Raw genomic sequence first — 72,089 nt, forward strand, 5'->3', positions numbered from 1 at the left:
CTGGCCCTGCATGAGTTGGGCCTCATGATTGTGGACAATGAGCCAGACCATATATCTGGACTCCTCAATGCTCCACCTTTGTGCTCGAAAGCAACTACCCTCACCTACTCCTGACATTCTGGCTGCAAGTTAGTTCTACAATCGGTTATGCTGTGTATTCCCACCTATGGGACTTATATATGACGTTTTTCCCGCACTTATCTGTGATTGGCCATGTTGGAATTGTATCAGCTTCACAAAACCTGCTTTGTCATGCTCCTCTTTCTATTCATTCCTATATATTTGCTATTACTGCATTTCTAAGTACAGCTGTTATGGCTTAGTGGTTCAGTACCTTGACTATGGTGTATGGTATCCTGCGTTCGAACCTGGCCACTGCTTTTTATATTTTATGACTGTCTAGACAGGCTAGGGGTGTGTCTGTGTAAAGGCAGTTTTGTTACAGCTTGCTCAATGTTGCCCATCGGTTAGCTTGTTGGCGCGGTGCGCAGCTCCTCGCAAACGGGGCACGCTGGTTTACGCGTCATTTGGCTGTCAGCACGCATATTATGCTCAACTCAGCCATGGGCACACAGTTTCAGCCTGTTAAACCACTGCTCACCTTCGGGCACTCATTTTACACCTGTTAAACCACTGCTCACCTACGGGCAGATGCACTCACCTTGTTAAACTGTAGCTCAGCTATTGGCACATCTGGCATTTTTTATTATTTTGTTATCTCACATCTCTTCAAAATAAATGGCCTATTTCATTACATATTATATAAAATATAATTTTATATGTGTACATATATGTCAGGGACTTGTTTTGTGCTTATTTCACTAAATATAAAAATTGATGTTGTGCGGGCTCGAACCATGACTGCCTGTTCTTTAACCGACATCTCTACCACTACGCTATTGTATTTTGGCTTATTTTGCATAGTTAGTTCTTATATGCTTTTCCACTTACTGCTAACTGTGGCTGAGCTACGGGCACGCCCGGGCAAACATCTTTACAATTTAAAAAAAATATAACATGTTCATTTATATAATTTTATGTTCATAGTCTGTGGGGGCATGTTTTGTGTTGTGTGTATTCACATTTCCATGTACTCTGTCGTGGGGGTTTACTTTAGGCACTTTTACTCTTCGGGGGTGTGTCCGCTTGCAGGGCTCGGCCTATGGACACGCCCCCTACTGTCTTCCACGGACCGTGTAAGCCTTAGGTGTGATTCAGCATGCCCTCATGCATATGCATGACATGCTGATGTCACACCGTTTAACTGCAGCCTCTGTGTAAGCCTTGTAACTCTTACATGGAGGCTTCGTGAATCCTGCCCCTAGGTTTAATTCAGAAAAGGGATGAACTGCTTATTCCAAACAGCAATGTTACCTTTAACCTGTCAAATAACTGTAATAAAACTGACTTCCACTATTTTTTCCATATGAAATGATAATCTAATGCCCAGATAAATGGCTTGATACAACACTGGCAGCAGAAAACCAGTCAGCTGAAGCAATTTGCTATGAGTAATCTGGCTGAGAGGTAGTACATGGGATTTTTCCTTTTTTGATTGTGAGCCCTGAGATTTTTGTTCAAACTAATAAAAAGCTGACTGCACTAAATATGCAGATCAGGCAGTCATCCATAAACCAACAGGAGAGGAGCTCTATTTGTCATCCAGTAGTTTTATTCTAAGCTGTAGTCATAATTTTTCTCAATGAGAAATCTGCGATAAGGGCTAGTAAGATGAATAACAATGTCAAATGCCCTTTCGTAAATCAAATTATTCAGAAGATACAGTTAAAATAAAAACTGACTGCCAGAATGGCATATAGTAAATGACACAGAGTGACAAAAGTAGGAGGGAATTACATCTTGCACATAATTTCCAACAAAAAAGACCACTGTATTGAACTGAATGTCAATCTGGAGTGCTGTCATATTGCTATTGGTTGAATCCTATCAAGTTTAAGTATTAAGCCATAACCTGAACAAATCCTGACTGTCCTCTCTTCCCTATGTAAAATCTTGATGGTTTTGTGGGTTGATCTTATAGAAAATATGATCAAGTCTAGTGGCAAGTAACTTTTCAAAAATCTTAATTTCCATCTATAAGATGGCTTCGACATCTGAGATTTCTGTGAGTTTTGCTACAATCCTGTATTATGCTTGACAAATAAATACATTTACCCACTTAAATTGCACTTTTAATGATTTCTAACTGTGCTAGTGTTATATTTTTGTATTAGTTACTGAATGCTTACAATTCAAATCAACTTAAAGTGCCTTTATTATTAACAGTATCTGCTTTTTGGTTTTTATGCTTTTTGACACTCCCTGTGCTTAGTTTTATTTGCACTTTCTTTTTCTTCAGGTGGTTTTATATTATGAAAGGTTTGGACTGTGCTCTAGTATCATCAGAAAGTAGTCTAATCTTATTCTGAGTTTAGAAATTACTCCAGAGAGCACTAAACGTAATTACCTGACTGGTCAAGGTGGAGTTATTTTATAGGTTCATAGGTTCATAGGTTGATACTAGGCTATCTGTCCTAGGGCATTTATAAACCTAGCCAGAGTGTGTTTGGCTTTCGCCACTGTTTTAGATTAGTTGACTGTGCCTCTGTATAGTAGGTCACAGAAGATAACCCTTTTGAGGTTAGTTTACTGTGCCTCTTCCTAGTAGGGACACAGAAGAGATTCCAAGGGTAAACCTATGATCTCCCTTCCACTTGTCAAGATTTCTCTTGAAGAGGGTCAGTGAGGGACTCTGCCTAACATGGATTGGGATTTTGTTCCAGAGTGAGGGGAGCCTCTGGGATATGAATCTGTCCCTCCAGCATGTCCTATTTATTTCTGTGCTGAGGTTTAAGTCCCTGGAGTGTGTAGCTCTAAGGGATTTGGATTTCCTGAGGTGGAGCATGTCCATTAATTCTGAGTTGGACATGGCTTTATACGTCAGGCACAGATGGCCTCTGAGTAGGCGGTAAGCAACTGAGTAGAGCTGGAGTTTCTTTAGCCTAACTGCCTATGGCATCTGTTTGAGTCCCTTGATCCTCTTGGTGAGGTACTTTTGGGGTCTTTCCAGTTGCTGCAGGTGTCGGGTAAGGTACATCCCAAATTGGGCATTGTATTCAATTATGAGCCTGATGAGTGATGAGTAGAGGTGCACAATGACCTCTCTTGATCTAGATGTAAACCCTTTCGTGATAAGGTGGGCTATATAGAAGGTCTTTCTAACCACTTTGGCAATGTGATTGTCAAAGGAGAGATTGCCATCTACTTGGGTCCCCAAATCCCTAATTACTTCTTCTGCACTTAATGGATTACCACCTATGTGGTGATTTGTGGGCACTTTGTTTTTCCCAAAGGGGATGACTATGCACTTTTTGGCATTTAGCTTTAGGCCATGGCTCTGGCACCAGTTATCCATCTCTGTGAGACCCTTTTGGAGGATGCTTGTGTCAGTCGGCGAGTAGATTATGGCACCCAGTTTGCAGTCATCTGCGAACTTGGTCAGCCATAGTCCTCCCATGTTAGCCTGTACCTCAGAGAAATATATACCGAACAGGAAAGGTCCCAGGACTGAGCCTTGTGGGATGCCACTTGTAACTAGTTTAGAGTCTGACATGGCACCTGCAATTCTGACCATGTGGGTTCTATCCCTGAGCCAGTTTGCAACCCATCTTGTGACATAGGGGTTGATATTTAAGCTGGTGAGCTTATTTATGATGCCTGAGTGGGGCATTGTGTCGAAGGCTTTTGCGAGGTCCAGGTAGGCTGTTGTGGACTACCTTCCCTTCATCGATGGCTTTGGTGACTGTTTCAAAGAAGTCGACCAGGTTCAAGAGGCAATATCTGCCCTTAACAAAGCTGAATTGAGTAGGATCCAGTGTTTGCAGGTTCCCAATATCTTTGTTTATGAGTTCCATGATGATACGCTCCATAGCTTTGCAGACCAGGCTAGTCAGGCTTATAGGGTGATAGTTTCCGGGGTCCGTTGTGGCACCACTTTTATGGAGTGGGACCACTGTTGCTGTACGCCATTCCTTGGGTACATATCCTGTAGTAAGGCTGAGACTGAACAGTGAAATTATGAGGATTCAGTTCTTCTTGGAGTTCATGTAAGACACAGCCCGGGACACCGTCCGGTCCCATTGATGCTGTGTTTTTTGCTTTGGAGAGGGCAACTCTCACCTATACATCTGTGATGTCAGGGAGGCTACACTCTGTTGGGATAGGCATTTGCTCTTTTGGGGGGGGGGGGTTTGCACTGAACCTGTCTGCCAGGATGTTGGCAATGTCTGTGGGTTCAGTGTATTTTTTGTCATTTTGAACTAACTCAGAGCATATCTGGGAGTTGACACCCAGGTTCCTGACATAACTAAAGAAGGCCTTGTGATTATCTTTAGCATCTTGTGCAATTTTTCTTTTGAACTGGCCTTAGATGATTTTATGAGGGATCATAGTTTCTTGCTAGTACTGATCAGAGATGCCTTCCCTTTTTGGGATTTTGCTCTATCATGTAGTATCTTCCTCCTTGTATTGTACAGCTTATTTATGGCTGGGGTCCACCAGACAGGTCTCTTGCCTTTGGAGGAATGAGTCTTGGTTTTATTTGGGAGAGCATGATCCATGCATTCCTGTAGGTGTCCATAGAAAGCGTTTGTAAAGGATTCTGCAGTTTGGGCCGTATTTTCCACTGGCCCAGGGGCTTTGAAGGATTCTACCTCAGTTTTGAGAAGTGTGAAGTTTGCTTTTGAGAAGTTCTTCACAGTGGTTTACTTGGCTGGGGGTGGGGATGGGATATGGATGTCCAGTGAGATTAATTTATGGTCAGACCTTACCAATGAGGGGTATACCTCTGGTATGGAACATAGAGTCCCCATGTTGGTGATGATCAGGTCCAATATGTTTTCCCCTCTTGTGGGAGTGGTGATCAGTTGTTACATAGCATTTGAGTTTATAAATTCTAGGAACCGTTGGGCGAGGGTGTTGGGGCTTGAGTAGTGCTCCCAGTCTATATTTGGGTAGTTGATGTCACCCAATATAATGGTGTTTGGAGAAACCTTCATATTCTCCAGTGTTCTCAGGAAAGCCGAGTGGGGTTCCTGAGTTTGGGAGGGTGGTCTGTAGCAGGCTACAAACTGAAAGGCATTTTTGCCACTGTTAGTTGCACATGGATGGTCTCCGATGCTTCATGCAGTGCCACTAACCTGGAGGTGTGGGTATCTTTGATGAATATGGATATTCCCCCTCCTTTTGTGGTTCGGTCCGAGTTTTGGGGCCGAAAAGCATGGTATGAGGTATAACCTGGTAGTGCTGGGGTGCTCTCAGGAGCCTTGAACCAGGTTTCTGTTACTGCACAGATATCAATATTCTCCATATTTAGGAGAGCCTCGAGTGTGTGCATCTTGAGGTTTAGACTTCTGGCGTTGAGCAGAATTACCCTTAGTTTCTTTTTCTTTGTGTTGTCTATGGAGGTGGGTTTGTCTTTTGAGCCTTGCCTAGAAAAGAAAAATCAGACCACCTTGTCATCTCCATTTAGTAATACAAATATTAATCATGTCTGCGAGGGTAGACTTACCCTACTTTTATCTGTAGGTATGAACATTTTGTCCCTGGAACTTCTAGGAATACCTAAGCTCTATACAAAGGATGAAAAATATTTTGGGAGTTTCTCTAGTAGCTTAGAAAAGGTAGCTTTGGGGATATGTTTCAATTTGAAAATAATTTTTGACAAAATCATAGTTTTAATTCAGAAAATGGATGAGCTTCTTATTCCAAACAGCAATGTTACCTTTAACCTGTCAAATAACTGTAATAAAACTGACTTCCACCATTTTTTCCATATGAAATGATAATCTAATGCCCAGATAAATGGCTTGATACAACACTGGCAGCAGAAAACCAGTCAGCTGAAGTAATTTGCTATGAGTAATATGACTGAGAGGTAGTACATGGGATTTCTCCTTTTTTGATTGTGAGCCCTGAGATTTTTGTTCAAACTAATAAAAAGCTGAGTGCACTAAATATGCAGATCAGACAGTCATCCATAAACCAACAGGAGAGGAGCTCTATTTGTCATCCAGAAGTTTTATTCTAAGCTGTAGTCATAATTTTTCTCAATGAGCAATCTGCGATAAGGGCTAGTAAGATGAATAACAATGTCAAATGCCCTTTTGTAAATCAAATTATTCAGAAGATACAGTTAAAATAAAAACTCACTGCCGGAATGGCATATAGTAAATGACACAGAGTGATAAAAGTAGGAGGGAATTACATCTTGCACATAATTTCCAACAAAAAAGACCACTGTATTGAACTGAATGTCAGTCTGGAGTGCTGTCATATTGTTATTGGTTGAATCCTATCAAGTTTAAGTATTAAGCCATAACCTGAACAAATCCTGACTGTCCTCTCTTCCCTATGTAAAATCTTGATGGTTTTGTGGGTTGACCTTATATAAAATATCATCAAGTCTAGTGGCAAGTAACTTTTCAAAAATCTTAATTTCCATCTATAAGATGGCTTCGACATCTGAGATTTCTGTGAGTTTTGCTACAATCCTGTGTTATGCTTGACAAATAAATACATTTACCCACTTAAATTGCACTTTTAATGATTTCTAACTGTGCTAGTGTTATATTTTTGTATTAGTTACTGAATGCTTACAATTCAAATCAACTTAAAGTGCCTTTATTATTAACAGTATCTGCTTTTTGGTTTTTATGCTTTTTGACACTCCCTGTGCTTAGTTTTATTTGCACTTTCTTTTTCTTCTGGTGGTTTTATATTATGAAAGGTTTGGACTGTGCTCTAGTGTCATCAGAAAGTAGTCTAATCTTATTCTGAGTTTAGAAATTACTCCAGAGAGCACTAAACGTAATTAACTGACTGGTCAAGGGGGAGTTATTTTATAGGTTCATAGGTTGATACTAGGTTATCGGTCCTAGGGCATTTATAAGCCTAGCCAGAGTGTTTGGCTTTCGCCACCCTTTTAGATGAGTTGACTGTGCCTCTGTATAGTAGGTCACAGAAGATTACCCTTTTGAGGTTAGTTTACTGTGCCTCTGTCTAGTAGGAACACAGAAGAGATCCCGGGGTAAACCTATGATCTCCCATCCACTCGTCAAGATTTCTCTTGAAGAGGGTCAGTGAGAGACACTGCCTAACATGGATTGGGATTTTGTTCCAGAGTGAGGGGAGCCTCTGGGATATGAATCTGTCCCTCCAGCATGTCCTATTTATTTCTGTGCTGAGGTTTAAGTCCCTGGAGCGTGTAACTCTAAGGGATTTGGATTTCCTGAGGTGGAGCATGTCCATTAATTCTGGGTTGGACATGGCTTTATACGTCAGGCACAGATCGCCTCTGAGTAGGCAGTAAGCAACTGAGTAGGGCTGGAGTTTCTTTAGCCTAACTGCGTAGGGCATCTGTTTGAGTCCCTTGATCCTCTTGGTGAGGTACTTTTGGGGTCTTTCCAGTTGCTGCAGGTGTCGGGTAAGGTACATCCCAAATGGGGCATTGTTTTCAATTATGGGCCTGATGAGTGATGAGTAGAGGGGCACAATGACCTCTCTTGATCTAGATGTGAACCCTTTCGTGATAAGGTGGGCTATATAGAAGGTCTTTCTAACCACTTTGGCAACTTGATTGTCAAAGGAGAGATTGCTATCTACTTGGGTCCCCAAATCCCTAATTACCTCTTCCGCACTTAATGGATTACCACCTATGTGGTAATTTGTGGGCACTTTGTTTTTTCCAAAGGGGATGACTATGCACTTTTTGGCATTTAGCTTTAGGCCATGGCTCTGGCACCAGTTATACTTCTCTGTGAGACCCTTTTGGAGTATGCTTGTGTCAGTCGGCAAGTTGATTATGGCACCCAGTTTGCAGTCATTTGCGAACTTGGTCAGCTATAGTCCTCCCATGTTAGCCTGTACCTCAGAGAAATATATACCGAACAAGAGAGGTCCCAGGACTGAACCTTGTGGGACGCCACTTGTAACTGGTTTAGAGTCTGACATGGCACCTGCAATTATGACCATGTGGGTTCTATCCCTGAGCCAGTTTGCAACCCATCTTGTGACATAGGGGTTGATATTTAAGCTGGTGAGCTTATTTATGATGCCCGAGTGGGATATTGTGTCGAAGGCTTTTGCGAGGTCCAGGTAGGCTGTGTGGACTACCTTCCCTTCATCTATGGCCTTGGTGACTGTTTCAAAGAAGTCAACCAGGTTCAAGAGGCAAGATCTGCCCTTAACAAAGCCGAATCGGGTAGGATCCAGTGTTTGGAGGTTCCCAATGTCTTTGTTTATGAGTTCCATGATGATACGCTCCATAGCTTTGCAGACCAGGCTAGTCAGGCTTATAGGGTGATAGTTTCCGGGGTCCGTTGGGGCACCACCTTTATGGAGTGGGACCACTGTTGCTGTACGCCATTCCTTGGGTACATATCCTGTTGTAAGGCTGAGACTGAACAGTGACTTTATGTGAGGGTTCAGTTCTTCTTGGAGTTTGTGTAAGACGCAGCCCGGGACACCGTCCGGTCCCATTGATGCTGTGTTTTTTGCTTTGGAGAGGGCAGCTCTCATCTGTGCATCTGTGATGTCAGGGAGGCTACACTCTGTTGGGATAGACATTTGTTCTTTTGGGGTGGAAGGGGGGGGGGTTTGCACTGAACCTGTCTGCCAGGATGTTGGCAATGTCTGTGGGTTCAGTGTATTTTTTGTCATTTTGAACTAACTCAGAGCATATCTGGGAATTGCCACCCAGGTTCCTGACATAACTAAAGAAGGCCTTGTGATTATCTTTAGCATCTTGTGCAATTTTTCTTTTAAAGCTGGCCTTAGATGATTTTATGAGGGATCGTAGTTTCTTGCTAGTACTGATCAGAGATGCCTTCCCTTTTTGGGATTTTGCTCTATCATGTAGTAGCTTCCTCCTTCTATTGTACAGCTTATTTATGGGGTCCACCAGACAGGTCTCCTGCCTTTGGAGGAATGAGTCTTGGTTTTATTTGGGATAGCATGATCCATGCATTCCTGTAGGTGTCCATAGAAAGCGTCTGTAAAGGATTCTGCGGTTTGGGCCGTATTTTCCACTGGCCCGGGAGCTTTGAAGGATTCCACCTCAGTTTTGAGAAGTGTGAAGTTTGCTTTTGAGAAGTTCTTCACCATGGTTTCCTTGGCTGGGGGTGGGGATGGGATATGGATGTCCAGTGAGCTTAATTTATGGTCAGATCTTACCAATGAGGGGTATACCTCTGGTATGGAACATAGACACCCCATGTTGGTGATGATCAGGTCCAATATGTTTTCCCCTCTTGTGGGAGTGGTGACCAGTTGTTCCATATCATTTGAGTTTATAAATTCTAGGAACCGTTGGGCGAGGGTGTTGGGGATTGAGTAGTGCTCCCAATCATGTTTGGGTAGTTGAAGTCACCCAATATAATGGTGTTTGGAGAGACCTTCATATTCTCCAGTGTTCTCAGGAAAGCCGAGTGGGGTTCCTGAGTTCGGGAGGGTGGTCTGTATCAGGCTACAAACTGAAAGGCAGTTTTGCCCACTGTTAGTTGCACATGGATGGTCTCCGATGCTTCATGCAGTGCCACTAAACTGGAGGTGTGGGTATCTTTGATGAATATGGATACTCCCCCTCCTTTTGTGGTTCGGACCGAGTTTTGGGGCCAAAAGGTATGGCATGAGGTATAACCTGGTAGTGCTGGGGTGCTCTCAGGGGCCTTGAACCAGGTTTCTGTTACTGCACAGATATCAATATTCTCCATATTTAGGAGAGCCTCGAGTGTGTGCATCTTGAGGTTTAGACTTCTGGCATTGAGCAGCATTACCCTTAGTTTCTTTTTCTTTGTGTTGTCTATGGAGGTGGGTTTGTCTTTTGAGCCTTGCCTAAAAAGGCACTATGGGGTGGCAAGAGCCTTAGCCAGTATTCAAAAGCCCAGGGGTGACAGGTGCAAGCCGTCCCTAGCGAAGCAACGTGGTTTGTCGAGCATGTCATCCCAGGCTGACAGACACTGGATCCCCTTTGAATGACACCAATACTTTAGCCAGTTGTTAAAATTGATCATTTTGTCTTTATACTGTGGCATCATTCTTGGTGAGGGTAAGATGCTACTCAAGGTCAGGGTCATACTGGCCTGGGCTACATGATCAGAGAGCTCTATGTCTCTTTTCATGTAGTCCAGGGAGGTACGTCTCAGGTCATTCACACCAGCATGGACAATGACGGAGTCATATTTGTACTTGCTTTGGAGTGACCTGAGTGCTTATGTTATGTTGCGGATTCTGGCACCCGACAGGGAGCTTACAGTTACCTTCTCCTTGTTCAGCCTGGTGAGTGGGACGTCAGTGTGTCTGACAATACAGTCACCTATTACAAGTGTATTAGTTGTGTTGTTTAGCCTTATGGGCTGTGACTGTGTGGCACACTGACTTTGTGAACTATGTGATACGTGGGTATTGTTGTGGGGTAGCGGTTGCTTGGATGTCTGCTTTGGAGGTCTCTGCTGCTTGGGCAGATTTTTATTTAGAGCATCCGAGTATGTTTTTGTGTGTTTATGTGTTTGGTTTTCTGTTGCGATAGGTCTGTGGGAGACTGGATTTGTGGTGTGTGTGGTTACCTTCTCCTCTTGACTGACTGCGCCAGTATTGGATTGAGAGAGCTCAGCCTCTAGTTTGGCTATATAGTTGCATCTCTCACATATATTTGAACTTGTTGGCAGAGGAGAGGGTGGTCTGTGTACATAAGGCAGTTGTAACATTGACTCAGGATTCCCAGATTCACCAGCTGGACTGGAGAGTAAACCCAAAACTGACTTTTGGACCTTCCAGAATAGTATAAGGAACTACTTTTTGACTGATCAAAAAGGACCAATAGGGAGCCAAGTACTTAAAGGGAGTATAAGAGGGTGTAGTGCTTTAGTTTATTAGTGCTTACTTATAAGATTACTTATACGAGCCACTGCAGGGCTTTAGAATGAAAATTGAGTGCTTACTTTCAGATTTAGGATAGTTCTAAGGGAAAAAGTGAAGAGCAGACTTTGTGGAGCCGGGAATAGTTTAAACCAGTTTAAGCGGCACTGCCCGATGCTGCATTATGCGCAAAATCGTGCAAAACCACACAAATGTGGGTTCTAAATCAGGGAAACTGAAAGAGATAGGAATTGACCCAGAGCGGCCAATAAGCTACTAGTTTCAGGGCTGAGACCACTCCTCCAGGGACAGATAGGCTGCTCAAAGCTCCCCACTCTCACTGGTGAACAGAGAAGCTTCCTCCTATCCAATAAGGATATGGGCAACACAGGAAACTATACCACAGTCCGGAATTCAGCAAAACCTGAAATCTGGACTAATCTAGTTCAGCAAAGGCGGGAAAAGAGAATTTTTTTTTTCAGGAAACAGCAGAAAAACACACAGAAAACACTGTAAATGCTATAAACAGGCTAGCACACTTTAGTGTGTAGCTTACAACAGTTATACAATACAAAAACGACTTAAATTGATATAAAATAAGTGCAAAAACTGTAAAAAGCAGAAGGCAAATGCAATTTAAACTTTTTAAAGCACAGATCAGTTAGAAATTCACTTTTTATTAGTCAGTTTCTCTGCATGGCGTATTTCTGAGAACTTCCAAACACTTGGAAGCTCTCAGAAAAACCTACAGACACCTGGCTTCCACACCTGAGATTTCTGACCTCCATTGGCAGATAAGTACATTTATCTGATGAAATTGCATAACTCTGCTAATGTTACATTGCTGCATTACTTATTGTGTCTTTATACTTTAAATCATTTTAGGTAGTTTAGTTAGATAATACTTTTTTTTCACTTTATGATTCTTCTGGTGGTTTTACATTAAGAAGGGCTTGGATGTGCTCTAGTGGCAGTAGAGAGTAGCCCAATACTATTCTAAGCTTAATACTCACTTCAGAGGGCCCAAAGGATAATTTCTTCATCAGTTTGGGGGTATTGTGTTTGCTTAATCATTTTCTCTGTATAACGTCTTTGCATTTGCAAAATACTGCTCATTACTCAGTGACAGTTGGCAGTACAAGCACTTAGAACTGAAATTTTCCCCATAAAGCTACTTCTCAAAATTCATTAGGTCTTAGTTTCACATACAGTAAATACTTTGCATGTTGAGGACCATCACCCCATGACTTTAATCTTAGCTAGTCTTTAGCGATGGCTAATCTCATACAGCACTCATGCTGGCCAACTGAAGACCTCTTGCGTGCCATCCCCTAGCTTTCACATAAGGATCTGGAGATGTGGATATGCACTTTCCTAATATCTCTGTAGCCAGTTTGGTAGATATGGGCATTTGTGCAATGCTTGTCATCATTCGCAGACAAATGGCATCACCATGTATAGATACAAGCAATTAGAATCAAATGTTTTCCTGTAAAACTACTTCTCAAAGTTCACTAGGTCTTAGTTTCACATACAGCAACTGCTTTGCATGCTGAGGACCACCATCCCATGAGTTTAGTCTTAGATAGTCTTAATAGAAGTCTGCTGTCATGCATGACCCCAAGCTAGACAACTGTAGACCTCTTGTGTGTCATCAGCTAGTTTTCACATAATATGGATCTGCAACAATGAAAATGCACCTTCTTACTATCTCTGCAGTCAATTTGGTGGTTATGGGCATCCTGAAGCAATTGTCTCATGTTTACTGACTATCACTTAATTCTTAAACAAACGGGTACACTACATGGGAGATGTAATTACACAATGTTACTGAAGGTAAGTCTCTTACAGGCAAGAACTTAAAATACAAAACAGGTTGCCAGAAAGACACACAGTACACCCACTATACGTACTTTATACCTGACAAATAGACTCACATATGCCAAGACTCTTAAATGTGATTTTCCTAAACTACAAAGGCCTCCTAGGCATTGCATCCACAGTAAATACCGTCAGCAATCTCAAAAGCACTCTACCAAAACAACACCCACCATGGCACATACATCCACATCTCACAGCATCTCAGCCTCTAAGTCCATAAGGCAAACAATCACACAACTCAATATTTTGTTCATAGGGATCTCCATTGTGAGACTCAGATGTCCCAATAATCTGTCTGGGTAAGGAGAGAGTAACAAACAGTCAGATGCCTTGCAGGTGGCCAGGATTTGACCTGTCGTGTATGCACTCAAGTCATTGAACCATGAGTAGCTGTATGATTCAATCATAGTCTATGTAGGTGTAAACCTGAGATGTACCGTACTCGATTATATGAAGAGAGACATGATGAAGCTCTTGGGCTATGTGCCCCAACCCAATATCAGTCTGGCATTGACCAGCATTCTCCAACTTCGGAGGATAATACCACAATATAAACAGAAGATAACTGACATTAACAGCTGGCTTAGGTTTTCATGTCATTCAAAGGGGGTACAATATTCATCAGCCAGGGAGGATATGTTAGACAGATCATGGTGCTTTGCCAGGGATGGTCTACATCTGTCCACTTTAGGCATTCATATATTGGCTAAAACATTGCCCTCCACATAGTGCCTTTTTAGAAATTGCCAGTCTGAAAAACATTCTGGTTTGAACAAGAACGTTTAAAGGTGTTACTGTTCATTGCCAGGAGTCTAAACAAGAAACTCTATCACTTGCAGGATTTCCACACCCTGGAATATACAGATGTTTGTAAAGTTACTGAGATTTGGTTTTAAACCATGGTGAGCATCCCAGCAGTGCAAGGCTGCAATGTTTTCAACACATTTAAACCACCTAATGTACAGGAAGGGATGAAAGGTATCACAATGAACATCAAAACATGTACACTTCAAGCCTGGTCATTCAATATTATGCACTTGAGCTTCTCCATGTCCAAATTTCCATAGGCAAAGTCCCTTATTACATCCTTGCAAGCTATAGGTCCTCCTCAATGACCCAGAAATCCCATAACATATACTTAAACATACTGGAAAGGCTCCCAGTTTAATGCAACACCATATTCATGGGCTAAAGGCTCCCAGTTTAATGCAACACCATATTCGTGGGCTAATTTTACTACCCCACTATAGAGTGGGAGTCATAGATGGCCCATAATATCCATTTACAGAGATTCCTGGACTTTATAAACACAAATGTCCTGGACCATCTAGTCCGTATGCCCAATAGGGGTGCAAACAGCATTGATGTGGTCATCACAAACATGGGAGAATGTTGCACCATTGATAAAACTGTCTCCTTTGATATGAAAATAAAACCCAGAACACCATCTAACCATGGAACTTGCAGGAATTATTTTAAGGCAAACGTCCTACTATTAACTGACACTACAGCAAAATTCCTAGCCATCCCAAAACTTGAGAACACGACTGCTTATGTGGAATTTTTCACAGAAACCCTATATAACCATATTAACAGCTACATAGAGATAGTTGCATCCTGACATAATAACGATGACTAACTCAAAAAAACAAGTTGCACTGGCGGAATCCAAACAAATTAGGTAGTGGAATGCCCAGCAAGGCATCAAAATAAATAAGAAACTCTAGGAGCTTATTAAGTCTATAGAGCTCACATTTTTTAACAACCTTATTAAATTATCACTTGTGACATAGCCAGATTTACATTTATATAAAAGTAATCAAACTGATGACGTAAAAATACCCTCCCACATTAAGAACAATCACAAAGCTTTCTTCAGCTATTTCCACAACCTCAAAGGCAATACATAATAATGCACTGAATTAACTGCAAATGGAGCTGACAGCACTGAGCTGGAAGATGTTGCAAATCTGGCTTATAAATGTATCTCAAATTGTACCCCATTCTTCCCTCAGACATCCCTCATGAGATGTCCCTATAACTCCCCCAACTATCACTAGGGAACAGGTCCTCAAGGCAGTCTCCAAAGCCAAGATCACTGCATCAAGAAGCCCCAGTAATATTCCAGGATGCCTTCTTAATAGCATGAAACATAAATCAGGCCCACATCCTCTAAACACGTTTCATGCCAAATAAACAGAGGACTGCAAAAGTTGTCTGGAGGACACAAGGAATTGTTACCTTATAAGCCTGAGTAGTCTAATGTGTAAAGCCATGGAAAGAATAATCTTGGATATATTTTAACATTTTAAATTACAGCACAGAAAACATACAGACACTAGGTTTATCTCAGTAAAACATTTCACGGGCAGGTCATATCTGCTCAACCAGGTGGTGGTCTTTGAGAAGGTCACCAAAGCAATGGCTGAGGCAAGATGGTGCTGACTGCCTACCTTGACCTGACTAAAGCATTGGACACAATTCCCCACTTGATCATTATAAACAGGATGAATGAACTGGATATTAACCCTTATATCGCAACATTGAATAGCTCACTGACTCACAGAAAGGACCCAAAAATTTAGGATAGGAAGTCTTCTATCACAAAAGTTGACTCACTAGCACAGTGCTTCAAGGCTCACTGCTGGGGTTGCTCCTGTTTGGCATGTAATTCTCTGAAGTTAGGGTTAATGTCAAGGCTAACCATGTTCACTGGTTATGGCAAGTTATGTGCAGTCACTTTATTCCACTAAGACAAAAACAGCGTCTAAGAAGGCCTGACACAGACTAATAACTGGTGCTGGATTCATGATCTTACACTCAATGACAAGAAGTTGCATAAAGTTCTCTTTTGTTAAGCATCCACCCCCACAAATTACTACATTAATAATACACCCCTAAGAGTAGGTCCACTAGTCATGGATTTGGGATCTATGTAGAAAGTGACTTGACCTTTACCCATCATCTGTCTATAGTAATAAGGAAAATGTTCTGTGTTGCACAACTTATAGGCAAGGGTTTGGCATTGCATTCAAGTCCAAAGATATCATTGTTCCATTGTACTTTTCCTCTTATAAGACTAATCATTGGTACAATGCCCCCTTCAGCATGGATCTGAACATAATACTTATTCAAACAAAGCTTATATCAGTGGGTGGAGAATCATACATTTACATGGGGTCTAGAAACTATCCTCTGGATTCTGCAAGCCTTGCACGGTGTGAAGAATCAGTGCAGGAGCTCCAGCAGGCAATATTTGTGCCATGCGATCCAGGAATAGACTGTAGGGGTGTGCACGAGCACTCCTGCACTACTCCTGCACAGACTCAGCCCCTGTATGCAAATTACCCCATTCGCAGGAGAAATCTAGGCAAATGAGGTCAATTTGCGATCCAGGAGGCTGGAAACTGGCCGTGCAGGACTAGTGTAATCTGCAGAAATGCACTCCGCTAGTAACGGAGTACATTTCTACAAATTCCAAAATGGAGCCATGACAGCTCCAAATAAAGGGTGGATATCATTTAGAAAGCATGCCAATGGCCAAGTATAAGGCCACTGGCATGGAAAACATTAGAAAAAAAATCAACTTTTATTTTTTTAGCCATTCTTGGCTGTTTAAGCGTAGGGCAGCAGAGCGCAAACGGGATCGGGGGAAAATAAGAAAATAAACCTAAAATAAGCATTCTAACTAAATTCACTATTCTGCCATTATAGTCAATGGCAGGCAGAAGACAACATGGCCAGTAAGTAGTGGTTGCTAATGGGTAGGCTCAGTGTAAGGCCCTGTGGCTCGGGTTTGCCCTTAGCTCTGCAGAGCTAAGCAAGGGGGTGTGTCTGAGGCTGCCTAGCACTCTTTACGTTGCCTAAGCAGGTGTGCATACAGTGCACCAGGTTTTACAGGAAAAAAAAAAGTAAACCAGGAAATAGCAGCTCTGTGCACATTTGAGCACTGCGTTTGTGCGGCGCACCCCCGGGCTTAAACAGGAAGGCAATGGGAAGGGAAAACAGAAACAGGAAGGTAATCTAGGAGAACTAGCATAGCTGGCAAGTTTAATGTATCAGAATCAGCCAATTGCACAGGCAGCAGACCAGCCCAGCCCAGAAAACTACTATAAACTATGCAAACACCTTCCCCTCTGTTTTTTTCCATACTCTACACCACCGGTGTATACAAGCGGGGAACTTCTATCAAACAAAACTACAAAATGATAGGGGCTGCAGCAGGCATCATACAACAACATGTGCAAGAGGCTGAGGGTGGTCAGGATGTGAATGCTGTTGACCAACCCACAGTGAGGAGACGGAAAAGGGTGTACAGACCTAGGGTAACCTACCAGGGGCTACATGAGCTGGAGATAGTGGAGCACTATAGGGTGGACAGGGACCTTCTACAGCAAATTGTTGAGCTGTGCCGGCCATGCTTGACACACCGAGCTGACAGAGGGGAACCCACCCCAGTGGATACCAAGGTATGTGTAGCCCTAGGAATACTAGCCATGGGTACCTCCCAAGGCTCAACTGGAGATATCATGGGGATCTCACAGGCATCAGCATCCAGAGTGTTCCATCAGTTCTTGGATGACATGTCAGCACATGCCAGTGAGCACACAGATTTCCTCAACACCCGTGAAGTGTTGACCAGCAATATGCGTCTCTTCCATCAAATAGCATAATACCCTGAGGTAGTGGGTGCTATAGACTGCACGCACATATTGCATCAAAGCACCACCTGGTGAGCAGGGTAGGGTCTACATCAAACTGCAAGGGCTCCCCCTCCATCAACTGCCAGGTCATGTGCGATGCCCAGGTCATTATAATGAATGTGTGTGCTGGCTGCCCTGGAAGCTATCATGATTCCCACATCTGGCATCTGATGCAGCTGTACCAGAGATTTGCCAATGGAGACATCCCTTATGGTGACCTAGTGGGGGATGCTGGTTACGCACTATAGCCATGGCTGATGACACCCATCATAAATGCACACACAGCCAAACAAGAATGCCATAATGAGGCACACGCACAAACCAGATGTATAATACAGCGTGTGTTTGGGATGCTTGGTATGTGCCATGCTACACAATATGATCCTGTGTAAACAGCTGCAGCAGGAACAGCATGGGGTAAGGCCACACAGCCCTCCACCAATGCCAAGGCATGTACAGGCACAGAGTGACTCAGAGGAGGAACGAGCCTGAGCCTGCCCAAGTAGGCAGATGGAGGTGTGCCCATTATGCTCTGGCCTTGGCAAAGAGGCATTCCATAGCACATATACTGACACAGTAGCGATCCAGGGAATGACAGCTCTCTCTGACTCGCATATACAGTAAAAGGGATGCCAAACATGACACTACCTGTGCTCATCCATGTATAGGGAGTGTACTATGTGCATCCAACATAGGCAGCCCTCCAGCACCATCCTCAATACTGGCACACCCACAAGTTAAGTCAATCAACCTACCAATTGCCGAATGGAGTAAAATGCGTCATTACCTGCATCTATGGTATGGATGTGAGCATGCAAGGTAACTGGGTGGCTGAATGGTATGCTAGCAGATAGTAGACACCCATAGTGGCACCATGACATCCATAACAAATACTGGAGTCACCATAGTAGCCAGTACTACACAGGGTGAAAAAACCCAAAGCAGGAAATGTGCTGGCCGGCATGTGTGTCCATATGACTCACACATACCAGTCAGGGAGGTTCACATATCCAACAACAGTCTCAGCCAGCAGGATAGGTGTAGACAAACACAAACAGAGGCTGTGCTATGGCTTATGAATGATGCCTATGGGTAACCTCCCCCCAGGCCTTCACAGACAAACTACAGCAGGTCATGCAGTGGGATGTTAGTTCTGAAGGGTAGAAAGTCAGACACTAATACATAGGTCAACCAAAGCTAAGACCTGTAGTACATTGATATGCCTCTAGTCAGCATGATAGGTTAGAATACAGAATAAAATGGAGTACCTGGCATACCAGTACAGTCATAGCAAATGTGTACAAGTGCCAGAATTGTCCCCCCCCAGCCTATATAGACATGTAGAAACAGGCAGGTGTGTCCCCCCAATCCTGTGTAGAAATATAACAACAGTCAGGTGTCCCCCCCACAATCCTGGGTAGAAACGTAGTAACAGTCAGGTGTGCCCCCCAATCCTTTGTAGAAATATAGAAACAGTCATGTGTGTCCCCCCACAATCCTATGTAGAAATGTAGTAACAGTCAGGTGTGCCCCTCCCCCTAATCCAACATAGAAATGTAGTAACAGTCAGGTGTGCCCCCCAGTCCTGTGTAGAAATGTAGTAACATGTATGAGTAGGTATAATACTAGTGGAGCACAGATGCCCAGAGGTGGCCAAGGTAGCAGGATAGGTTGTAGCAGCTGCACAATATGCAGGTCTGTGTGTGTTAGGTTGTTGTGTGTTTCATATTGTGGGAGTGCAGTCAGTATGTATGCATGTTCAGGTAAGACCTGGTGGCCATTGCTCACTAATGCTGATGACAGGGACAAGCCCTCACAACTGCAGTGCCAAAGACAATTCCTACCAGTATAACATATGCTAGCAGTAAGCCATTGCAAATGTATAGTGGTAATATGTGTCACTATCAGAAAGACTGACATGGCATGGCTGTAGGGCTAGATATACAAACAGTACACAGGGGAAAGTGCCCCAGACAATCGGTATATATTTTGTCACTGTGAAATGGAGACACCCTTGGAATTGTACATACAGGTATGCATCAGATTAACTGGTCCTGTAGTAGAGGATACCGGTGATGTCTGCCCGAACACTTGCAGATCACAAAGGAGGTAGGACTGATGTATTAAGAAACAGCTGATGCACCTGCACATGCCAGCATAACTGGAATGCCCTATGCATATCTGTGTGTCAGATGCAAGTAGTGTCCATAGTACACATGCATGCAGCTCATGCAAACACCAGCCACGGTACCTTTCTGGTCATATCCCTGATGTGAGGAATGGGTACAATATGATCCCACCTGTATATGGCAATAGCAGAAGAATGCAGCATGCAGTGCAGATGTCCCATGCAGGTGTGTCCCTAGCTGTAGGTAGCACCCTGCCAGCATCCACACCACCTGATCAAGACTGATAGAAGGTATTGGCATGAACACCTATCACACCTACCCTGTCACCCCAGGTGAATATACTCTATGGTGGTCTGAGACTGTAGGACTGACAGAATGCAACAGCTTGCCACATCTGGCTCGCAGCAACACCTAATGGCCCACGGGCCATTGCCAAAGGCCTGTGTCTCACATGTACTGCCAGTGCATGTTATGTCATGGACACCCAAATAACAACATAACACACTCCACATAAGCCATATGCAAGGCCATATGGACAAACCACAGTAACATGTCCACCATGTCCCACTGTATGAACTGTGGACCAACACTAACACACACCTGTGATGGGGTGATATCCTTAGGGAAAGTATCAGATAATGTATGCATAATGTATGGAAAAGGTTAGAATAACAGAGGGGGGTGGGAGCATGGGCAGCATGGAATGTACAGAGTCCAACACCAAGCTGTGTGCACACACTGTCCTTGGCTGCAAACACATAAATGGGTGGCTACACACCTGTCTGTATACCACAATAGGGGTAATGTCCTGACCCATGGCTCCTGCCTCTGGGTAACCTGTGTGAATCAGTACAGCTGTGAGGCATTGCGACAGCAAGATAAGGCCATACTGTCATGTCGATGGGTGCACAAGTATGGGATCCTCAGCCAGCACTATACCAAGGTGCTGAACCAGATACATAGACCCAGCAGCACGTGTTTGCAGCTCCCCCTCCAGAATGGCATAACTTACCGTGAATACATAGGTGTCTGCCCACAATACTTGACACATCTGCAGTCACCCTTGTCCCCCAAGACATCACTGTGAGCAAGAATGTCCACCTGACAGAACATGAGGACAGACAACATTGCAGTGTATAACAGTACACATGTCTGAATATCTCTGCTAACAGCAGTACCATGCAGCTGAAGCAGCACAGACACAATCACCTGCAGTACACAACATCCCTGCACAGTGTGTCCCCATATGCCAAATGATTGAGGGATACCCTGCAGAAACAGTTTGCTACCTGTAGGTGTACAACACAAAGGGCTGCACTGGAGTACAAACTACCTGGAATCGATCCACACATTCAATACAGAAGGCCATACTGGGCATGCTCACACACTTAAACAAATGAAGCCCATGCCTGCAAACAACAGTGGGCCATACATATATGGCATTTGCAGATGTTACTGTATACACACCTCAGTATGCTGCAGTCATGCCTTGCACACACAGTGGATAGGAATACAGACACATATCCAAGGGCAACACACTATAATAAGCCAAAAGTAGACATACATAGATGTGTGGAAGAGAGTGACAGTGACAAGGAGCCATCCATTATATGGCCTGTCCCACCCAGCATACAGCCAAATGGCTACAACCACATGAGGTGTAAATGTCACTCACTGTAGACATTAGCCATCAGTATCCGTCAGCATTGCAGACTGTGTGGTGCAAGTGCTAGCTGTGCAACATGACTGTACAAGGAAGTAGTCATCTAGCAGCTGTATGCACATACCTGTGGAATATAACCCTGTGTGTGCCCGCATGTGGTGTGTCAACCTCTAGATGAATGGGTTATGGCCCATGCACACACACTGCCCTCCCCATAGCCCTACTATGACAAGCCTACTGAGGTCATCAACTTTGAACTACACTCTTGGCAAATGTGTATTCCAGTAATCTCTGTGGCACAACCCATAACTGCATACTGCTGTAGTGTGATAAACTAGTTAGGTAGGAGTTCCAATCCCAAACCTAGCAACTGTGTGTGTCTCTGTCTGTGTAGAGAGCAATGCTTCTTAGTCCAGCCACACTCAAAACAATTCAACTGGCCTACTTTGTCAAGGCTGCTGATGTCATTCACTGTGAAATACGCCTTTCAGAAAAATGGAGCCCAGTAATCTCCATGATGTGTCCTATACCCGAGTGCTGCTGTAGTGTGATAAATTAGTTAGGTAGGAGTTCTAATCCCAGACATGGCAACTGTGTCTATGTGTATGTGTCTGTCTGTGTAGAGAACAATGCTTTTTTCTGCTAGCCACACTCACTACAATTCAAATGCCATACTTTGGCAATACTGCTGATGTCATTCATTGTGAAATACACCTTTGGGGAAGGAATACTCCAGTAATCACCATGGTGCATCCTATAACAGCTTCATTCTGTAGTGTGATATATAACTCTGGTAGGGTTTCTATTCCCACACATGGCAGTTGTGGATGTTTTGTGTGTGTTTCTATGTCTGTGTAGAGAGCAATGCATTTTAGGCTAGCCACAATGACTATAATTAAAATGCCATACTTTGCCAATCCGGCTGATGTCATTCATTGTAAAATACACCTGTGGGGAAATATTTCTCCAGTAATCCACCTGGTGCATCCTATAGCAACTGCATGCTGTAGTGTGATATAGAACTTTGGTAGGGGTTCTATTCCCACACATGGCAGTTGTTTGTTTTGTGTGTGTTTCTATGTCTGTGTAGGGAGCAATGCATTTTAGGCTAGCCACACTCACTGCAATTAAAATGCCCGACTTTGCCAATCCTGCTGATGTCATTCATTGTGAAATACACTTTTGAGGAAGGAGTACTCCAGTAATCCCCGTGGTGCATCCTATAACAACTGCAGGCTGTAGTGTGATATAGAACTCTGGTAGGGGTTCTCTTCCCACACATGACAGTTGTGGATGTTTGTGTGTGTTTCCATGTCTGTTTAGGGAACAATGCATTTTAGGCTAGTCACACTCACTACAATTCAAATACCTTACTTTGGCAATCCTGCAGATGTCAGTCACTGCAAAATACACCTTTGTAGAAGGACTACTCTATTAGTCTCCATGGCATGTCCTATAATTGGGTAGTAATGTTATTAACTAGTTAGGTAGGAGTTCTAATCCCAGACATTACAGGGGTGTGTGTGTGTGTGTGTGTGTGTGTTTGTAATTATTATCCTGTGTGGAGGTGGGTGTGAGTGTGTAACTACTAAACTCAATGTGGAGTGGGTTTTGCAAAATTCTTATATGGTGGCCCTAGTATATATCACAATGTCCACCTTGCAGGGATAACAGATGTGAAACAGCTGAGAGGCTGGGGTGCAAATCCATACCCCTACATGTGACATCAATGGCAGGCAAACACAGTTAGCAACCCTAGTATTACCCAGAGAACACTCTCAACTCATGTCACACACACACACACACACACACACACACACACACACACACACACACACACACACACACACACACACACACACACACACACACACACACTTGCCTAGGCAACAGCAGCTATGCTGGTAGTACCCTGCATATTGCCCACTGATAGTAACCATGGTGTGATTGCAGTGGGCTACAGAGGGCATGGCATCCTTTTCATCAGTCCAATAGGTGTGTACATGATGGCAGTGCACCTTTCCCATGTTCCCCACTGGACACCTGCAACAAATGTGGTGGCATCAAATGTGACCCACAAAGGACATACCATGCCTGAACATTATGCCCTGTATGGACAAATGCCACTGACAACAGGGAATACTGTTATCATGCTATCAATGTAGGTGCAGGGTAAACCTGCTGTCCATTAACAGTTCCCACCACATGAGGCCAGGATTGGCATATCTGATGATAACAATCTGTGTACACAGCATGGGCCAGACACCCCAGGTACAGTTCCACATGTCATTGTATATGCATGTGGGAGGTGTGCACATCCCAGACACCGTCCATGTCATGGACTAAGGAACACATACATGGCAAGCAACGCACAGCATTAAACACAGGCAATAGTCACCCAGGTGACTGGATGGTGAATACAATATGCACCTGTGTGGGCAAATCCAGAAATTACACCATGAGCCACAATGCAGACCATTGTCATGTGGCCTCATGCCAAGGTGTACTCATCATCTAGCCTTGTAAAGCCATCTGGCACAGTCAACCACTACACACCAGTGAAGCAATGCACCCATGCATGTCAGTACTGGCACCTTGTGTGTGTATGTGTGTTGCATGATGCGTATGATCACATTCACACTCACTACAACCTCCAGTGGCATACTGGAACATTCTGTCTGTCAGACACTTCCACATATCCTTTGCCCATATAACCTCTGTATGACCCCTGTGGTGCATGTGATACCTGCACAGTAATGTGTTGTGGCAATCTCACTAGTGATGAGTTGTATTCCTGGCCCTGCCAAGTGTGTCAATATGTGCGCGTCCCTGTGAGAGTGTGGCTGTATTGATGCTGGCATCTGTTCATGCGGACAGGCATGTGTACTACACCTACTGTATAGCTACCATATCCCTGCTGCAGATGTCACTCACCATCATATATAAGTTTTGAGGACTGCTTAACATGTAACCTATGTGGTGCATCCAATAACTGCATAGAAATGTGATAGCACTACATAGTCATCAGGGGTTTGATACCCTGTGCTGGTAGGTGTGTGACATAAACCTGCTTAAGTTTTACTCTCCCACCCCTCCCTGAAATTTCTTTACCTCTGTCTGCCTCTCTCACTCCCTCTCTGGTGGATGTGGAGACCTACACTTACTTTGCTTAGGCAGCAGCATGTGTATTTTAAGTGATGCTCATGATCAGCTGATGGCTTCTGCATGAATTGCAGCCCTCATCTAGCTGATTGCATGTGGAACAACTGTGGTAGCATTCCCATAGTGAATTGTATGGAAACACACTCCAATATCTAGGAACATCATGTTGGTGTTGGGCCTTTTCATTCACTGTGAGCAGGAACTTGATCTGTTGTTTGGCAAACAGCATCTCAGATGGATTGGGGATTTACCTCTAACAACATACACTGTGGATACAGGGCAATACACAGGAGGGGGATGTGCCTAACCAGACTACAGACTGTAAGTGCTGCTGTACTGCATTTGGGGTAATGGTTTAACCGGGTGTGTGTTGATATGGCTGTCCTACATGTTTTAATACCTGCCATGTCAGTGCTATGTTTATGAGGAAGCCCCCATCTGTAGGGTCATCTGCAGAGTGGGCAGGTTGTGGTGGCTTTTGTTTCATGTATTACCCACAGAGCACCTATCTGTGAACTGCAGAAGGTAGTGTGAGGATTGCAGTCTGTAGATGGTAACAGCCATGAGAGTTACTGACTTCATATCCCTCATAGGACATATGTTACAACAAACCATGTTACAGCAGTAAATATATGAGGTTTTCACAGCAACATGTCAATATTGGCCCTGTGTATGTGCCTCCAGCCACAGCTCTCTCAACCTTTGTACATATGTCATGCAGTAAGAGGTGCATATGTTCTGTACACCATAATTAGTGACATCATATGTGATAACAAGCCAGTAAGATATCAGACTGCTACACATGTTATGTATAGTAGGGGTTATATTTGATGACATAACCTGGACAGTCTGTGGTTGTGTGTACAGTACTAAGGTCTGTGTACTTATGGTGAATATCAACAGTTTGTCTATTGTTAATATGTACTTTGGCCTATATACAGACTGTGGTAGATGTCATTGTTCTTGGTCCCATTTTATCTGATGTTACATGCTGCTCCACTGTATGTTACCCTATCGGCATACATGTTTGCAGGGTCATACACATACGTGTCCCATACCACAGACAGGCATCAGACCACACTGTGTAGTGGCCCAGTATACATAGGGTTAGTGTGTGAGTGAAACATATGAGGATGGTGTTGAACAGATAGTCCATATACCGTAATATTACGCTAGCTTACAATATGTGGCTGTGGCTGTGTTCACATTGGTTGTGGTTATGCACTTTCACAAAGATGTATCATACTCTGTGCTGTGACATGCCTGTAGAGCCTGATATATATGCAGTTACATGTGCATTCCTCAATAGGAAATATAGGCCAGTGTTGAGCCAATCTGCCTGTAGCCTGCACAGTGCTTTGTTACATGCCTACCACCTTAGTGTACTTACCCAGTGAGATGTCATGTACAGATACTTGCTGTATGTACTGCTGCTGGGCCTCCCTTAACAGTCATGAATGTCAGACTGAGCAGTAGGATGCTGTACAGATGTATGTCAATATCTAGTGGGTAGTATGTGGCCATGGCACCTCTGTACCAGAAGTTATTATGTGTCAGGACAGACAGGGGTGCGTGAATGCATAATCTATGTGGCAAATGTATACCAGTCATTACGTGTTATACCCATCTACATGGCTGTTAACATCCACATTGTCAGGCTTGGTCCATGTCTTGCACTAAGGAGTTCTGTGTATACTTCTGGACAGTCCACAGTGTGCTGGAATGTCCACATATATTAGCCAATATCTCTGCTGTAGTCCACAGGAGCATTACATGCTAGCAGCAGCACTGTACTATGATGTCCTTAGAATGTCTGTCAGTAGCCAATGGCACACATGCTAAAATCAGATGTGATCTCCCACACACACCATGTCTGTGAAGACAATCCCTATTACAGTAGCAATAGTCTACAAATATACCTGCTATACATAACTGACATCCCCTTGCACTATGAAGTTGGGACTATAGGGGCTGAGGAAGGGCTACACTCCATGTTCAGGACATATGGTAAAAATACATGTATATATAATTATCTATATATATATATATATATATATATATATATATATATATATATATCGGCATATATAGATGGATATGTTTATGTACATAGATGCACATATAAACACCCAGATATATACATATACAGAGCAATTTATGTCTACACATATACAGAAAGAGATACATATGCACATATACGTATGGATATCTACATATATATTGACAGTAGTAGGTATATCAGAATAGTATGTATGCACATATAGTTATAGCTATCTACATATATACCAGTATAACTAGGCATATCTGTACACATAGGATGTGCATACATATATAGCTATATACATATATCTATATAGACATATATGTATATTTATATATACATATATGTGTGTGTGTGTATATATATATATATATATATATATATATATATACATATATATATATATATATATATATATATATATATATATATATATATATATATATATATATATATATATATACATACACACACATATATATATATATATATATATATATATATATATATATATATATATATATATATATATATATATATATATATATATATATATATATATATGTACATACGAAGAGATGTACACATGGCCATATATGTGTAGCACTATACAAATGGGTATACAGACATATGTATGAATATACATGTGTATGTACATGTAGAGATATATAGACCTATTATATATATATATATATATATATATATATATATATATATATATATATATATATACAACCATATTCCTGTCGTGAGTAAGCCTCATGGTTGTGTATACCCTCCCAGATGTGCCTCACTGTATGTATCTGCTATGTGTACATTATGATAAAACAAAATATGTGATGCAACAGTCATATTAATAGCAAGGACTACACAATTTAGGAACTAAAGGCAATTGTTCAATCCTCCTACTACTCAATATGTGTATTGACAGGTATATTGGTAAAACAACAGCTGTCTTTATGGTGGTCATGGCGCAGCGGTTAAGTGCTGTGACTTTAGTGTACAGGGTCCTGGGTTCAAGGGCTATTCATTTTGTTGCTGGGCAGAACAAGGGCTGTCAGATACAGATTGGTTAAGGAAGTTTTGAGCAGCTTTAAGCACGTTTGAGTGGGTTTGTGTGACGCTAAGCGGCACTAAGCTATGGGTAAACGTACAGGCGCTTACACAGTGTAGGCATCGCTTACTAGTGAGCAAATCAGTTCATCTGTTATATTGCAGCAATGTTGATACTTGCTAAGCATAGCTTAGCCCTGGTAACCTGGTCACACCACCCAGTCTGATAACATAACAGGGTAATGACATCTGTAATAAGTGCATGTAATGTCATGTACAATACATGCATCTATGTGCTGTCTTTATAGTAGCAAGGGGGTGTGCATGTCATGTGTGGGACACAGACATATATGAGGCCTGTACAACACTGTTATCCATGTGACTGTGTTATATACAGGTTCAGTAGCCCAGGGTACGTGCTTTCACACTGGCATGTAGTGTATCATGGCAGTACTACTGTTGACAGTGCTAACCCAGGCAAGAGCAGAGTGCTACATGTAGCACTGACAACAGGCACGTCTGCGGGCATAGCTGGACACCAAAACCTCCCTGTTGTATCCCTGGTGTGTGAGCTGTGTCACAGTATATACCCCTTACTGAGTAATGATCCATCATGTGGAATGTAACTGTAGACTACCGCCTGTACAGCACATGTTAGTGAGGGCTTCCAACATGTAGTTATGGCATGCATATTGTTGTCAGACATCTGTCAATGCACTCATGCTACTGCATAGCTACTTGCCAAGCTGATGACTGTCAGCCTCTCTACAGATGTGCAGATGGCAGGTATCCAGCTGGGATATGTACAGGCAACCTAAGCTTGATTGACACTGACATGTCTGCCCAGCTGTGTAAGAACTGGCACTTATAGGAGATGTCACCCTGTATGCACTACATGCCACAAGTACCTCTACTACACTACCACAGTGAACTGAACATGCTTGGGTGCAGGTCTCCATCACAGACACTAACCATGTGTTGTAATGCATGTTGCATACATGTCAACTTGATCACCTCAGTGGGCATGTGCAGGAGGCACCTGGAGGATTGGCTGATGCATGTCATTCTCACCCTGAGGGTCACCACAGTAGTGTCTGTTAATAGAGTGCCCACTGCCGTCTGACAGATGGCAGGATACCAATGTACACACAACCCCTACACAGCCCATCTCCCCTTGGACAATAGCTAGATACACAGCTATGCTATAACCACCTACAGTGATGCACCCCTGTACTGACACATGTGTACATGTGCATGACTGAGTATCACAGTGTCTGTGTGTTAGCACACCTGTACTTGGGAATTCCATGTGGGTCTTCACAGCCAATGCAACATCCATTGCCATAGTCAGTTGTGGCTGCTGCTGTATGGGATATTACATGTACCCTGTTCAGCTCCCGCCCATACTGGCTACATGAGCCCTTCAGTACCAGCACAACAGTGTTTTACAAATGGGTTGACAGGCATGGGATACCCATTGTGTTCTGGCATATGTGCGTAGTTGTGCATGTCTGTATATCTGTAGGGTACAGCATTCTGAGGCCACACGCTCCTTTTACAATACCTATTGCCACACAGTAGTACAGATAGTGTTGTTGCTGCCCATAGGTGAGACATGACAATGCATCACCCTACTATGCATGTAGCATCTGCATTAGATGTATATACTTGTAGTACCACTGTTGGGGTATACTAGGGGTTGTATTACAGTTGTGGACAATGTGTGATGGTGGGTTTGGCAGAGTGTCATCATGGGTTTCAGGGAGTACAATATCCACTGGGGGATGTGGGTGCTGTGTACACTGTCATTACACCAAGGTACACCTGGTGTATGTCCCATGTACCATGTTATGGTTACCACTGTCACCATCAACCATACAGATAACTGATACCACAGTCCAAGCCAGTTATGCATGGGCTGTGTGCAACATACCTGTAAAACATTGGACACATGGTCAAGTTAGTTAGCAGCAATAGGCCCTGGTATCTTTATTTATTTATTTATTTTTATTTATTTTACATTTGTTGACCGGGCTAGTCTAGCTGGATATATATACATTTTTAGTAGAGGCCCGGGGAGAAAAGCTCCACACAGATATACAAAAGTATAAAAAATATTCTTACATGGTAAATAAAGGATTAGTAAACCAAATAAAACAGATAGTTATTACATTTCAGAGATCAAAAACACTTAAGAAAAGTAACAGTGAACATAATATTGCTTAAGAAAGCTAAAACAGATATAATACAGTAAGTGTTATGTACAATAGTTCACATCAGGTTGAAGGATTTAAACAATAAGTTGATTAGAGTTTAAATAGTGTCAGTCTTAATTACAAGACTAAGCAATTAAATGTTTGGAAGTTTGGTTAGAAGAGGAAGAAAGAGGGGTGAAGAGGGTTGTTAGTCAGGGTTACTACAAGGGCATAGCCAGTGCATTTGGAGGTGTTTTTTAAGTTTTTGTTTAAAGAGTGGCAAGGATGTAATTAGAGTTAGTTGATTGGGTAACAGGTTCCAGTTTTTTCCTGCTGTGTTGGTAAACAGAGAGTCACCAGCTGTATTATTAGACTTTGTTAAGCTAGCAAGGAGTTTGCTAGAAGAACATAGGGAGTTCAGATTATTATATGGGATTAGGAGTTTTGAGAGTATAGAAGTATTATTGGGTTGGTAAAATATCTTGTGGGCAAAAGTTTGGTGGTAGAGTCAGGGAAAATGACAGTACCATTATTTGAAGAGATTGAGAAGTCTAAGGGGCGGACCTAGTAGTGGGTGTAAAGAGAAGGAGATTTGTTTTTTGGCATTAAGAAGGAGGCAATGTTTGATAAACTATGTTTCTAGAGTGTTGAAAACATTTTGAGTAAGAGAATATAGTTCAGATGGAGAGGTTGCTGAGCATATTAGTGTGGAGTCGTCTGCATATTGAATACAGGTGGCTTGAGGAATTGCTACATGGAGATCATTAATAAATAATGAGAAAAGAAGTGGTCCAAGAATGGAGCCCTGAGAGACCCCGATGGCGACAGCTAAAAAGGATGAAATTTGATTTTCCCAGAGAACTGCCTGTTGCTGAGGTATGAGCTAAACCATTTAACGACCAGATAATCAAAGGAAAGAGATTCAAGAATATTGATTAGGAGGGTATGGTTAACCATGTCGAAAGCTTTAGAGAGGTCGATGAAGAGTGCAGATGAGAGGATGTTTTTGTTATGGTTTCTATTGATGGTATCTGTAAAGGATAGAAGGGCAGTAGTGGTACTATGTGATGGCCTAAAGCCATGTTGACAGTTTGCTATTAAGTTATGTAGAGAGAGATGATGTAAAAGTTGTTGGTGAATGGATTTTTCCATAATTTTTGCTAAGGGTGATAAGAGAGCAATTGGCCGATAGTTAGAGTAACCATTAGAGTTCCCACCTTTATGTAAGGGGATAATGTGGGAGATTTTCCAAATGTCTGGGATGATTCCTTCTTGGATTGTCCTATTTATAAGGATAGATATAGGGTAGGCAATTACTTTGGCTACTTTTTGGAGATATTGGGAAGGAAGTTGGTCAGCAGATGGAGTACATGGCTTAAGTTTATGAATACATTTATAGATGAGAGAAGTAGAGATGGGTTGTAGTTTGAATTTAGAGGAAGAGTGTGGTAAGTTGATGGGAAGGCTGGTGTTTTCAGAGATAAGTTGACTAGCTAGAGATTGTATAGTCTCAGTAAAGAAAGAGTTAAAGGTATTGGCAGTTTGATGGGGAGTATTTGGATCTGCATCAAGTGGGGTGGGTTTTCAGGAGTTACCTGGGGAAAGGAGCTTATTAATGCAAGACCAGAACTTTTGAGGATTATTTTGATGAGTTTGTTGAAGTTTACAGTAGTAGTTTTTTTTTGTCTGTAAGTATTACCTTTTTTGTACTATTTCTAAGCTGCCTAAAATGGAGATGATCACAGCTATTTCTATTAGATCTCCATTTGGCCCATACTTTGTTCCTAAGTAGAATTTGATTTCTAGTTTCATTCGAGAGTCATGGGGCTGGGTTGGACTTCATTCTGATGGAACATTTAGGAGCATGCTTATCCAGGATAGATAAGAAAGTAGTGTTAAAATACTTTACAGCCTCTTCAAGTGGAAGGGATTTTAAAGGGTTCCAGTTGCATGCTCTGAGCTCAGTTTGAAATAATTCTGCGTTAAAGTGTTTGGTAGAGTGTGCTGTCCTAAAGGTGGGGGGGAGTTTGGAAAGTCTTTCTTTTCTCTTGTGATGTAGGTCAAAGAATGATCACTTACATCATCTGTCAGGGTTCCTACTTTGTACGTTTGTTTCACTTTATTTATGAGTATCCAGTCTAAGGTACTCTCTTTCTTATTAGGTTTGTTAATTCTCATTGTAGAGGTTATGGTTTGGGTAAAGCCATGGAGGTTGATATGAGAGGTATGATTTTCAGCACTAACACTTTTCCAGTCAATGTTAAAGTCACCTAGTATTATTGTTTCTTGGGGGTAAGTAGAAGACACTCAGCTAAGAAAAGCCTCTATTGTAGTGATATTATTTCCGGGTGGTATGTAAATGCAGATAATGTATAAAGATTTGTTAGCGTTGATTTGGAGATTAGTAATGAGGACTTCTGCGTTGCTATCCTGGGTTGGATTAGATGGTAGGGTAGAGATGTGAAGTCCATTTTTAAATAGAATTGCTACTCCACCACTGTTATGTTTTGTTCAGTCTAGTCTCACTATGTTATAGCCTTGGGGAATAATTTCATTGTCTTTAGTTTCTGGTTTCAACCAAGTCTCAGTGAGGCAGAGGATATCAAAGGAGTGAATATCTAGGAGGGCATGAAGGTGAGGTACTTTATTATTGATGCTTTGGATATTTAGATGCCCTATTAGGAGAGAGCTATTGAGTTTAGGGTGAGTTGTTTGGATTGTAGGGTTGGTAGGGCCAGGGTTGGCGTGGATGTCGCCATCTTTTAAAGAGGGATTATTTAGTTTTGTTACTGAAGTATTTCTAAGGTAAGTTTGAATTTTCAATTTTTTTTTCTGAGGGTAGGTTATGTTTAATGTGGGAGAGTCTGTGGTATTTAGGTAGTAGGTAATTGGGAGTCGAAGTTATGTTAGAATGTCTATTGAAGGATATGTGTGTGTAAATTGTAATTTGTGGGAATGGTTAAGCTGGAAATAGTGCAGTTTTTCAAAGGAGGTAAGAAGGTAGGCTGAGAAGAGGGTAGTTAAGAGTATAATTGTGAGTGTTAGCTTGGCTAGATTAGGGAGCGGCATCTTCGAGGAAATAATAAAATAAGAACTTGAGTGTAGGGATAAATTAGGGAGCGAGATGTGGAGGAGAGGAAGATAAAAGGATACAAGAAGAGAAGAGAGGGGGCACTAAAATATACAAGTTAAGAGTAGGAGGATATGATAGAGGTACCCTAAGGAGTGGCTTATTGTGAGTGATTGTTAGAAGGTAGGGGTGTAGCTAAAGTATGTGGGATGGGGTGAAGTATGGGATTGGTTGGAAGAGAGAGAGGGTGTGGTTAGGGAAGTATAAGTGTAGGACCCCTGGGGGTGGGTGGGAATTGAGGGTAGGGTAGGGGAGCGGAGTGAGCCCATAGGGCAAACGGAGCAGGTCACAGCTGAGAGAGGCTGAGAGGCAATCAGTTATGGAGAGAGACTGAGTTCTACAGGCATAGGAAAGGTAAGAGACATATACTGTTACTAAGTAGCAGAGAAAAAAGGTGAACAAAGGTATAGCTGTGCTGGGGGGATAGTTATATAAGTTAGCACTTTCCTTTGTTGCATCACCAAACTGTGCTGATAAGACTTTTAATGCCTTAAAGCCAAATGCAAAAAAGTGTACAGTGACAGTGAAGGATAAAACATTACTAGACAGGGAGCACACCATGCATAACACAAAATTGCCCCTTCAACTTCTGACTCTCTATAAGACAGGCATTCTTTCAAGTGTTAAATCAAAATGACACAACCCACTTACAAATCGGGAAAAAAAAGTCATACCCCAACAGTAAACAAAAACGGCTTGAAAAGCTGTCTGTATGAGCAACAGAACCAACAAAGGCAGTTTCTTCTAAAGGAGGTGTCAGACTGCTCCTTTGTGGTCGGCCATCATGTGATAAGGCATTTTTGCTGCCAGTTTCCTCCAAATCAGGCTTGCATGGTTCAGGCTTCTTTGGTGCTTTTCGGAACCCACATCATTGTTCTTTACAAAAAGTAAATCTGGAATTAACTTAGCTTGGTTTTCCTGTTTTCTTTTTAGCAGCTTGCTTAGTCCAGTTTTTCTGACTCTCTTGGATCTTGGATGTGTGTCTGGCTGTTGTGTCTATTAATGTGTATATGATGGCATGTCACACAATGTATTGTCCATATACACCCATTACATCCCCCATTAGCATACTGTACACGTCTGGGGATGTTATGCATGTAACATATAACCTGGGACACCCCTCCCCCTAAACACTGTGTAGTGTGTGCAATGTAAGCCACACACTTCAGTATCACTACATAGCTAGGTAGTGGTCTAGTCTCAGTGTTGCCAACTAACAGTGTGCATGAATGTGGATGGGTCTACATCATGTTGCAGTGTATACACACCTCAGCGGGTCACCTGTGCATGTGGCACAGGCAATAACCGGTTTAGTAACTTGTGACGTGTGTTCAACTGTACCCCAGATATGTCACAGCCATGGTGTCACTACAGTGACAGACCCTGCTGTGAAATATGACTGCAGATCATCCTCGTGCTGACTCATGTACACCTACAACACAAATGGATAACATTATAGGGACTGAAATCAACCAGTGTTACTAACAGCTAAAATGCATCATTGCTGGATGGCTACACTACCAGCCATTTATGCATTACACCTTACTCCTTACATGTTACACTGCAGTACTGTGGTACACTGTAGTACCGTCACTGTGTTTTCTTCATAACCATATCAGCCTGTCCCTGCATTGATGGTATGGATGACAGGGATGTGGCACAGGTATCATCATATGCAGAGGGCATCCTTATGCTGACACATGTACACCTACAACACAAATGGATAACATTATAGGGACTGCAATCAACCAGTGTTACTAACAGCTATAATGCATCATTGCTGGATGACTATACTACCTGCCATTTATGCATTACACTTTACTCCTTACAACATGTTACACTGCAGTACAGTGGTACACTGTAGTACAGTCACCGTGTGCATCAGAAACATATCAGCCTGTCCCTGCATTGATGGTATGTATGACAGGGATGTGGCATTGGTATCATCATATGCACAGGGCATCCTTGTGCTGACACATATACACCTACAACACAAATGGATAACATTATAGAGACCACAACCAACCAGTGTTACTAACAGCTATAAGGCTTCATTGCTGGATGGTAATACTACCTGCCATATATTCATTACACTCTACTCCCTACAACAAGTTACACTGCAGTACTGTGGTACACTGTAGTACAGTAACCGTGTGCATCAGAACCATATCAGCCTGTCTCTGTAGTGATGGTATGGGTGACAGGGATGCGGCACAGGTATCATCATATGCACACAGCATCATTGTGCTGACACATGTACACCTACAACACAAATGGATAACATTATAGGGACTGTAATCAACCAGTGTTACTAACAGATATAATGCATCATTGCTGAATGGCTACACTACCTGCCATTTATGCATTACACTTTACTCCTAACAACATGTTACACTAAAGTACTCTGGTTCATAGGTTCATAGGTTCATAGGTTCATAGATTCATAGGTTGGTACTAGGCTATCAGCCCTAGGGCCTATACAAGCCTAGCCATAACAATTCCCTGGCTATTTCTTCCCACATTATTTACTTTCCTGGACCCCTGTCTAGCAAGGCGACTGACGTGATCCCTGGGGTGAATTTCCTTTCTCCCATCCAGTCGTCAAGGTTCCTCTTGAAGAGGTCCAAAGAGGCACTCTGCTTGACATGTATGGGCAATCTATTTCAGAGTCTGGGGAGTCTCTGGGTCAGGAACCTATCCCTCCAGCATGTTTTGTTTATTGTGATGACAAGGTTTAGATCCCTGGAGCGTGTAGCTCTGAGGTATTGGGATTTCTTTAAGTGTAGCATGTCCAACAGCTCTGGGTTTGACATGGCCTTGTATGTTAAGCAGAGATCGCCTCTGAGTAGACGATATGCGACAGAGTATAGCTGGAGTTTGTTAAGGCGGTCAGCAAAGGGCATCTGCTTTAGGCCTGTGATTCTTTTAGTGAGGTATTTCTGAGGCCTTTCCAGTTGTTGCAGATGTCTTGAGAGGTACATACCAAATGGGGCGTTGTATTCTATAATGGGTCTAATGAGGGATGAGTACAGTGGGATAATGACCTCCTTTTTTCTGGATGAAAAGCCCTTAGTGATGAGGTGTGCCACATAGAAGGATTTCCTGACTGTTGTGGCGATGTGGTTATCGAAGGTGAGACCACTGTCCACCTGTGTCCCTAAGTCTCTTATCACACTTTCTGTGTTTATTGTACTGCCACCTATATGGTAATTCATGGATACATGTTTTTTTCCAAAGGGGATAACAATACATTTCTTGGCATTGAGCTTGAGCCCATGGCTCTGGCACCAAGCATCTGTTTCTGTAAGGCCCTTTTGTAGAGTATCCACATCATTTGGGGATTCAATAATGGCTCCCAGTTTGCAGTCATCTGCAAACTTTGTTAGTCAGAGTCCCTTAGTGTTGACCTGTACTTCAGAGAAGTAGATGCCAAACAAGAGCGGCCCCAGGACTGAACCCTGAGGTACTCCACTTGTCACTTGTCTGGAGCTGGATTTGGAGTTGGCTACTTTTACAGTGTGGGTTCTATCAGTAAGCCATTTAGCAACCCATTGGGTGACATAGGGATTAATGCCTAACCTAGTAAGTTTATCTATGATTCCAGAGTGGGGGATGGTGTCAAAGGCCTTGGCAAGGTCTAGAGAGGCTGTGTGGACCACCTTTCCCTTGTCCATGGCTCTGGAGACTGATTCAAAGAAGTCAATCAGGTTCAGGAGACAAGATCGGCCCTTCACAAACCCAAACTGGGTGGGGTCCAGTGTTTGAAGGTTGCCAATGTCTTTGTTTATAAGTTCCATGATAATACGCTCCATGGCCTTGCAGATAAGGCTAGTCAGACTGATGGGACAGTAGTTTCTGGGATCCAAGGTGGATCCCCCCTTGTGGATTGGGATAACTGTAGCTCTGCGCCACTCAGTGGGCACGAAACCTGAGGTGAGGCTATGATTAAACATGACACTTAGGTGAGGTGCCAGTTCATATTGTAGTTCATGTAGTACACAGCCGGGGTGTCGTCTGGTCCCATGGATGCTGTATTCTTGGCTTTAGAGAGTGCGTTTTGTACCTGTGTGGCCGTTATTACTGGAATTTGGCAATCTTCCGTATTGAGATGGGCCATTTAGGGGGTGAGAGGGGGGTGAAGTTGGCACTGAATCGATCTGCCAGGATATTGGCAATATCCTTCGGATAAGTATATTTAATGCCATTCTGTTTTAGCTCAGAGCAGATCTGAGCATTGCCATTTAGATTCTTGACATAGTTATAGAATGCTTTGTGGTTGTCTTTGGAATCTTTGGCAATTTTATTTTCGTAACTAGCTTTGGAGGATTTTATGAGGCATCTCAGTTTCTTACTGAGGCTAGTAAGGGAGTTTTTTGCATCCTGGGATTTTCCTCTTTTCTGCAAAAGTTTCTTCCTTTTGTTGTAAAGTTTGTTTATTGCATGGGACCACCAGATTGGCTTCCTTTTTTTGGATGAGAGCATTTTGGTTCTATTTGGGATGGCACGATTCATGCATGAGTGGATGTGATTGTACAGCGCCTTAGTGTAGGATTCAGCAGTTGAACTTTCAGTTCCCATCTGCATGGGTGTCATGAAGTTTGTCATTTCTGACTTGAGTAGCATGAAGTTGGCTTTGGAGAAGTTTTTTATGGTGGTTTCTTTACTGGGGGTGGGGGTGGGATGTGGATGTTAAGGGTGATTAGCTTATGGTCAGACCTGACTAACGAGGGGGTGACCATAGATATGGAGCATTGATTTCCCATGCTGGTAATGACCAGGTCTAGGATATTGGAGCCCCTGGTGGGACTATGGATTAGTTGATCCAGGGCGTTGGAATTTATGAATTCCAAGAACCGTTGCGGAAAGGTGTTGGGACATGAGTAGTTTTCCCAATTAATGGCAGGATAGTTAAAATCACCCAGTATTAGGGTGTTTGGTTCTATCTTAATATTTTCCAGTATGTTTAGAAAGGTGTAGTGAGAATCTTGGGGTATGGTGGGGGATCTGTGGCAAGCTACAATTTGGATTGCAGTCTTACCTAGTGTTAGTTGCACTTGGAGAATTTCAGACACATTGTGTTGGCCAACTAGCCTGGTGGTGTGAATATCCTTGGTGAATATTGACACTCCTCCACCTTTAGTGTTTCGGTCCTAGTTTGGTGGCCGAAAAGTGTGGTAAGAGTTGTAGCCTGGTATTGCAGGGGTGCTCTCTGGAGCCTTGAACCAGGTCTCAGTTACTGCACAGATATCGATGTTCTCCATTTTTAGGAGTGCCTCGAGAGAGTGCATTTTGAGGTTTAGACTTTTAGCATTGAGTAGCATTACCTTCAGATTTTGCATGCTTGTACCTGTTACGGTGGTGGTTTTGTCCTTTGAAGTTTGCCTAAAAAAGGCACTATAGGGGTGGCAAGAGCCTTAGCCAGTAACCTGAATCCCAGGGGCGACAGGTGCAGACCATCTCTGGCAAAACATCATGGTCTGTAAATCTTGTCATCCCAGGCAGACAGATACTGGATCCCCTTTGAATGACACCATAAGTTCAACCAATTGTTGAAGTCAATCATTTTATCCTTATACACTGGTGCATATGGCACACTGTAGTACAGTCACAGTGTGCATCAGAACCATATCAGTCTGTCCCTGCATTTATGCTATGGATGACAGGGGTGTGGCATTGGTATCATCATATGCACAGGGCATCCTTGAGCTGACACATGTACACCTACAAAACAAATGGATAACATTATAGAGACCACAAACAACCAGTGTTACTAACAGCTATAAGGTATCATTGCTGGATGGCAACACTACCTGCCATATATTCATTACACTCTACTCCCTACAATATGTTACACTGCAGTACTGTGGTACACTGTAGTACAGTCACCGTGTGCATCAGAACCATATCAGCCTGTCCCTGCATTGATGGTATGAATGACAGGGATGTGCACAGGTATCATCATATGCACAGGGTGTGATGTTGGTTTGCCAGAGGCCAAGGGTAGGTCATACATTTGACACCATGTGTGTGACTGAGGAGTGTACTGTGGTGAGGTGGGCATGGTGATGTGGTGTATGTAGGTATGAGGTTGCCCTAGGTGTGTTTGCATAGTGTGTAGGTATGCATGCACACAATTCTGCCATTTGGCTGCACTATACAGGTGTTTATGGACAGCTGCAGACCATACCTGGTAGGTTGTGCAGTTCATTGCCTCTGGCCATGGACATGTGGACTGTGCCTTCCAGGTGTTCCATGGGCATGTCCAGGTACAGGCCTTGATGTGCTACTCTCACCTGCTGATGACAAATGTCCGCTGGTACCAGGCCCCTCCTGGGACTGGCCAGGACCACGTGCATGTGGCCTGCTGTGGTATGGTGTGGACAGCACACTGCCCGCACTGCTGGGGCTGCTACTGCCACTACGGGAGCCCATTGGTGTCCTAGCATGTCCACGTTGACTGCCAGCTGTTGGTGTTGCTGGCCCAAGTCCACACAGCTGTCGCCGCATCCCCACCACATGTTGAAGCATGGACACACCATGGCCAATGAGGGCTATCATCTCACCATTCCATCTATCCATGAGCTCGAAATAAGCATGGATGGCACCAGACAGTTCACGGAGGTTGTCGCTTACAGATGCAAGAGCAGCCCTCTGCAGCCTCAGGCACAGTCTGGTGTAACATTCCATATGTGCCTGCACCACCATGACAGCCTAAAACATGTGCCTGCTTGTACCAGCTATGCCACCTATACCAGGAGTGATGTCCAACGGCCCTACCACAAGCACCCTGGGACATCCACCTATGTGGTGCCCTGCTGGACATCTGGCTATGCCTGCTGCAACTGGACACAGTAGGCATGGTTGCCACACTTTCCTGTGCACTGCCATCCAACGCCAGCTGTCCCTCTGCTATGGCCACTGGTGATGGGGTATGTATAGGCACTGAAACTGTGTGCAGCATTGGGTTGGCTAAAAGGGGAACATCAAATATTGGTGCAGTGTCGGTCCCTGACAACCCCACCTGTGCCAATACTATCATCATCTTCGGTGTCTGTATAGACACCAACATCAGATTATATGCAGGATGGACCCTGACCCACCTCGCCACCTGTGGGGGAAAACAATAAATGCACTTTAAAACCTGTAGAGCATTGCCTAACAGTACACACACACACACACACACACACACACACACACACACACACACACACACACACACACACACACACACACGCACACATGCACAAATATAGAGGTTGCACAACAATGGTACACACAGTCCTCCTATTACCCATCTGTCAACATGCAGAACATATGGTACAGAACAGCATGCAGTTCAGCTATAGTCAATCCATGCTAGCAAGAGTATACGTGTGTGATGCATGTGCTGTGTCACTAGGTGATGCCCTTCCGCTGGATACCACTGCACCTATGTACACAGTATTGTTGTGCACCTGTTTTGCACCCTGCCATGTACTGTGCACCACACCTCACAGGTGTAAAACCCATTGCAGAATGTGTAGTACTGTGTCAGTTATGTCAGCCTTAATGCTCACAGCCCCTATGTTTTTCAGCAACACATACCTGGGATGATATGTGGAAAGTTGTAATTTGTGAATGCCTGATGCCTGATTTACAGCTCTCAACATCAATGGACCATGTATGACCAATCCAATACTCTTACACTAACAAGCATCAGAGCACACCATGGCTATGGGGGGTGTATACACCCTTCCTGATATGATGCACCCATCCATTATCTGCATTGGGACCACATCACTGCATATCTTAACAGTACATGTGCCACATATGTGACATGTGTCCTGTACTTTCACATGCAGTGTCTACGGACTGTGTTGGGTGTGTGGATGCTGACAGCAATGCATACACTCTGTGTGGGCATATGTGTGCTATGACGGTTTGATGCACCTCTTGTTGTGTGTACTACAGCAGTCACTACTCCTGGTGGGGATATACCAGTGTGGGCCATCTGCAATTGCAATGTATGTTCAGTCTGCCCTACACATGTTCCCCTGCTCTTCATGATTGCAAGGTCTACTCATGTGCACATCCCTTGCTGTTCACACACTGCCGTCACTACTGCTGAGGGGCTAGGGTTATGTCTGCCACAGGTTCTGAACCTGACTATGTGTGGATACAGCTATTATTAACATCCTTAGGATCACTGCTGCAGTGTACTGGTGTGTCATCCTGACACCCCCCTGCCTTTTTGCAGATGCATGACAAGTAAGCCCTACACATGTGTCACTTTGCAGTGTCCCATACACTGAACACCACATGTTACAGCCTAGTCCCAGTTGATAATGTGGAATACTGTAATGCCATATGCCATAGTGTATCTCTGCAGCAGTTGCCATTGTCCTACAGGTATATACACTGGTGTTGCACTGTATATGGGTGTTGTTCCAAACACGTCCCAACTGTAGGCCATGTCACCCACCATTATGTTACTCCCTGTGGACACATCCCACAATAACAGGATGTTAGTTTTCATGCAGGTGTCTGACATACCCTTCCAATACCTCATCATGGTCACACCTTTGATGCCTTGCATTTCACAACAACAATACGTGCACATGTACATCATGCATTCTGGGTAGGTGTGTTAGATGTGTGCATGGAATATACCATCACCATTACATGCCCGGTGTGTTGGCAAGCATCTGCATAAACCATACTCACCAGCTACAGGCTGCTGCCTTGGTGGTATCCTGGAGAGACCTACATAAGAGGGTGAGAGATGCAATGTCAGTGGCCACACCTGTGTCAGTACTACAGGGTGGGTGCAGTATTACAAAACATCAACAGTACATTTCCACAATACTACCACATCTGGACATCTGTTTATCACTACTATGCAGCAACACAATATATCTATGACATGTCAGACATGCATGATCTACCTGTACCGATGCTGTTGTATATGCAACAGTGGTCTACTGATATGCCCTGTGTCCTTACCTGCACGCTCATCAGCCAGTGCGTGGGTGACACCCACACCCACAAAGGTGTCCGGCGGTTGGTGACTGGCTGGACGGGCAGGTGCCACAAAGCTGGCCAGGAGCTCCTCCACACATGTCAGAGGGAAATGATTATTTAAATGAATGTATTGAGATAGGTATAGTCCCTAAGAGACTTAGTGTGTGGAAATTTCCCCAACAATGTGCAAGATTACTCTGAATTCCACCATGAGTTGGTGGGGATGTTTGATAGATGGGGTTTTGAATTAATGAAAGCCATTATAAAGCAAAATGAGAAGCACGTGTTAAGTTTAATGAAAAATATTGAAAATATTAATGAAAGTGTTGTGAATGACTTGCTTTTTACTGTCAATGAACATAAAAAGAAATATTTTGAAATAAGGGGACAGATTGACAACAAATGTAAGCAAATATACATTCAGAAAAAATTAAAGATGGATAGAGACAGGCAGGAATACTCACAAAAGAGCCACTACCCTAGACCTAGGTTTAGAAAACAACCATTTTTCTGGGGAGAATTTGAGCCCCTTGGGGGGAGAAATGGAGGAACCAATAAATATTCATGATATGCATACAGGGAAAAATGCATATACTTTCTGATGAAGACATTGTTTTTGGGTCGAAAACGTATGAATTGTTTTGGCGTTAATGTACTGTCAGAGTGTTTCAACTTTTGCTGAGGACTGTGTTTCTCAGCTTACTGTGTTCGCTTTGGTTTTTGAATAAAGGAATTTTTCAAGGTTTCCGACCTTCATTTGGATTCTCCTGGCAAGCCTGGATTTTGATACAGGGAAAAATATTGTAAGTACCTATGATTACCCCCCACCATTGAATGACCCTTTAGCATACCCCCCCCTCCAGAGGTCAGAAAGGATACAGAACTTACAACCTGTATACCAGCAATGGGACAAGAGGAGGGGGAGAGGCAGGGGCAGTAGGAGATTTTGAGTGAAAATATGTTGAATTCTGTTATAGTGAAGGAGGGTTTTAAAAATTCCTAACAAGGATTTAATATTTTTAACTACAGTGAAATGGAAGTGGAAACATGACACTTTCAACTCCTCTCTAAGGGGTTGAATTTTGTTCCGATCAGACAATGTGACTTGAGTAAGACAATTATTGATGTTAAACTGTTTTTGAGAAAAAATTACTTTCAATTGGTCTTTGATGAGAGATTGGGAATGAGGGATAGTGACACGAGTTTACAAAAAAGAAGTGTCTACAACCCACCCCTACATCCCCAGTTGAAAAACCTAGAAAATTCCACTGAACATGAACTCAGAGCAATGATGAGTAAGAATAGGTTTCCCTCTAACTTAACTCAGGTGGAAAAGGAAACTTTAGTTGAGCTGAAGAATAACCATCAACTAAGGGTTATGAAGGCTGAAAAGGGGGGAGGGATTGTTTTAATGAATAATGTGATCTATGAGGCAAAAATGTTTGAACACGTATATGATGAGAATACATATTCCCAAGTCTCTGTTAATGAAATTAACATAGCCTACAAAAAGATTTATGTGGCTTTGTATGATTTATTACTGGAAGGTTTTATAGATAGGAAGCTATTCGAATTTTTGCACAATCCATGCCCACGAGTTCCTTCTACATTTGGAATACCAAAAACTCACAAAAATGTCCATGAAACACCCCTAAGGCCGATTGTGGCTGCAGAGGGATCTGTCATATCCCCTTTGGCAAGGTACTTGGATGTAAAACTAAAACATTTGGTAATGACAAATGAGATGCTGTTAAAGGACTCAGGATTTAATTTTCATCACTATAGACATTGTGGATTTATTTGGCTCATTTCCTCATGCTATTGGCATTGAATGGTTTGAGGAATACCTAAGAGAAGATACACATTTAAACCCTGACAAGATACATATTTGTATGCAATTGATGGAATTGGTTTTAAAAAATAAGTACATTTTCTTTCAGGGAGAATTTTTTCAACAGACCAGTGGAATGGCAATGGGGGCAAGGTGTGCCCCGATGTAAGCCATCCTGATACTAATGGTGTGGGAGAAGTTTGTTTTGAATAGTATATACAGGGATTGCTGGGTATTTTACAAATGTTTTTTAGATATTTGTATCTTTTGGAAAGGAACATTTCAAGCATTCATGGAATTTTATCAGTACATTTCCAAATCTACTGAATTTTTATGGTTTACGTACAATATTGGCCATAAAGAAATTGCATACTTAGACATCACTATTTACAAGGAAGGTAATAAATTTAATTCAAGGGTATACAGGAAGAAGACATACTCTAATTCTATTCTACATTATGCTAGTGCCCATCCTTTCCATCAGAAGAAAGGTATTATAAAAGGGCAATTTGTAAGAATTAGTAGAATGATTTCGAATGATGAAGAATTTAAAAAGGAATGTGATGTGTTACATGGGATGTTTTGTGAACCTGGATACCCAGAAACTTTAATTACCCAAGTGAAACAGGAGGTGGCTAGTGAGAGGACAGGCAAATATGCCCCAATCTTGGGAATTCCCGAATTTAGCCCTGTGGGGGATCATTTAAGTTTGAAAGAAAATAAGAATGAGGGGAACTTTGGTTCGGCATTCATCACTGATTTTAGTGGGGATGCCAATGTTGTATGTAGAACCAGCGAAAGGGAATGGACTAGGTTCAGTAGAATCAGTGACCTTAAACTAGACTTTAAAACCCCTTTTAAATGTGTTTATAGGAAGGGAACAAGTATCAACAATGTTTTGGAAGGATACTATGACTGTAAGGGGGGGGGTGGAACCTGAAAAAAGAAAGGGGCATTCAAATGTGGGAGATGTGCACAATGCCCTTTCATTATGAATACTGAGCTAGTCCACCTGGATTCTAGAACTATAATCCTCATGGCAAGGAGCTATAGTAATTGTGAAACCAGCGGGTTGTATATCTTGCCCTATGTGAGTGCAAGGCATTCTATGTAGGAAAAACTGAGAGGAAGCTAAAAAGGAGAGTATATGAAAATTTGAATGCCATAAGTAATAGAAATGTTACTAATGCACTATATAGGCACAGTATAGAATGTGGAAAAGGAAAGTTTAGTTTTTTTGTACTTAAGGAGATCCCAAGGGATATGAGGGGTGGTATGTGGAGACCAGAATACAGGGAACTTTACTGGCAGATTTTTTTTAGAAGCCAGTAGGTTCCCAGGACTAAACAATGGTTTATCCCTGGCCCCAGTTTTAAAGCTGAGAGTGGCAGGATTATAACATTTACAAAAAAGTACACAATGTAGCATTTGATTGTGTTAAGTCCCTGCAGAGTAAGATTTTATAGTTATTCTAAATGTGAAGCAGTTGTGAGTTTTAGATCCAATAGAGGACACATGAACATCGTTTTATAAATTTTATAAACTTATATATCAAGTTTTTTTTATGATTTATTACCCTTAAGGAGAGATGTTGTTTTAACATTTGTTGACGCAAGCAGTTCGAGTGTTTATTTTACATTATGAATTGTATTAAAAAAGAACTTTTAAAGTGTAGAATTGTTGTTGTAAATTATGTTAGTTATGTTAGTGGAGGTGAAAAAGATTGTGGGTAAAGCCTATAACATGTTAATTTTAGTGATGCACTGTTTTTATTGGTGAATTTGTATTTAATTGAAGTATTTAAGGCATGCAATTTAGTTTGTTAGTTGTATCTGATGAAGTTGAGGATGAAAATGTATTTTCAAGGAGTATGGTTAATGTGTTGTGCTTTCTTACTGCATTAAAACTGTGTTAAGCCCATCTACTGTTTTCTGCCTTCTGGAGTTCCATTGAGGTGTGGATAACTGTTTTCACACCTGTGGCAGTGCTACAGGGTGGGTGAAGTATTAGAAAACATCAACAGTACATTTCCACAATACTACCACATCTGGACATCTGTTTATCACTAGTATGCAGCATCACAATATATCTACGACATGTCAGATATGCATGATCTACCTGTACTGATGTGGTTGTATATGCAACAGTGGTCTACTGATGTGCTCTGTGTCCTTACCTGCATGCTCCCCGGCCAGTGTGTGGGTGACACCCACCTCCACAAAGGTGTCCGGTGGTAGGTGGCTGACCGGACGGGCAGGTGCCACGAGGCTGGCCAGGAACTCCTCCACACATGTCACGGGGGATTGATGGCATGGCTCTCCCCTGTAGTGAGGTGATCCTGCTGGACTGTAGCAGCATGCCGATGGGCATTGTGAAGCAGGTCAGTACAATGATGCTGGACCTGCTCATAACTAAAGTTGTGCAGTCTGACATCATTGACCCTGTGGACTAGGTCATTCCACTGGACGGTCCACTCCTGCTGGTCATGTGAGGCCCTGCCAAACAGCACAGGGTAGTGCTGGATTAAGTATGTGATCAGCACTTCATTCTCTGCTGCTGAATATGTTGGCAAACGTGCATGTGACATCTTGGCTGAAAGAAATAAAGATGGAAACAGGTCTGAGCAACTCATAAGCAAGGTTAACACAGTTCTTAATACATATCTGTAACCCCCCCCACCACCATTTCAGCTATAGCAAACTGTACACACAACTCATTAGGTATGGCTACAGCTTACCTACCAATGGGACAGATATTGTATTGTACTACACTTTCTGCTATGTTATTGTAGCCATGTTCCCTGTGTGGACACTATCATTGCTGGCCTCTTACAGACTATTCACCTGCATGCCATTGTCAGGGCCACTATGGTTCCATACATGCCTGTGGTATGGCTGCTTTGTGATTGCTGCACATCTAACATTCTGTGTTATTGGGGATATCTATGCATGCTGTTGGACATGTTCCAGTATTGTGTCGACTATTACTACCAACATATGTTCTATAACAGTGACACAATAACATGTATATGTACTATTGGCCAGCAGAACCACCTCTTCAGACCCATCTGCCCATGTTACTTGGCCACATCACGTGTGTCCCACCTTGGGGCCTCCTCATGTACTGTTCCAGCAATACCGTCAGGTGGAACCAACCCGGGGGATGTTGTCCCCCTCCTCGGGGGCACACGCAGACATGTTCCTGTCCCCTGAGGATGGGACCAGGGTCTATTACATAACAGGCTCCACAGACACATGTGGGATGTTTTACATCACTCTGAGGCACCCAGTACAATCTCACAAGGGCCGACATGCTCCTTCTGCTCAATCTCCAGGCCAGGCACCTTTAGGATGTGGACTGCTATTGTGAGTAGCAGTGGGTGGGAAGCTTGTTCCCATTGTGTCCATATTAGGGTCCATGGGGCATCCACATCACAGACCACACACACCATCCATGGTGTTCACCCACCACGTGTCACATACCACCCCAGTAGACTGTCCTCTATATCTACCAACCCTGACCACCTCCACAACTATATCTGCCATACTTCCACATATTCCCATTCCATACTTCACAGACAAAGGAAATGTGGTCTCAACAAGGGATTAACATGTGACATACCTGTCCATGTTGCACACACTGCCAGCTGTATATATCTGTGTGTATTGCTATGTGTGTTGTTTCCTCACACATAGCATGCATCAGTGTGGTAGTAATATAGGAGACATGTATTTACATACATATATGTTTGTGTGCATGTTTGTATATATGTAGACATGTGCATATAGGTATATATCTATATATGTGTAGATATATGTGATGTTGTATACATGTGCTCATAGATTCTCTCTCTCTCTCTCTCTCTCTCTCTCTCTCCCTCTCCCTCCCTCCCTCCCTCTCGGTCTCTCTCCAGTAAATGGATTGAGCTGCTTTAAACAGATTGCAGCTTGGTTTTGTAGGTGATGTACATGACCAGATGATGGCCTCTACACCAGTCAGTGTTCTCCACTTGCTAACTGCATGCAGCTTGCTGTGTAGTACTTAAAATTACCACTGTCATGGCAACCACCTACTATAAATCCTTACATCATGTGGGTGTGATCCCTTTACCTTTCCTGTATGATGGACATCCTGTGTGTTGGCATCAGTGTTACAGACAGCAGGTAGCAATACCTCTTACATAAGAACCTGCACAGTCAGGTCAGCTATATATTTGTAGGAGGTTCCAGAACTACAGACAGAGTGTGAGTAGAGTTGTTGTATGCATTGTATAGTACTGGGGTTACAGGGTTTGTGTGTACATACTAGTTTACCTTGGAATACAGTCTCTCTGCATAGCTGTCAACTGTGGGCCTATCCTCTTGATGGCCAGAGGTGTGGCTATTATGTTTTGTCTGTCCACCACACACGTACTGTGTCAGATATTTCACTGGCAGTGTGTGTGTTGAGTTCTATCAGTACATGGCTACATCCATTTTGTTTCTAACTTCAAATTCCTGACTAAGGGTATGTTGCAGACTATCCTGTAACACCAGCGACTTGCTTAGTATATGACAACAGTTTTCCACATATGGGCTTGTGTTCCAGCCTCTATCCTCCACCTACATACCAGACTTTGCGCATATGACATGCTGTCAGGGTTGTTGTTCTGTAGTGGGCTGTGAGTATGTCATGCTGCCATTCTTGCCATCAGTCCACTGCTGTTGTATCCCCCACACATACAGTGAGGTTGGGTCTATATATATATGTGGGCTTCACCTACACAATACATGTGTACCCTTATGCACTCCAGAGGCCAGTGTATGTAACAGTGGTATATGGCCCTGTATTATTGAGTCTGGGGGGGATGCACCATAACTAACCTAGGCTGTTACATCATGTGTGGGTGTCAGTGTGAGCTGCCTTAAGGTATCTGGATGTACATTACCATACAATCCACCTTGGGTAAATGCAGGCCTACTGCCACCTGCCATACAGACTGTTTTGCTTGTCAGTGTGCTTGTGATGGTGTCAGTTATGCCTTGTTATGTAACAGTTACATCTCATTGTATCAACTGAGGTCTTTATCCCCTAGGGATTGTCTACAGAGTGTATATAGAGGCTGCTGAACTATACATCTGCATTACTTACTGTAGATTGTTTGGTATCCTATTGCCCAGTCTGTCTTTACTATTGTACTACTTGAAGGCCTTGGCCTGGACAGCAACATCTGTAAACTTTTCCAGACTATTGTATTAGTATAACTGTTTCACAGTTGCATTACTCAGTTTATATGGATGGCCATGTCTAAACAGCTATATGACATGGCATATACAACTGTAATATTACACTAATAAAGCTTTCCCATTTATGCAAACCTGTGTGTGGTGTCATATCCTTTGACCTCTCTGTGGGTATATGTTGCAGGCAGCGATTGTCATTTGTATGGGTGGCTCATACAGTGTCTAGTTGGTAAGGTGGTAACTGTAGGCATAGTGGCTGTGCCATATTGTGTGCACCTTCTACATATGTATCTTACTATACATATCTCTGCATGTGCATGTGTAATTACATATATATCTACATATATGTGGAGTCAGACTGTAGTTCATGATATGTTACTGATACCAGCCTGACATCATACAGGTGGGACAGAGTACTGTTAATATCTTGTGTCCATGTTGTGTCAGGTCCTGGGTATGGGATCTGCAACAGTTGGTAGTGTATTGCAGGGCAGATGTATTTGGCTGTGGGGGAGGAATACCTACTCGTACAAGATGTATGTTGTTTGGGGCCTCTCAACCCCATTAACGGTGCATGCGGACATATATGTTTTTGTTATGTTCCCATTGTTATTCTACAGATGTATGTCCATATATACCTATATATATCTATAGATGTATGCATTTGTATGTATATATGTATATATATATATATATATATATATATATATATATATATAATTTTTTTAAATATTATATCTATAGCTACATATATAGATATGTTTTATCTATTTAGATATTAATACACACACACACACGCACACACACACATCTACATGTTGGAATACATTCCCTGTATTGTTGAATGACTAGGCTGGATGATGTGTTTGTAAAAAACATCAGGGTTATGTATATCTAACATGGCTTAGTGATAAATCCTTGTAGAGGATGTTTATTTTGTTGCTGTGCAGAACAAGGGCCATTGGCTACAGAGTGATTAAAGTACTTTTAAGCAGTTGTAAGAGGGTTTGCATGGAGGTAAGCACTGCTAACTTCTGGTTACAGCTTCTTATACTCAGTTAGGTTCTAAATTGCTTAACCTGTGTAGGCATTGCTTACCCCCACACAAACAGGCTTATATCCACTTTCTGCTGTGCTCATTTCTTTAAAAGGAAAGAAAAAAGGGTTGATAGGAAAGTGGTGAAAAATGGGCACAAAGAGGGAAAGATAATAGGGAAAATAGCTAGGTATTTGTAGGAAGGGTGTGGGGAAGGTCCATAGCTGCCCATTTCTTCTACAACAACAGCTGTGCATATGCACTGAATTTGGAGGTAGATTTGAACACTCAAACCCTAGGAGAGAGGTGAGGACAACAATAATAAGTTGTGATGCCAGTTAGACCAGATTATATGTGTTCAGTGGATACGTGTGCAAAATGGACAGCTATGTATGGGGTGAGATATTTTTTTTTTTGGAAACAGATTGCCCTTTTTTTTTCATGTGAGAGTGGGATGTTGGGGAGGGATAGGAGGTATATTTGGGGAGGTAGGTTGGGTAGGCTAACAGACAAGACAAACAAGATGCATACGGGGCGATATATGACACGTGGGTGGTAAACACCTTGATGGGGAGGGGTGTTGTGAAATCAGAAGCCCATGAGCCCCCTAGTGGAAACAGTGGGACTGAGGTCCCCACCCTTGGGCAGTCACCACTGTACCTTCACAGTCCCAAAAGTGGCTGTGCTGGGGGCTGAGTTGCAGAGCCAGGCTGACCCTCTAGTCACAACACATGGCCCTCGAGCTGGCATAGCAGATCACCAAACTGCTGGTTGAGCTCACTATGCACCACAACCCAGACCCGGAGACGGGTGACAGGTTCCTGTCCACGCCCACTCACAGGGGAGGGCAAGCCCCATCCCCTGTGTTGGTTCCACCCGAAGGTGTTGCAGGACCAACAGACAAGGAGGTCCTGGGTTGGGCCTCAGACATGCTAGCGCCCGGTGTTACGGCCAGCTGAGGTGGGACAGGTGGGTCCACTATGACCAGCCTTCCCAAACGTGTTATAGTGTTTAGATTTTATCATATGTGGGTTTGTAATAGTCAGCACATTCCAGGGTTAGGTATAACAGCATGCATAGATATTCCCATTAACCCAGACACCAGATATGGAACAGTTGCAGAGCAAACAGAACACATGCATATCTGGGACCGCAGTGGTAATAACAACAGCATGCAGGAACATTGATGGCACCATGCCACCAATGTTGGAATAATTCAATATAGCACATGCATGGGAACAAATAAAGATATTATCAACCAATAGGACAGAATCAGAACATTGGAGACATTACATACCGGTTGAGGTGGGCATGTAGTTTATTGCTGGAGATATGGTGGGAGGGAGAGAAAGATGTCAATTAACAACTAGTATATTCCTGTAGTCCACATTACTTTCCAAGTCAGTGCTGTTATCTGTACCTTTCAAGTATTACTACACTACCGTATAGCCTTAGTTTGGACAGTGTTATGGCTGTTGTCATTGTTATACCTGAACTGGTTTTACCTGCAGTATACACCTCTTACCTGGTATACCTGTTGAGGGAATGTTTGTTAACACTAACTAACTGTTTCTACACATACTCCCAGATTCCAGGTTGATGTTGTGCACATAGCTATCTGACTCTTTCTGCACAGACTCTGGCCATGTCTTGACCACATGAAGGTGTATCGGGACATATCTAGACTATTGCTCTCTTCAACCTTTAGTGACTTGACACACACAAATACATGCTTTCCTACACAGTAATATTATGTGGCACAGTGTGGGTGACAGTGATCAGTGATACTTTATTATTCAGACAAACTGCAACACTCACAATTCCCTACAATACCAAAGTAAACAGTACCAGTACAGGATATAAAGGTTTTTATTTCAAAGCACAGTGTTCATAACCAATGTACCTGTGGGAGCAATGTTTGTTAGCACTACCTGAATGTTGCCACACAAAGTTCCAGATTGCACATTAGTATTATGCAAATACATCTCACTCTGTTACTGTACACACTCTGGTCACAGCTTGATAACATGGGGGTGTAGATTGGACATACTTGGCTTATTACTCTCCTAGCAGTTTCGGGAGTTGCTACAGTGATAGGTTTGTTTTCATAGATGTTTGACAATCACTTGTATTTCCTGATTGCTGGCTAAACATCTGGGATCATCCCACAGACTTCCCAGGGGGACAGGCAGCAGATATGAGCCCATATGCTGGGCATTCTGGGCTTATCTGTACAGTTTGTGGGGTATGATTCTGTATGCAGCCTACTTCCACTCCCACGATTCAGATCATGGCTGTGTCTGCTACAACTTAAACAGTGTCCATTAGAGTTGTGTGTGCTATATAGATATTGCTGTGTATCTCCTATCTGCTTTCTGTCTTATGCTTATCCTGTGCTTTTGCATTCTGACTTGGTATTACAACACTCTTATACATATTTCCTAGACAGTTATATTTTGTAGGACAGTGTGGGCGCCAGTGATGAGTAATACCTCATTATTCAGAGTGACTGAATCAGTCACAATGCCATGCAATACCAAAGTAAACAGTACCAGTACAGGGTATCATTCTTGTATTTATGGGCACAGTGTTTGTATCTGACAGACCTGTTGGAGAAATGTTTGTTAGCACTACCTAAATGTTGCCACACACAGTACCAGATTCCACATTACTATTATGCACATACATCTCACTTTGTTACTGTACACACTCTCGCCACAGCTTGACAACATGGGGTGTAAATGGGACATATGTGGCTTCTTACTCTCATAAGGTTTTGAGGAGTTGCTAGTGTGCCAGCTTTGCTCTCATAGATGTGTGTAAATCAGTTGTATTTCCTATTTGCTGCCTATATGTCTGGGATCAGACCACTGATTTCCAAGGGGGAAAGGGTGACAGGCAACAGATATGGGCCACTTTACTGGACATTCTGGACATATCTGTACAGTTATTGGGTATGATTCAGTATGCAGACTACTACCACTGGCAGGATTCAAAACATGGCTGTGTGTGCTACAAACAAAACAGCTCACATCTCAGTTGCATGTGCTATTCGGGTTTTGCTGTCTGCCTTTTCCCTGTTTTCTATCTATGTGCCTTTCAGTTGTACTAAATGGCCTCTGGGGATTACACCAGTCATATATAGGCATTCCTACACATTCTATTTATGGTGCACAGTGTGGGTAACATTGCTTAATACAACAGTACTATTACGTGATTGCAAATCTACATTACCATATGATACCAGAGTATACACATGCAGTCCAGCAGTTAGACCTTTATTGTCAGGCTATTACACTTTTATTTACATACATACTATATGAGAGTCTTCCTGATATATTCTCCAGTGTATGCAGTACTTGCCTTAAACAATACAGGTTTTATACAGGCAATTAATTTACTAATACTTTTAGATTTATTTCCTATGGCAGTAGATGCAAGAGTATTACTGACATGTCTCGCATCGCAACCTCTCCAGGTGACTTCCATGAGCCTACTGGTTCACAGCCCACTAATTGCAGCAGTGGAGGACATAAGAGGAATATTTAGACATACCTATCCATGATATACATGAGCTGGCAATTATTACACACATAGTGGGGTGATACTTACACACAGCTGGGACATCCCCTTCTGTTCTAGCCTCCTGGATCCACTGTTCCAAGAGGTTGCCCTTACGCTGCTTCAGGTCGGCATAGTAATGCCTGACCTGCTTATCAGTTCAGGGTATGCCAGTGACACTGGAGAGGTCACGCTGAGAGGGTCCCAGGCTTCCGTCTTATATTGGGAACCCTGGTATTGGTCCTGCTGCAATATCTGTTCATGGTCTTTGACAAGGAGTCCTGCCATGACTCTAGACTCCTGGATGCACCAGCGCTGTTCCCGAAAGCGCACTCCCTCTCCTCTTCCTGACATGGTGCCTGCAAGGGGAAGCTACAACCAGTTATGAGATGTATTCCCACCTGTTGGGTTTAAGTAGGGCCAATTTCCCACAATTTTCCATGAATGGTCGGTTTTAAAAAGTTTAAGCTATGGGTGAACCTGCTTACCTATTGTTGGCATTGTTTAAAGAATATAACACTGGGCACATTGAGTTAGCTGGTCTACACATTGCTTACACCTCCTAAGCTGGCCTGTGCAATGTTTAGCATTGCTTACATTATACTTTGCATTATATTTTCTTTTTGGCATTGATTTCTTATTCATGACATCTTATATATCTGCCTGGTATCCATGATTAATGTGTACATACACTGTATCGGGTCCTTGTGTTTTATATGGGACTGCAACACTCTATTGCAATTACACCTCACTTCTGGGCTTACTGCTGTACTTCAGTTCACATATTTATGTTATGTAGTGGGTTATGAAACATATGATTGTATACTGAATCCTTTCACAGGTTCAGCTTGATTTCACTATAGTGATACCTCATTCTTCCGTACTGCTGTGATGTCTTGGTAGTTAACTACTGTGACTATAGTGTATAGGGTGCTGGGTTCAAGACCTGCAAGGCTGTTTATTTTGTTGCTGGGCAGAACAAAGTCAGTTGGACACAGAGTGATTAAGGCACTTTTGAGCAGTTGTAACCCCACAGGTTTGCACAAGGGTAAGCACTGATAACCTCCGGTTACATATGCTTACAGAGAGTTAGCTTTAAAATCGCTTAACCTGTGTGCGCATTGCTTTCCTTCACACAAACAGGCTTAAACCCACTTACTAGTGTTTAAATATGCTTACTTCTGCTTATTGGTGCTTAAACTTGCTACTAGTGCTTTATTCATTATGACACTGACACTTCATATGCGCATTTAATGCAGTACTCCAGTTCACAAATATGTTATTTAGCGGGTTATGCAACAAAAACATTGGTCATAACATGCTTTGCCATGGAGAATAGAATGTGCTGTCATGGGACGCAAACCAGGAATGCCTGCACATAAGGTGAATGCTCTGCCCACTACACTATTGCTATGATGCTTCATTTGCGTATATCTTCCTTGTTATCCTCTTTGGCTATTTCAGCTGCATTAACAGTAACTAAGCGATGGGCACACCCACACACCTACAGTTAGCTTTAATCGGATTTCAAAATTTAAAAAAAAGGGTTTGTCCATTTTAGTTTTCTCTGCTATTGCTGTTGTACATGTGGGGGAATATTTTTGGGGATATGTGGACACCTATGAGTGGTCTCACTCATTTCTTAGGCCTTTCTGCTGTTCACCATTGTGGGGGCGTGTGTATTCTGAGAGCTCTGGTCTCAGACATGCCCCCTGCACTCCTACATGCTCCGTGTACAAATAGGAGCTCAGGCAACATGCCTCATTAATATGCATGGCATGCTGCCGTCCTGCTCCTAAACATCCGCTTCCATGCAAGACTAAGCTAGTCCTGCACGGGAGATTAGTAAATCCAGGGGTATATCTCTATTAAAGAGTTGAAGCTTGTAAATGATCATCCACTAATGCCCAAGTTTATGTACTCCCAATAAATACTAAAGGATCAATACCTTTTTAATATTCCTGGGAAGCATGGTTAGGGTTAAAAAAACCCTGTAGTATCATTAGCTTAGTATTCTCCTATTATCCTGTGATAAATAAATCTGTAGTTTACTGGATTATAAGGATCCCTGCTGGGTTTGGTAACATTATAGCTTTTGCCGTCATATATATGGATGGAAGGGCACCTTGAATAATTATCTCTTAATAATAGGAAAACAACTTTGAAGCTAGATTATATCTTTAAACCTTGCAGAAATCTGTTATAAATCCATCTAATCTGAGTGCCTTTCATGATGTTAGACAAGAGATTACAGTTAGAGGCAGAGCTACACCTTCCAAAATGCAGTCATATCAGCCTTCTACTGCCATAACTTTAATTAAGTAATTCATTTATATTTCTAAACCAGCAACCAGTTAATATCGGCATGATTATGAACAGTTTCTCCTTCCCCATTTTTTAGAGCCAATACCGAGATCTCTTTGTGCATTTCCTTACATCTGTATGTTGACAGTTCCCATGAGGGAAACCTCTTTGCCCAACAGAAACGCTTCATTCTTTCCCCTATTTCATATAATTCTAACATCCTTTTCTATTTATACAGAAGTTTAGTATTTCTGATTCAATTACCTAATGGCTTGTCTCTCTACCACCCCCACTGTAAATTGCTTTTCCAACTGAGCCACTTTTGACACGCCTTCTTTAAGGCCCTTTGCACGTTCTTCTTTATTCTTGTCTTTTAAACTAAAAAGAAACCCCATTAATTTTGTCTTTAACCATTCCCACTGTACTATAGTGGGGAAATCATTCAATTCATTAACTTCCCTAAAATTACTGATCTGGTTCTGAATTTCTTGAAAATATTTCTGCTATTTTAGAGACAAGTAGTCAATTCTCCAACAAAAATGCTTTTTCTTTTTTTGTGGAAGGAGATTTCTAAGCATGTTGTGCAGTGTCTCAGTAATGATGTAGACCATTATTGACCTCATATACCACATGAGCTTTCAAGAGATAGGAACCAGTAGTCAGTCCTAGCAGCACACTTTTGATCATAGCTATATTGTGCAAACTCATTCTCACTGGGGTAAAACCAATGAAAAAATCCATCATATAGCAAGACTCTAACCAAGCAGTAAGTTCTCTAGTCATTTCTGGTGGCAATGTTTTATATGTAGGAATTCCATCCCGTAAGTGGTCTAAAGACACATTAAAGTACTATCATAACTCTTAACCTCAAAGCACAAAAAAATTGGACAAAACTAAAAATAATATGGAGACAAAGGCTCAAAAATAAGGACAGATTCCAAATATTTCTTGTATATATTTTGAAAGTTGTTACACTAACAGGTTTTGTGTTTGCATGCATTTTTCTGAAGTATACGAAGTCTGAAAATTAAACGTCTGTTATTATTCAGTGAATTCAGTCTTTAATGATTTGCCAGAAAACCACAAATTTTAGGAGCAACAGACCAAACATATAAGACAAAATTCTGGACACTGTGAAAACCTGGATAGTGAAAGTTATGCCTACTATCACCAAGTCTTCCTCCCTATGAAACCCCATAAATACCTTAAAAATAGTAATTTAATGGGTGGGTATCCCCAATACTGCCTCCATAAAAGTTACCTAAAAGTGTAGTGCAGTATGGAGTTTGCATATACAGAATAAGTCATCACCCCTTACTCTTTTTTACAATGGTCACTAACCAGTTACATGTCTTATACAGCAAAATTGCTATCCCCCACTTTGTAGTATGATCAGAAATGAATTAGCCTTTTCTTGGCCACTCATTTAAAAACATTATTTATTCTTCTGTCTTAGCATAGTTTCCTGCAGGAAGAATATGCTCACCTTTAATTCCTTAAACTTAGATAATATGGAGCACTTAATTGGGATAGATATACCCTTTACACTCCATGATATCAGCTCTAATTTGGTACTAGCATCAGTCTATTACCCTGAGTTCTGCTTTCTAACTGAATGGGGTACTAACCATCATGTTTTTTAAGTGTATTTTGTAACCTCTGGCTGGCCTCACTAATAGAAAAGTAAATCCAAACATATGTTAAAAAGTGAACCCAAAATATCATATGTGTAAGCTGATACCAAACACACAATATAAAGGTTCTCAACAACAATAAGACAGGAAAAAACTACTAATTAGTTCTGACCAAAATAACTGGCCACTAAATTTTTCTTCATTAGGATGAAGCTGGATACATAAGAAAGGTATATCAAGTAGTTACTAGGGAGAGATAATCTAATCCTTACTGCACCCTTCTTAGAACAAAACCCCACCACCGCCACTCACCTTTGTTGTGATGTGAGGACGTTGACAATATCCTTGGCATCACCTGTACCTGGCTCATAAAACAAAAGAAAAGGGATACTTCATTTCTGCATTATAAATTATTCTAATCACCCTTGCCCAATACTTACAGTACCAAACGCAAAACAGCATGGGTGGGCCTTCATGCAGCTAAACGAAAAATAAAATCTTTACATGCTCTAAATGTGAAAACTTTCCACCCCATGCATATAGCACAGTCTTTAGGGTTAGGTCACCAAGAAATTATAAACAATGTAGCAATCACTGGCTTGAGCAGTACACAGTCAAGTGTGGAATTTGTTGGAATTGTATAGAAAAAGAAAAGCAAGTATTATACACATCAAATGGATTTTGCAGCTTACGTGACCAACCCCTTCATCATAATTATTAATTCTAGAGTATAATACAATCAGGTGTTCCTGCTAACACCATAGCCAGTAAGAAAATAGGCATTTATAGATATAAATAACTTCAGGAAAAATTAATACAAATAAACAATGTATGAAACTGTTAATATTTGTGCACAGTTATCTCTGGGCTTGACAATAAAATCTTTCCATACAGCTTGAGTTTAGCAGCATACTTACCATTAATGTAGTAGTCTGTGGATCTACTACTACACCATGTATATGGCTTGCTGATACTGTGTTGTATTTAAGGTTTTTTCTAAAAAGATATCAAGCCTGCATAAAGTAAAGCACTGCTGGTGATTCCCTGCTGGGTGAGGGAACTAAACCTTTGGTTTATTTTATTTCTGACATGCTGAGAGAGTTGATTTCGGTTTTACCTGCTCCATTTTGATTTCTGTTTTAAGAAATCTGCTTAGCTTGATGTTTTTGTTCTACATGAGATGTAGACAAATTATCTAGGCTGTACATTTCATGTGTTTTTTTCATTGGTTATTTTATCTCTGTTATATTCTGTGACTATATTTTAGCAGTTTCAAAAAAGTAGTCAATTGCACTGTATTAAATTGCAGTTGTTAGTTGCAGGACTGCTGTAGGTTTGGGCCCCAAACCAGCTATTCTACATTAAGAAGGTCTTTTTCTGCACTGCTGTGGCAGAAGTGTGCTGATCTAACCTGTCTGAGTTAGTTATTACCAGTGGAAGTCTTATTGTGTACTTTACTGGTTGATAGTTAGCTAAAACCTTGTTTCTCTTTGCTTGTATTTAAGCCTCGCATTTGTGCAGTGCTCCTCTTCATGTAATGGCGGTTAGCAACACCCTGCTTATATGCAAAGCCTAGAAGCTCATTTTCTTTTCCCTAAACAGCTGTCAGTAAAACCCTTCCAAGCTTTTCTGCTGCTCTAGGAGCAACTTAGTTGTGTACTGAGCAGTGTTGCCTTATTAATCATCCTTAGCCTACACAAATTATAGGTCCCTCTTGTAGTCTCACTGTTAAAGTAACCCATTCCCTTCCATAATAAAACATACAGTAAGAACCTGCTATCATATTTGGGCTTTTTCCCATCACCTCTCTGGCCAGCCTGATAGGCATGGGCATCCTGAGGCAATGTAGCAATTGTCTCATGTATACTGACAACCACTTGCTCTTGAAACAAGCAAATACTTTATGTGAGAGATGTGATTATGCTATGAAATTGGAGGCAAGACTGTCACAAAAAGACAAACTGTATACCAAACAGTTGTCAGCACACACGCCCTTCCTACATTAATTAAGGACATGACAAATAAACCCACATATGCAGAGGTACTAACTAGTAACTTACCAAAAGATCAAAGGCCTCCAAAATAGAAACCACTCACACACAAAACAATGCAAAAAAACAACCACAACACATAATAACACACACACCAGTGTCTCAACAAATAAGCCTATAATGCATAACACCACTAAACCTAATGTATCGGTCATAAGTGACTCCATTGTGAGACATATGTATGTTCCCTTCACCATGCTGTATAAGGAGTGGTTTACAGTTAGCTGCCTGCCAGGTGACAGGATCCATCAATTCACTCAACAACAAGTCCCATTATGACTCCATCATAGTCCAAATGGGGAGTGAATGACTTGAAGCATACCTCACTGGACTATATGAAGGCATAACTGAGCTCTTAGATTGTATGTTACAGGCAAGTATAAGCCTAGCCTTAAGCAGCAATCTACCTTCTCCAATGATTATGCTACAATACAAACAAAAAATGATTGACTTTAATAATTAGCTTAGCTTCTGGTGTCAGAACAAGGGTATCAGCTATCTCTCAGCTTGGGAAGACATTGTTGTCAGGCTACACTGCTTTGCCAGAGATGGTCTGCACCTGTCTCCTCTAGGCTTTCCCATACTACTAAAGGTGTTAGCCAGCCCTACTGTGCCTTTTTTAGGCACTGTCAAAATAACCAATCTCCCAACAAAAATCCTCTTTAGCTAAACTCAAGGTAGTGCTGCTTAATGCTAGAAGTTTAAACAAGAAGCTGCATTCCCTGGAAGCACTCCTTCCTTTGGAAGATGCTGAAATCTGTCCAGTCATCTAGATTTGGTTCAAAGACATGGAAAGCACCCCAACCATGCAGGGATAAAGTGCCTTCCATATATTCAGACCAGAAACTGAGCATGAAATAGCCAAAGGCGGGGGTGTATCCATCTTCATTAAGGATAAGTACACCTCTAGACTGGTCAAACAGTATGACTGTCTTGAGCTACTCCATGTATAATTAACTGTAGGCAAAGCCCTCCCCACATTATAGCTAGCAATAAGTCCCCCACCATGAAGTAGGAAAAGCATACCACATACCTGGACTTACTGGAGTCACTTACCATACAGCCAACACCTTACTCAACGGTGATTCTCATTACCCTATCATTGACTGGCAAACATACGCAACCACAAACACGCTATCTCAGAGGCTCTTGGACTTTGTCAATGCAAAAGCTTGGGAACAGCAAGTCAGCACACCCACAACAGGCTCAAATGTCCCAGACATAGTACTCACTAATGTGTGAGAGCATTGCACGCTCCCTGTGTGATCTTCTCCTGGAATGGTCAGACCATAAATCAGTCTCGTTTGATGTAATTATAAGACTAGATAACTGATCAACTCAAAAACTCTTTTAAGAATTTTTCAAAGACAGATTACTTCCTACTAAGTGATGGCATCAGACGTTTCTAAGCCCGCTTGAACACAGATAACATGGACTTCTATAGAGAGGTGTATATCAATGACTTGTAGAACCAGATACGCAGTTGTGTAGAATGGGCTGCACCTGACCAGATTAAAACCAGGTAATGCCATAAAAACAAGCCACCCTAGTGTAACCCTAGTATAAATAGGCTATACAACAAGAGAAAGAATCTAATGTCCAAGAACAAGAGGGAAATGACTCAGCAGAGGAAGAAATCCCTCTCTAACTGAAACAAATTAGAGATCTTGTCAAGTCCTCCAAAGCTAATCACAAAGTAAAAATAGCCTCCCTAGCTAAGGATAATCACAAGGCATTTTTATTACATCTGAAATCTAAAAGGGAATACCCAACAATGGGCTGAACTGGTTGTGACAGGCACCACCCACACTCAACCAGACATAATAGCCAACCTGATAGTTGAGAGATTTGGAGCAAGCTTCACCCTTCTGTCCCCTCCAGTCATCCAGGTATACCTGTATTCCTCAAGCCTATTTTTCCAAGAGAGTAGGTGAACAGGAATCCCTCAGCACAAAGAAGGACCATCAACTGATTCTGGGAATTATAGGCCCATAGGTTTGACTAGCTTCATCTGCAAGGCCACAGAAAGAATCGCTGGGGTACTTTTCCGTTAGTGGGGCAACACTTTTAAAGCGGTAGCACAAATGAGCTAACGTCTGTTTAATGTGATAAGCATGTCTCTGATTTGCAGTTTTTTCCCTCACTGTTTTGGCTTTGTCTCAGATTCCAACATTTGTAATGTGTGCTTTGAGTATTAGCAGGTGCTCGTAATTATTTCACAGCTCCCAATGACGAATCTTGGTGGTCACTACTAATTCAAACATTTTAGGAGAGGCAGACTAAAAATATGACAAAATGTAATGACCAATTAATCATAATTTATACATACAAATAAAGTATTCACATTTAAAACTGCGTGCGTGTGCTACTGCTTTAAAAGTCTTGCCCCAATAATGGAAAAGTACCGACATAGGTAATCTCCAAACTTTGGGCCCAACCCATTTCAGATTCGTTAAAGGTAGATCATATAGATCATACCTGTTAAACATGGATGACTTCTTCAAGAAAGTTACCAAGTCCCTGGACGAGGGAAAGACAGTACATGCCACCTATTTTTTTTTTTTTGCATTCCTTTCATTCCTTTATACCTGTATTAATACTTTTTAGCAACATTTTGACAGTGATGTGCTCTAGAAATAGCCTGGGATTCATGAAGCTCGGTACAAGGCCGGCATTAGGCTTGCTCCGACCGTGCGGCATGTAGATGGCGCAGTAGTGCCATATACATATTAATGAAGGCGCGCTGCCACCACAGCCACGTGCATAGGAAACGAGCGCGAGTGCATAGGGCGTGTCGAAGTGATGCACAGTGGCGTGGAAATGTCGGCTGTTGACGTGCAATCTAAAATGCTTGAATATAATAATTTGCCTGCAATAGTAATCACACCTGTCAGTGTCTGTGGATACTGAAATGTATGCAAAGCATGCAAGACAGTTCTTGCGAACACAAAATTAAGAAGCAAACACAAATGCATGGTAGCGAATATCGAGTCTCCATCCCTCGAACAAATGACATTTAAAACCATGTGCCCATATTCTAACTCAGTGTAGATAGTTATACCAAGTGGAAGTGAAACGCATCATGTTAGCGTGCCACCAATAGCTACGTCTAGCCCAATGGTCAGGGTTACCACCTGTCCCACATTGTGAGGGATAGTACACAGCTGGGCAGTTGTGTCCATACCAAAACCATTATAAATGTAAAATATCCAGCGACGGTATAACATAATTATATCCCACATCGCATGTAATAATCACATACGATAGGTATGTCTGTATGTAACATACCACATGTGACAAGAAATAGAATAAGCAAGAAAATGAAACAGAAGGAGTATATAAACAGCTACAACAATAAGCTAACATGTACGCAGAAAACAAAAGTATTATCTGTAGTACTGACCGTGAGTATGTGTTGTCCTGTAAAATCTGATTTGTGTCCAGAATATATCCCATCCTGGACATATGAAAAGGTGGCAACCCTACCAATGGTCAGAGCATTCGGCCAAAATCCGCCCATATGCGGTCCAAGCTGTTCTTGTCAGGATGTGTCGCAGTTGAACGGGTATTACCCAGGTGTACCAACCATGTCATGAAAGTTAAGCATGTGCGTGTACCTATGTGCGTGATGTACAGCATGTGGAAGGTGAAAAATGCCAGGGTAGTCCACACAACCATACAGGTACCTGACATATGTAGTGTATGCAATGTGTTCCATTGACCATGTCATGGGCCATCAACTAAAGAAGGGATGGATGGAGTGTCAGGAATATGTGTGTGTGGGGGGGTGGGTAATGGTATAATCCACAAAGGTGAGACTGTGTTGGATGCACAATAGGTGAACTGGAGGTGCATGAGGGAGCAGCAGGTGAATCAGAAAGAAACACAAAGAACAAGTATACACATCTGCAATACAACCTGACAGGTCATACTGTAGAACACAATCACACAAACATATAAATATTAAAATGTGCGATACACATGTACAGAAACGTCACCGGCACATACTCACAGAATGGTCTGGATGGAACTGGCCCATCCAAATGCAACATACCTGGATGCATAATTGAATACCCATCATCCCCACCACAGCACACAACCCGCCCCCATACCTGAACGTCCACCAAATCCAGCCATACTCGGGCTACTAGTTTGGCGCAGCCATATCTACACATAGTGACCACTACTCATATGTAGTAGGCAGTGTCACCCTAGGCAGTGTCAGGATTGCAAACTATGTATCCTTTGCTTGTAAAACCCTTACACATTTTCGTAAATCCAAAAGAATGGACGGTATTGGTCTTGTTCAATTTTTGGATATCCTTCATGGGATAAGTAACCTGTGTAAACATCAGACTTGGTATCACGACATGATGTCCAGTCCTGTAGATATCTGGATACAAGTTGAATGTGCAATAGTGGTGCACGAGACTGTCAGCCCTAGACGGTCATGCAGAACCTACTACCCAGGATCAAACACCTGCCCGTGACGCATGTCTCCCCACATGAATAATCGAGAGAATATATTGCACACATTCGCATAGTGGCACTTGGAAATAGGGTGATTAAGGCGCTGACATAAACAGGGTACCTCCTGACCCACTGTGTGAGGAACAGTCACTGTTTGGATAGGTGTGTCCTAACCAAGAATAATACAATGGCAAATGTCCTGTGATTGTAGGAAATAACTATGTACCACACTTCATGTAACAGTTGCCTAAAGCTGTCATGTCTAGATATAAAATACATAATTCGTACAAGAAACAGAATAAGCAACTAAAGTGCTGAAGGAATAGGCTCTCATCTAGGAAAATAATGAATGTTCTAAACCCTGCACTGACCGTGGGTATGTGTTGGCCTAAACAATCTGGTGTCTCCAGAATATACCCCATCCTGTACATATGAAAATGTGGCAACTGTAGCAATGGTCAGAGCATTCGCACAATAACTGGCCAGCCTCTTAATAACTCAGAGGCCAGTGGCCTTTGGAGGAAAGGTGTTGAATGAGAATGACTAATGACAATAATTAAGAGTAATAGACGCCTTTAACTGCAGAAAATAAGTATTAATACATATGTCTCCGAATCTGTCAACACGTTTCAAGTTAATAGTACTAATATTGTAGAAGTGTCCATGATTGTCCCTGATTTATCATTGCCTTGTACCTGTCACTGTTGAAATTAGTCCCTGAGTATCACAGAGGTCCATACACATATGTACACCAACCAACTGTCACATTTGTTGACAGGACTACTGCATAACTGTAGTGAATTCATAAGTAATGTCCAGAATAATATTCATTGTACACATGAATGAATTAAATAGTCAAATGTGAAGGGAAACACCAGTGGAAACACCCCCCCACCCTGTATTATGTAGTGGAACCACCCCCACCCTATATTATGTAGTGCCAACCTAATAATGTGGTCAGAGGTGGCCAAACCCCTGCGTCTGTAAACACAGGTAGAATGTTAAAATCGGGACCAACTCTGTCCATGTGCTATGTCTGACATTTGAACAGGTACAGGGCATTTCCAGTCACCAGTCAGGCAAGCCTAACACTGGACCAGCACATGAATACCCTGACAATCAAAACACATATGTGCCAGGACCATAAGCATTGGAGTTCTGAATATCCTTGGAGTGAGTAAACATGCAGCAGGTGTCCAGAGCAGTAGGGAATAGGTAATGTCACATGTGTAGTACTGCTGTTTTCCCAGCAGGAGAATGGATGCCTGCTGTGTAAGTGAAGCGGTGAGGCATATGTTAGGGTATCTATGAACCATGGGTATACATATAAATGAGGCAGAACACCAATAGTGTAGTGGTTAGAGCATCCGCCTAACGTAAAGGCATTCCAGGTTCAAGTAAGACTATAGCACATATCATTTTTTGTGTAATGAATGCCTCTGTGCTGTAAAGCCAACAATTAAACATGTAAAGGTGAACGCGTGTTTCGCATGGGGCCATTAACCGGATTCCATCAATCAAAGTGGTACTGTCCTAATGAATAAGGCACATGTAAGCACAAAGAAGTGGCAGTAAACATACGTAACTTAAAACAAGGAGATGCAAGTGCACCTGCATGGGTTTAAGCAGCTCCCAGCATAGCAAATGTATGTTGTTTTGTACAGATGTAACTTATATATATATCTATATCTATCTATCTATATATATATATATATATATATATATATATATATATATATATATATATATATATATATATATATATATATATATATATATATATATATATATATATATATATATATATATATATGTATATATATATATATATATATATATATATATATATATATATATATACATATATAGATATGTGTGTATAGATAAATATCCACAGACATAAAAGAAATATGCAATTTTATATATATCTATATATATAGATATATATATATATAAAATGAACGCCGAAAGACGAAAGCATACACAAGGGTTGTGAAGGGAATCTAGAGCAACTAAGGTATTATATAGTGCTTGCAGCGTATGTCAGATAAGGCTGCACAAGAGTGAGTACAGCACCGCTATTCACACCAGAGGCAGGGTTATACCAGTGGCCATAATATCGTTGAAGTGCTATGTCAACATTACACACAGACGGAATGTAGTTCATGTTGTGACCACCTACAATTGTAACCCACAAAATGTTCATAATCCATAACACCAGGAAAGGCACATATGTGCTAATATAAATGGAGGGAGACCCTGTGAATACACAAGGTGGTACAAAATGTGTGTAGGGCCCCTAACGCTCTGGAGAGGGCAATATGTAAAGGTGTGTCATGGCTGCGATATCAGGTGGATAATGGCTGTTACGCGTGGAAACTCAACACGGGTGGGCTGGAGAAACAATGGCTATGCGATTATGGACACAGGAGTGCCAGGGTTGGTTGTGCCGGTTGCAATGGAGTGGCCCGTGTAGGTCAGCTAGTACGTAGGTGCGATTCCCAGCTAGACCGTCTTCTGCGTGGAGACATGCGTGAATGGGCGTACCTTCATTGAAGGTTGTGCATCAGGGCTGGCATCTCAGCACGTAAAACCTATCTGCCAATTATTAGTGTACCAGAGTTCTGCTGTGGCAACCCCTAACTGGGAAAAGCCGAAAGACACAACAACATGCAGACATCAATATGTTGACGTACATTCTCTGTAACACATGCACACCATTTATTAACATAAATAATATGAATGTACACAGAAGCAAATACAGTAGCAGGAATAATAGGCTGTGCAGACGAGAAATAGGTAAAATTACACTATCACATCCCACTTATCAGCGGTACTCCATACATGAACAAAGTGCGACATCTATCCGCTGTATAACATGCTGAATACTGATTACAAGTTAACTGGAGTGAAGTGTGGGTGTCATAATGACTAAGGCAATAGTATGCTTCTGAAGCAGAGATAAAACCCAATACGCATGTGTAAGTATGTATGTCCTGGAAATGTATTAGTTAACGGACACACAGATGTGTATATATATAGATATATATATATATATATATATATATATATATATATATATATATACATATATATATATATATATATATATATATATATATATATATATATATATACACACACACACACACACACACACACACAAAAAAATATATAATATATATATATATATATATATATATATATATATATATATATATATATATATGGATATATAGATATATATATACACATACAACAGTTATTGATATATACACATATACACACAAAACAAATATATATGTCATTGTAGATATACACATGTACATAACTGGGTTACTTTACAGCAATTACGGGTAACATATGTTTCAGACCAGGCATATGTTACTGGGAGGTCCAATAAACAAACGTTTACCTCCCACACCATCCAGCTAGGCTGGTCAGACATACAGACAGGCAATAAAGATAAATACACTGCTGCTTTCCAAACCACCGGCAGGAAAGTACCAGTGGGAGAGATCTGCAAGGTCTACACTTTAAACATGGATAACGGGGTCCCTTGCGGGACACCAAAAATTCACTTTACGTGTGAACCCTTGGTTATCAATGCGAGCAGGATGTAGGTGTACATGGAACAGTAGGTTGTGCAAGTGTAATAACACATGGGTTGACAAAACGTATGACATGTGTCCCGAGACGGGGAGAGTGGGCAATGTGTAGGGGTGTGCTCATACCCCAGCTGCACTCACAGTAAGTATTTGTCATGAGTGCTGTAGAGGGGTGTCAGTTAGGTGAATCATGGGTATGCAATAATGGGCCTAAGTGTGCAGGTGCTGGTTGGCAGAGATGTAGTAGGCCCGCCCAGTGGAAGTCATTAATATTCATATGTGGGCATAGCAGACGCCTATACCTCCCAAACCTGAAGAGCACATCTACTGGATAGTCTGTAAACCACTGGGGGAACACATAGGGACTATATCAGTGCCGTGTACCTGATTAGCATGGACGTCCATATTTATGAATCAGAATGTAACAACGTCCAAATAAACCAAAAACCAAAGTGAAGACTCAACTAATATAAACTGGAGAACCAAGTAAAACAAAAATATCAGTCCAGGAAGACCTCAATTACAAGATATAATCCACTCAGTAGTGTATTCAAAAAGTACCACTCAGTTTATTAACGCCAGTAAGTACAATTGCAACATTTTTGTCAGAAACACCTCAACTTCCTCAGATACTCACAAATAAAATCAAAGGCATCTTAAATACTGTCATTCATTGTAATTAAACAATTAAGTTGTTAAGAATTTAAAAGCATATCAACACTAAAATACATGTATATATAAACTTTAACAGTAAAAACAGAAAACTCATACTGAAAAGTATATAATAATACTTAAAGATAAAAAATGTTGTTTTTTAACTTGTTAGATAATACAATAAACCAATATAAATTATTAGATATTAGTTACAAATTACTAAAAAAGGGGTAATATATATAATGTTTATAATTTCCCTGCCTTTAATTTAAGATATGGTGCTATAGAAATAGCATCGTTCATGCCAGAACTCTTGTTGGCTTCAAGAAGAATTTGCCAAAACGTTTCCCTGTGTGCCAACTGTATTTTCCAGGGACCACCCCTGTTGTCATGGATCAAAGATTCAATGACAAAAAACACAAAAGTTGCCCCACTTTAAACCAAAGAATATCTGTAAAGTGCATTGTTGTTGTTTTGTTTTTCTATTTCATAAAAATGTTTGTATATTCTTCTTTTGAGGGGTCTTTCAGTTTTGCCAACATAAAATGCTTGACAAAACTGACAGACAACCAACTAAACAACCCCTGTAGTGTTGCAATTAGAAAATGTAGTGGCCTTAATCCATCTGTTTCTAGAGGGAAGGAACATGGTATCAGTATGGGAAATATGTTTACACTGAGAGCAAGAGCCACATCTGTATGTACTCTTATGATGGGTGAAATACATGTTGGTCCTAGGCTCATCTTCAAGAATATTCTTGATATTATTGCCCTTTCTGTACACTGTCTTGATGGTTTTCCCTTTTAAATTGTACAAATCAGTGATATCCTGGAAAGATTCCCATTCACGTTCAACAATATTCCTAATGAGGCCAACATTTGCACTGTATTCTATTATAAAGGTTTGTTGAACCCAATAGAAGATTGTTCGAGTCCACTGTGGGAATTAGATGTTTCCACCGAACCTATACCTAAAATAGGTTTAAATTTAGTCCACCTGCCCTCCTGTACTTCATGTTTTACACTGAGTATGAAATCATCAGGATAACCCCTTTCCTGAAACATGATAGTGAGTTTATCGCATTCAGTCAAAAACTGTGCATCTTCGGAGGTCATACGCGATACCCAGACAAATTGACCCTTGACAATGTTCAACACCAGAAGTATACCCCTCACTGGTGAGATCTGATCACAAACTAATCTCGCTGGAGGTCCTCATCCCGCCCCCACCCGAAATGAAAAAGACCACAGTAAAGAACTTCTCGAAAGCCGACTTCACACTTCTAAAGACTAGTGTGGTCTCCTTTAAGGCCCCTGAGCCGGCGGTTAACATTACTCAAACCGCTGAATCACTTACAAATGCCTTCTACCAGCACCTGCAGGGCTGCATGGATCAGGCAATCCCAAGCAAAACAAAGACTCTTTGTACCAAAGTTAAGCATCCAGTCTGGTGGACCCCAGCCATAAACAAACTCTACAACAAAAGGAGAAAGCTACTACAAGATAGAGCAAAATCCTTAAAAGGTAAGACACCGCTGATCACTATAAGTAAAAAGCTAAGAGCTCTCATAAAATCATCCAAAGCAAATTTTGAGAAAAAAATAGCTAAGGACTCTAAAGACAACCATAAGGCATTCTTTAGCTATGTCAGAAACCTAGGAGGAAACTCCCAGATATGCTCAGAATTAGTTCAAAATGATGTGAAGATTACTGATCCTACAGACATTGCCAACATACTGGCTGACAGGTTCAGTGCAAACTCCCCCCCCCTCCCCGCCTAAAGGAGAGATATCTATACCAAATTATTGTAGCCCCCCAAACATCTCTAATGCTCAGGTGAAAACTGCTCTCTCCAAGGCAAAGAACACAGCATCCATGGGACCTGATGGTGTCCCCGGCTGTGTGCTCCATGAACTCAATGAGGAATTAAACCCACAGTTAGGACAGCTGTTTAATCTTAGTCTCACTTCTGGATACGTACCCAGGGAGTGGCGCACAGCGACTGTGGTCCCACTCCACAAAGGCGGTGCCTCCACCGACCCTGGAAATTACCGTCCCATTAGCTTGACAAGCCTTATCTGCAAAGCCATGGAGAGGATCATAATGGATCTCATAAATAAAGACATAGGGAATTTGCAGACTTTGGATCCAACCCAGTTTGGCTTTGTCAAAGGCAGATCATGCCTTTTAAACTTGGTTGACTTTTTCGAAACAGTCACCAAGGCCATTGACGAGGAAAAGGCAGTCCATACAGCCTACCTAGACCTGGCGAGGCTTTCGATACAATACCCACTCGGGTATCATTGAAAACTCATCAACTTAAATGTAAACCCATACATTACAAGATGGGTTGCAAACTGGCTGAGTGACAGAACCCACAGGGTCAGAGTTGCTGGCGCCATATCAGACTCAAAGCCTGTCACAAATGGTGTCCCACAGGGCTCAGTCCTGGGCCCACTCTTGTTTGGCATCTACTTTTCTGAAGTACAAGCAAACACAGGAGGGTTATGGCTGACAAAGTTTGCAGATGACTGCAAACTGGGCGCCGTAGTTGAAAACACATCCGACACAGATATCCTTCAGAAGGGTCTCACAGAAGTGGATAACTGGTGCCAGAGCCATGGCCTCAAGTTAAATGCCAAGAAATGCATAGTCATACCCTTCGGGAAAAATAAGGTTACCCCTAGCTACCATATAGGTGGTAATCCCCTGAACACAGAAGAAGTTATTAGGGACCTGGGAACCCAGGTTGACAGTAGCCTTTCATTCGACACTCATATTGCTAAAGTAGTTAGGAAGACCTTCTACATTGCCCACCTTATCATGAAGGGATTCACATCTAGATCAAGGAAGTCATAGTCTCCTATACTCATCACTCATCAGACCAATGATCGTGTACAATGCCCCATTCGAATGTATCTGACCCGACACTTGCAGCAGCTGGAGAGGCCACAAAAGTTCCTCACCAAAAGGATAAAGGGTCTCAAAATCTGTCTTATGCTGCCCGACTGAAAGAACTCCAGTTATATTCAGTTGCATCGCTTGCTCAGAGGTGACCTATGCCTGACATACAAGGCCATGTCAAACCCAGATTTGATGAACATGCTTCATCTCAAAAATCTAGATCCCTCAGAGCCACAAGGCGGAGACTTAAACCTTGACACGGTTATTAATAGGACGTGCTGGAGGGACAGATTCATCACCCAAAGACTCCCTATGCTGTGGAACAAAATCCCGGTTTATGTGAGGCAGAGCACCTCGCTGGCCTTGTTCAAGAGGAATCTTGACCAATGGATGGGAGATCGCAAATACACCCCAGGGGTTACCTCAGTGTCACTGCTCGACAGAGGCACAGCTAAATAATGGGCATAGTTTCTCCAAACTAAAGGGGTGGCGTAAGCCACAAAACTATGGGCTAGGCTTATAAATGCCCTCGGGCAGATAGCCTAGTATGAACCTATGAACCTATGAACCTATGACAATGCCTCTTTTTTGAAACCTAGGGTGTGAACTAGAAAAATGAATGTAACTGTTAGAAAATGTAGGTTTTCTATAGATACAGGATTGAAAACCCTTGTCACCCTTGCTAAGGGTCACGTCCAAGTAATTGACCCTATCAGAATATGTTTGGTAGGTGAAAGTCAGAAATTCAGTGGTAGAATTGAGGTAATCAATAAATTCCCCAATGATACTAATAGGGCCCGTCCAAAAAATACAGATGTCATCAAGAAATCTGGAATAGAATATCCAGTTACTGCTAAATCTGCTATTAATTACAAACTTCTTCTCCCATACTGATAGAACAATATCAGCATAGGTTGGGGCACAGTTAGCACCCATGGCCACAC

The sequence above is a fragment of the Protopterus annectens genome, chromosome 3.part1 (assembly GCF_019279795.1).
Source record: "Protopterus annectens isolate FY-2018-M chromosome 3.part1, PAN1.0, whole genome shotgun sequence".
NCBI lineage: Eukaryota > Metazoa > Chordata > Ceratodontiformes > Protopteridae > Protopterus > Protopterus annectens.